The sequence below is a fragment of the Micropterus dolomieu genome, linkage group LG03 (assembly GCF_021292245.1).
Source record: "Micropterus dolomieu isolate WLL.071019.BEF.003 ecotype Adirondacks linkage group LG03, ASM2129224v1, whole genome shotgun sequence".
Classification (NCBI taxonomy): Eukaryota; Metazoa; Chordata; class Actinopteri; order Centrarchiformes; family Centrarchidae; genus Micropterus; species Micropterus dolomieu.
Genome location: NC_060152.1, coordinates 13,480,011 through 13,552,099, shown reverse-complemented (window position 1 = coordinate 13,552,099; position 72,089 = coordinate 13,480,011). Strand labels below are relative to the sequence as shown.

At 39.2% G+C, this 72,089-nt stretch overlaps 3 protein-coding genes across 5 annotated transcripts; 1 reads left to right on the top strand and 2 right to left on the bottom strand.

Moving 5' to 3' along the window:
* The first annotated feature begins 11,451 nt into the window (after window positions 1-11,451).
* ptk2bb (protein tyrosine kinase 2 beta, b) lies at window positions 11,452-32,008 on the top strand. Of its 3 annotated transcripts, none has more exons than XM_046044848.1 (31): window positions 11,452-11,566; window positions 17,660-17,895; window positions 18,293-18,471; window positions 18,617-18,704; window positions 19,563-19,642; window positions 19,802-19,864; window positions 20,124-20,178; window positions 20,297-20,437; window positions 20,597-20,671; window positions 21,980-22,081; window positions 22,248-22,365; window positions 22,573-22,612; window positions 22,842-22,873; window positions 23,054-23,098; window positions 23,191-23,288; window positions 23,931-24,012; window positions 24,094-24,194; window positions 24,451-24,566; window positions 26,003-26,103; window positions 26,337-26,426; window positions 27,241-27,445; window positions 27,623-27,731; window positions 27,828-27,887; window positions 27,995-28,117; window positions 28,295-28,447; window positions 28,523-28,558; window positions 29,404-29,428; window positions 29,567-29,601; window positions 29,787-29,921; window positions 30,055-30,135; window positions 30,635-32,008. In XM_046044848.1, the coding sequence occupies exons 2-31, from the start codon at window positions 17,698-17,700 to the stop codon at window positions 30,848-30,850; spliced, it is 2,982 nt and encodes a 993-aa protein (XP_045900804.1). In that variant the 5' UTR covers window positions 11,452-11,566; window positions 17,660-17,697; the 3' UTR covers window positions 30,851-32,008. The 3 variants fall into 3 exon arrangements, with proteins under 3 accessions (XP_045900804.1, XP_045900806.1, XP_045900805.1); XM_046044850.1 differs by lacking the exon at window positions 11,452-11,566 and adding an exon at window positions 15,177-15,292; XM_046044849.1 differs by lacking the exon at window positions 11,452-11,566 and adding an exon at window positions 17,464-17,519.
* A 3,028-nt stretch (window positions 32,009-35,036) lies between these two features.
* On the bottom strand, window positions 35,037-45,458 carry chrna2b (cholinergic receptor, nicotinic, alpha 2b (neuronal)). The gene is made up of 6 exons (XM_046044851.1): window positions 45,392-45,458; window positions 41,504-41,655; window positions 40,743-40,787; window positions 40,447-40,556; window positions 38,248-39,415; window positions 35,037-35,162 (listed from the first exon to the last, which is right to left on the bottom strand). The coding sequence occupies exons 1-6, from the start codon at window positions 45,456-45,458 to the stop codon at window positions 35,037-35,039; spliced, it is 1,668 nt and encodes a 555-aa protein (XP_045900807.1).
* Window positions 45,459-47,978: 2,520 nt separating this feature from the next.
* On the bottom strand, window positions 47,979-52,729 carry si:ch211-142k18.1. The gene is made up of 3 exons (XM_046044544.1): window positions 52,674-52,729; window positions 49,705-50,246; window positions 47,979-48,117 (listed from the first exon to the last, which is right to left on the bottom strand). The coding sequence occupies exons 1-3, from the start codon at window positions 52,689-52,691 to the stop codon at window positions 47,979-47,981; spliced, it is 699 nt and encodes a 232-aa protein (XP_045900500.1). The 5' UTR covers window positions 52,692-52,729.
* Between the last annotated feature and the right edge of the window lie 19,360 nt (window positions 52,730-72,089).

The following is a 72,089-nucleotide window of genomic DNA, read 5'->3' as shown; positions in this document are numbered from 1 at the left end:
TACAGCTAAGGCTGATGGGAATGTCATTAGTTTTTCAAGTAGCTGAGATCAGACCGACTTTAGCTGTGGTGAAAAAATGCAGCCTCCTCATTCATTTGAATGGAGCCAGTCCAGCAACACAGTCGGGGCTCCAGCAAAAAAATACAAGGTCCCTTTTAAAAAAAGTTGAAACTGGCTCAACTGCTTGACCGCAACGCAATGTCATCCAGTAAGGCATTGCAGTTCCCAATCAAATACATGCAAACCCACATTCCTGGTTACACTGAAACACTGCCTTTCTACTGTTTAGCTCGAGATCGTTGCAACAAAAGATAATAGTTGCAGCTGAAAACTTTCTGGAGTTGTGAAATCCTATCTCTGAGTATTATAAACAGCGAAGTGTTTTGGCATCTGATAAGCCTTCAAATGGACATATCTGTTACTCAAACAAGCCTTCTTGGACAGTACTTCATATCTGTTTTAATACAGGCTGGAGATAATCAAAGTTATTAAAATTCATCCTGAATTCAGGCCTAAATGTCTGTACAAACGTTCATTGCAATCCATCCAGTAGCTGGTGGTGGACCAAAAGACTTCACCATTATCAATGATAGTGTTCCAGCGTTCAGGCTTGAAAAGAAAATATCTCTGAGCATACAAACATTCTTATGCTGTGAAGGTCAACAGTGTGTTTCAGTCTCTGATTCCTGTGTGAGCTTGAACAAATAAGCAGCTAGTCCCCATAGAGGAGGCATGTCTCTGAGAAACTGTCATTAATATTCTCATTCCCTGATGAAGACTGGAGAGGAATGTTTTTGGGAAAGCATGACAGGCTGGATTACACTGCTGCCAGTTCCCTGGTGATTGCTGTTCTGTCTGCTCCAATGAGCTGACTAGAGACACCGGCTGCTAGCAAACATGGTTAAAAAGAGACATATCACACGTGTTGAGGCTCTAGAGAGAAAGGGGTGAACGTGTGAGAATCAATTATTTACACCCCAGAAAAGATATCCACACATATGCAGAAGAAATGCCATTTGTTGGTTTGTTTATTTGCTCTTTCTCCACCAGAGGAAAAGAAGAGGAGACAGGTAAAGAAGCTGGAGGAAGGCGTAGGAGGTTCTGTCGTGCAGGAAAAAGAGGGGAGAGGAAGAGAAATAGGAAGAAATGGAGAATTGTTGACAGAAGAGGAGAGAGAGGGGGGAACCACGTGGAAGAACCGTCCTGTGACATCCGGCCAACAAGCATGCATAGGTGTGAGTGCCATGGGTGTACACTGGTATCACCAGTCACACTGCCTCATTTCAAACAAATATATCCAATTTTATACAGACTTTTACAGAAGCCATCCAATTTTTCACAGCGTTTTTTTACAGCAGTTACTTTTTTTTTGCCACACATTTCCAAATTATATGTATGTTACATGTCTGATTGCCTCAAATCCCCTTTGGTTGACATAGAAATATTTTCTTTTAGGCAGTGATTCCTCCAACAAGACAGCAGACAACTTACTGTACACTCAGAGACAGACATACAGACAGACACAAATATACCGAACAGACACAAAAAGAGATAGAAAGAGAGAGAGAAGGGGAAAGGCAGAGGACCAGAAGCAGATTTTGAGCATCATGCCTGCAGAAAAGTTACTGTAACTCTTAGAAGATGGCAGTAGAATTATACAAAAAGAGGAACTCAACTGCGAAACAGTTAGTTAACAAAGATGTGATCAGTAAACCTCAACATCCACAGAAATATATTTGGCTTCTTGTTATTAGTTTATTCTTTCGGTGACATTTTGATAAACAAAAAAAAAGAAAGAAAAATAACCCAATTTGAAGCAGTGTCTATTCACCAAGTCCATGCATGTTTCCTTATGAACTAATATATCATTTTAGCCAAGCCCAAATTAGCCTTGCAGTTGTTCAACAATCAACAAATATAAAGCAACAGTCTTTCCACCACATTATGTCTTTAAAACTGAGTGAATCACAAAGAAAAGATACTGCTCCCAGAGGGGTTGGTACCTACATGAAATTATAGACTCTGTACAAGCTGTCACATTATTCCTCCCCACCAAGTAATTGTCCAATAAATAAATTAATATGTACCACTGTGTAAAGACACCCTGTTAGGCAGTTTTGAGCCCTCTAGTTTGTGTGACTCACTAAACAAGAATCTCTGAAAAAAAAGAGCTGCCAAACTATCCGTCTCTAATCTCTTGACAACTGTGTGTTTTTCTTGGAGTTCAAAGTGCTCAAAACTATGCCAAAACAAGACTGCTTTACAACTGTGACACCTATTCTAACTTATACTGGAAGGGATTTCAACAAGTCAGTAGAAAAATAAACATCATTCCCAACATTGCATAAAGAAGCAATCATTAAATAAATTCATTCAAGTCAATAAACCGTTTCACTTTTTTTTTTTTTTTTTATCTCAAAAGTTTCTTACACAATCATCAAAGTGAGAGAAGAAGGTGCTCCCCCAACAGAGAAAAGATGAAAACAGTGGTTGTGTTTTGTTGTAAAGTTCGTCAGTGAGTCATGTACAGAAAGTCCATGTTCTGCACTGTCTCTGTTTAGCTCCTCGCTGGAAAACTCCCCTTCTTCCTCGTGTGAAGGAAAAAAATAAAACATATCATGCTTCCTCAAACGTCACTATAGTCACTATCACACTCCAGGCAGCTGCTTCACAGTAATCACAATGAGCAGGACGACACCGTTAAACACGGCTCTAGTGTTCAGTCCTCGTCTTCTGTTCTATTCCCTGATTGGCTGATTGAGCGACACGTGGGCTCTAATGTCCCCCGTGAACTCAGACGTACTACTGTTTGTTTCCCCACTGATGGATTCGCCGGATGAAACACTCTCCAGTTTGAGCGATCGCCAAACATTCCTCCCATTGGGAAAAAAAAAAAAAAAGATTCATGCCAACAACTGTGAGCTTGAGAGCAATCCCAAAATAAAGTGGGACTGACAGGTGTAAAAAAATAAAGAAATCATACTGTAGTAAAACAGTTGTGACTGTGAGTGAGAGGCGATTTTCTTAATATTCTCAGACTATTTACATCTATATGACAGAGCTGGCACTGGTCTGTTGGAGAGCCAGTGTTTTGCCTGTCTATTGCTGGTTACAATTTAGATATTTGTGTATCTGTGTGTGTGTGTGTGTGTGTGTGTGTGTGTGTGTGTGTGTGTGTGTGTGTGTGTGTGTGTGTGTGTGTGTGTGTGGCGGTGGTGGGTGGGGGGTGGGAACTTGTTTACAGCTCACACACGCTGCTTTGAGTCCTCTCGATAGGGGAAGAAAGACAGCGTACCAGAACTTGGCAGAGTGAAAGTGCAGCACACTAGCGGTGAGTTTTCAGGGATAAAAATACTGCCGGTGAGCAGCCTCGAGCTCAGCGGTGAGACTAGAGGTACAACAGCCTTTGGGCTTTGAAGCATCACTATCTGTGGCAATCAGCCAGTGTGCTGAAGTAGGTTAAACCAAATCTCCATAATATGCAAATGCCCGTTAAGTCTTCGGATTAAACTTTCTGGAAAGTAAAGTTGCCTTTCTATACCATATAGAAATCATGTGTTATTGTTGAAAGTATGTACTATGTATCAAATGTCCTCTTTGAATAAAACCCCATGGCATGCACATTTTTACAGCCAGCATAAGGTTTTGGAGCGGATAAAAACACTTTAGCCTTAACCCTTGACTAAAATACATAATATAATACATTTCTGGGAAGAAATAGGGCTTGTGTGAAGTCAGGGAAACCTGCTGATCCTTTGGGTGAGGAGCTCAGCGAGGGACTCAGTGCTAACCAGCCTTGCTGCCTGGCAGCTCTCTGCTTGATTGGTCTCAGTGGGCAACTGGGATGGAGGGCAGAAATCCCATCTACATACACATGCGTGCACACAGGCGGCATAGACTTGCAGGGTCATACGCATGCTGTCACATAGAGTGATGCAAACAAATGATTTAACAACATAGAACTTGTGCACAAGTTGACAACCTAAAAAATGCCAGTTGAACGGCACAAAAGAAAGCACAGCCACATCCAAACTCATACACACATACACATACTAAAACACATAACACCCACGTTCAAACTCACAACACCCACACGCATTAAGAGTCTCACACACTGGGTTCACATTGCCTGCATGCTCTGTGCCTATTGAAAAGCGAATTCTTCTGCGCTATGATTCTAAAGAGCCTGGCCAGCCACCTGCACTGGTGATGAGAGAAGAGGCAGAGGGGGAGGGAGGAGGACAGGAGGGGAAAGGGAGGAGGGGAGGTAGCAGTGGAAGAATGACATCACCTTTCCTGAAATGTCACCATTATCTCAAGGCTCGGCTTAGCCGTCTACAGGGGTGACATCATCCCATCTTTGCCCCTCCCCCGCTCCCCGTTCTCTGCAAGGTTGTGTGTGGTGAGGGAGGGTAGTTGTTTGTGTGCTTGGGCGTGCAGGCATGTGTGAGCGTGTGCAGAAAAGCATTTTCAAGGGAAACATGAGTGGATGTTTGTCTGCGCTCCCTCTTTCATGCCTTTAAACTGACAAGAAGCCTCCTTCAGTGACACTTAAATGTATTTTCCTCATTTAGTGGAGACACAATTACAATCAGTATTTCATGCAAACAAACATGTGATTCAGTTTTAAGGCTATGCCTGCTTTGCATGTTGATTTGCACATATAGTTTATAATTTCTTTCTACAGGACAGAAGAACACACACTGACATTTAAAAAAAAACGTGAACATAAATGTGTCGGGCTTAGCTCAGCAGCTAATCTGCACCTGTAGATTAGGGAGATAAAAGAGATTGTGCATGGTCAAGCTGTAAAAACAAACCAAAACACTGGAGTATGGCTGTGTCTTAAACATTACATTCTAAAAAGTAAACCACTGCAGTTCCTTATGTACATAGGTAGAACTTTATAGAGGTTTTGAAATTTCTGCCTCCACATTAATACAATTAAAATTTTTTTGTGGTGCTCAAACTATTGGGGAAAAAGTATTATTTGATTCAGCAGAGACATCTCAGTCCAGATACAGTGTCACTGTCACTCTGGATAATCCACAGACCTCGCTGTCAACAGTTTTCATAGGGACTTCGTCGAGGTGATCGAGCCTTTGGAGTAGCTGCCCCTAACCTGTGGAACAACCTGCCAGTCCCTATCAAAACCGCCTTCAAATGACTCTTAAAAACACATCTCTTGTCTTTGGCATTTCCTTCGAGTTAAGTCAGTTATTATTCCTGGCAATTTTAATATCACTATATATCAAATATTGTATATTATAATGTTTTATTGCTGTACTTTTACTGTGTAATTACTGTTTGTTGTTTTATTTTTTAACCTGTGAAGCACCTTGGTCAACCTTGGTTGTTTTATGTGTGCTATATAAATAAAATTGATATTGATATTGATAAGATCAATTAATGTGACGTTTTAGTCTTCCACACAGCTCTTTGCCCATGCAACCAGCCCTTTTTCCTTTATTATGGGGTTAGGCTGCTGACAATATAAGCCACTGCATCCCTGCTCACATACCTGCCAGGGACCTTTGATGCACATCATTTGCCACTTCTATCTTCCCTCATTTCCTGTCATCTCTCTGCTGCTGGCTATCTATCTAATAAAGGCAGAATATGCCCCCCAACCGCAAAGTGTACTTTACTTCCGATATATAATGCAAGTGCCTAATGTCTCACAAACCTTGTTTACAATTTACAGCTGTGCACAGATGCACACAAACCACCTAACAAATTCACCCCACCCATCAGGCCACTGCTCCAGTCTTCATCATGTGTCTCAGTGGACCACTGTGAGGCTTGACCTCTGTCACGTTACACTATCTGATGCCATCCGCAGCTGCCGCTCGTGAAATCCACCAAAGCATGCCGGCCATGCCATCGTTGCCCCATGTACGTGTCCCAACCCTCCCTGAATGTACTCACTCTGGATGACATCCCACCAATGCCTTGTTTGGATCGTATCCAAGGAGAATGGGGGCAACAGGTAAATGTCTCATGTTATCTTAACACAGCTCATGTCTAATTGGAAATAAACAGTATCTCAGGTTATTTTGTAAAACCTCTGTTTTATTCTGACACAATGAAGAACTTGTGCATTATGCACACAGTTATTTTCCTATGAGTTATTTTCACTCTACTGCAAACATCAGAGAAACCACTGACCTTGTGGCGTCACTGGAAAGTAAAAAAAAAAATCTGAAAAAGGCGGTGACTTACCACACCAGAAAAAAATTATATGTAGGCATTTAGAACAGGTGTATGAACAGGAATTTAAACCTTATTTGAGTGTGAGTCATCACACAAAACTCTTACGGCTCAACAAAATCAACACCCCATTCACGTCATATCTATGGAGTATTGCCACATTTTACGTCTTACTGAAAGCAAACATTAGTGTACAGTTTCTTAAAGCTGCTATAATAATTTTTTTTGTAATATCAAATGACGTGAAGTAAAAGTTGTTGCTTGTAGTGACAAACCCACAGAAAAATATCACCCAACTCTGCAGGGCCCCTCAGCTCTACGGAACATTTGAGCATCTTCTGGTTAATTTTTCTCAAATATTTTCTCTCATCAATTTGTGCCCACTCATGTTTCTATTTTGCTGTTACATAATTGTGTTTTGCCTTGTTATTGCAACATCTACTACATGAACTTTGTGATGTTCTATTTTTATAACTCTTTTCGATCTAACACTCTTTTAGCAAGTTATAGTAAAACAGGAAACATTCAACTTTGCTGTTTTTATTGCAACTTCCTTACGTTATTTGACTATTTATTTCTCAATATACTTTGGTGTACATAGTATTTTATGCTTCATTTTGTGTATATAAGATGCTGTGACTCGTAAAACATTTGTGCTCAGAAACACTGTAGTGTTTAGAGTATTGTAGTTTTTTAAGGTACTTAAAGTCACCATATACTATGCATCTGTGTTTTCTGCTCTCTGCTGTTTCACTGTATGGGATGAGGGAGTCCCTCTAAGTTAGAATTTTTCCTATTTAACAATAGAATCAGCTAAACAATGTAAAAAAGAGTTAATCACTTAACCCTAAATGTCCACACATAATTTGAAAGTCTGCGTGAAAATGTAAAAAGTCTTTTGTGATGTAATGTTATCTAACCTGTGTGGTTTACCAGTCTAACCTGTCTTTAATGACCTGCTCGTTTTTGATGCTTTTACTACGGGACCCATTTAACCACCACTGTGACCTTTACTCTTTCCTCCAGGAGGCTTCATTGTATATCATTTTAAACAACAAGTCTCTATTCAAAATGCCCCTTTAAAGATAGGCATGGGATATTCTTGTGCATTTGGTCTTGTTTGCTGAGCTGTAATGTGGGGCCCCTGCTGCTTCTCACCTCTATTGTAATGCAGGCCAGGTTTATAATCCACTCCTGGCCCGGGCCACTTCACACCTCAGTGAACACTGTGGACTCCCGCTGAGTTTGGATGGGATTCAATGACCACCCCTTTAGGACACACACTCACACACTCACACACACACACTCACACACACACACACACACACACACACACACACACTAGAGACCTATATACCTGCTACCCAAACCAAATAACTCCCCTGCTTCTCCTCTAGCGTTCTGGTGTCCGAACTCTTTTGTCTTGCAGGTGTCTGTTCCCTGAGTCAAAAGGTGAACAAATAGAGAAACAGGGAGAAGTCATAGCTAAGCATTACTCAGAGAAGAGATGTCAACAACGTTTTGACCTCAGAGGTCACCTCTGGAAGAATGTGCACTTAATGACCATCAGTGGAAAGATAAATATTCCAGACATTATTAAACAGAGAGAAGGTGGGGCAAAGATTTCTATAACGAGTAATTATGAGGTGTGGGGAGCAGACCTATAGGATCAAAGCATACCATTTCTACCATTTGCACAGCAAGCTTCCAGGGTGGGGACTTTGGTCATAAGGGCGGGATGCTTGGACAGGAGTGGGAGTCATCAGAGCTTTTATAACACTTCATCCGTCATAAAAGAGCAGCTTCTAAATATAGGGGCATGTCAAAATGAGTCTGCCTTGCAACGTCTCTGGCAGGTTTAATAGCAATATTTTGGTAGTCAACACCTTCAGATGTTTGGGGCAAAAGTGTCACACTGGTAGAATATAAACATTCATTAAGGTTTTTAGACATGACAAACCATATTTTATAGATCATCAGATACTCTGTGTTATGGATCCTCTTGTGGACAGAGACAAAACTGCGATCAAAGCACAGCACAAGACTGTAAATGAAAAAAATATATATGACAATGCCAAGGCACACACCCCTACCTTTAAATTTTTAATGACAAATCTCAATGAACAAGCTCAAAAAGACATCAATAAGCACTGTAGTGTATTTTGATTTTAATATTGCAGCAGTAAATACTCGCTGAATTACCATCTGTTTGAGTAACAATAACCCCTCAAAGTATTGAGTGACTGGCTAACACATTGTTGTTTGAGGTCTTTTCTGAGGATTTGTCAAAATAACAAAAATACAGAATATTGCCTAAAAGAGTCCTTTTACTTGATAATTTAAGTATATTTTGATGGAAAGACCTCTATTCTTTCACTTAAGGAAAGTTTTAAATGCAGGATTTTTACTTTATGGTATTTTTTTTATCTATACTAGTATAGGATCTGAATACTTCTTCCATCGCTGGTAGAAGTTAAATTAGTTAAATTACTTAAATACTGTACTTATAATTTTAAAGCACTTTTACTTCATTCAAGTATTTCCATTTGTCGCTATTTTATACTTCTACTCCACAATAATTATTTGACAGGTAAAGATACAATTTTACAACACGATCACCTTAAGAAATATAATATACTCTTATACATTAAACTGTGAAAAAGTGTACAAAATATTTAAAATAATCTCCAGTGCAACCAGCAACAATATAAAATGTTGCTCAAGTACTTATGTAAGTTAACGAGAATTAAAGTACTTTTACTTAACTTTCTGCCAGGAATTTTACTTGTAATACTTTTACATAATCAGTATAGATCCTAGTACTTCCTCTACCACTGCACTTAAGAAATACTTGTTGAATTAGTACCCACATATGCATGTATATTTCAAGTTCAAATGTAATGTTTACTTGTCATTCCAACTATAAAAAACAAAGCTGAAATAAAGTATTGTTTCTCTCAGGACCTGGGTATAAAATCAACAACATCAGACATGTTATGTGACGTTACTATCAACATTTTATAGATCCGCATTGACAGAATGACATTCAATCATATTATTAGCTTCTTTGCTACATGCTGCCAAAACACATCAGATACTTTTCCCTCAACACCTCGGACTCCCTGGAGAAGAGACATTCTGTATGAGCATGCCACACAGCCACCTGTGTGCCCCGAGTTTATGTTTCTGAATACTTTACACAGCTCCATACAGGGAGGCGGCAGCCAGCGTGGGCACAAATGGAGGAAGAGGGGGATGTGATGGTGATGATTTAGAAGTTTCAGGGCAGGAGGGATTTCAAAAAGCCAGCGTTAATGATCACATAGAGCCCAGTGAACAGTGAAACCATTGTAACTGCTGAAGCTTACCATTGCAGAGCCCTTGCCTGCTACTGTCCGAAAGCACACAGATCCGAGCTCGACGGCCACCTGTTGTGGATTCTTGCCCTTGACACTGCTCCGGTCTGCTGGACGGTGGGTGTGGTGTGGTCTTGTTCTGACCCAGACTTGAACTCCCTTACAGCTGTCACTGCTCCACACAGCTATGCCAAACCCTCCGGCACAGAAAGCAAAGCTGCATGCTACAAAGAGGGAATAGGAGAACAGAGTGACTAAAAGATGCCACAGACAAATTAATGCAGTTTGCAGTATATTTAACAGGATATATATGAAGGCCAAAAATAAGTTTCTTCCTATGTGCTGTTGAGAACATACAGGCTTCATGTTCATTGAAGATACGTTGTATTTCAGCTAACTTATTTTGAGCCTGTTTATACCAGTGGTGGAAAGTTGCTAAGTAAATTTACTCAAGTACTTGTACTTTACTTAAGTGTTTCCATGTTTTGCAACTTTCCACTTGTCCTCCACTATATTTCAGAGAGAAATATTGTACTTTTTACTCCACTACATTTATGAAACTGCTGTAGTTACTAGTTAATTTTACTTACAAAACATATGAACTCATAACATATGATGCATTGCTGTAGTTAATTATTTTATTATTTTACACTGTTGTATTGCCACTTTTGTTTATTAATCAGAGGATCTGAATGCTTCCTCCACCAGTGGGTCATACATCACAGCGGTTGTGATGTGCAAACGGAAGGGAGTCCTACCTACCACAGTCTGACACTACACAACAACTACATCAGGAATGTGTGTGCAATTCAAACAACAACAACAAACAAGGTGAAATACATTACTTTTAAAAGAATGCATAGATGTTAAATGAAGTGAAGATGTTTTTATATAAACAGGACTTGGATAGTTAAAATTATGAAACTTCAGTTCAGATGTGCTAGGACTGAAGTACAGTAAACTATACTTCGGACTGTCTATCTTATATATTGTAAAACTGTATTCATATCAGCAAATCTCAAACCAAAACCAGACTTCACTGTATTAAATGCCACTTTTGGTATCTGGACACACTGGGAGTTAGCCAGAATTGCTTGACTGTCTCTATATGAGAAAATATTCATGTATGCTCATAATAGAATCATTTGTTTTCAGTTTATTTTTATTCTCTCAATTTAATATTTACTTATTAAAGTCTGCATTTGATAGCTTGGTGTATCTGGTTTTCTCTGCATGCTTGTTGTTCTGTTCTGTAAGTAAATATTTTATGAAATAAAAGAACAACTTGCGAATATTTGTGACACTCGTAAAAAACCCCATTTGTGCTCATTTTTCATCAATCCCTTCAAACATCCATGAATATAAGGATGGTCATTTAAAGTCTGGTTCCAGGTCCTGCTTTGTGTTAGCTTGCAGCGCCCTCTGCTGTCCAGACGATGTAATTACATCATTACAACGCCAAGAACACTTTTCAACGAAGACGACTGAAAATAGAAGGGAAATTTTGTGAGGTAAGATGTAAATGAAGGACCAAAATTCAAATTAAAGGCTCACAAAGTATCATATTCCTTCACGGCAATGATAAATGCGTTTGTATAGTAAACGTCTGGCATATTAAAATAATAATAATAATAATATACCAAATTAAATCTAACTAAAGAACTTGGTTAATCGACATATTTTCAGCGGTTTAGAACTAGCAGGGCATTTCTGCGTCTGAAAGAGTCCAAACAGACACCTGCGAGACTCAGCAGACAAAGACAAGAGATTATTTTGAAAACTTTGCGGGAAGAATAAGAGGAAATCCGCCATATTCCTAGGATATGAGATTCCTGAAATAAGGAAGTGGACCCACCTTACGGCAGGACAGCTTAGGTGAGGGAGTGGCCACCTGCCGCCTCCTGCTCGACCAACAGTGTGAGACACAAACTGTCAGGCCTGGGCTCTCCGTGAGGAATAACACTTTCTGTCAAGCTTGAGAGGAATTCATTCAGAATCAGGTAAAACGATTAATAGATGTTTGTGTTTATTTCAGCACAGAGATTTCTTACTTCTGCTCATGTGAGCTGATTACAACTAATACAAGGGCTTGCAAAAGGCCCACATTTATAGAGGTTAACGCAATAAACAGACAGGTATCCATTTAAACCATTAAATGAACTTAAAAGTCCAGATTGTCGGTAAGCTGGTTATAAACAACATGTAGTTTTCCTTTTTAAAACGATTAAAACTTTTGGTGGGACCATGTAAAACGTAAAACTTGGCTTTGAAGCTTGGATAACTATATTTCCACGGTAATGAATTGATTATAAGGGCACCATGTGAAGTGGTAAGTGCCATTTTCTGACACAGAGAGAGAACTTTGTTCATTATCAAAGCAAGTCTGTGCAGGTGGAGAAGCAGCCAACTGCATTCCAGTGCCTGGGGTCATAAGTTGCAATATGCAGACCCTCAACACTGTTTAGAGAGAAGGCCTGTCTCAGTGCCTGCCTGTGTTGACAAGCAGCTACCAGGAAAAGAGGCTTCTCTGTAACTACAGTGGTTTTATAATTTATAGCATAACTCTGGCTTTAAAAAAAGAAAGGGGGAGTTGCTCTCTTTATGCTGTTTAATTCAGTGTTTAGCAATTTTAAAAAATCTTAATAACATCCTTTTCTCTAATTACATTTGAAAAGAAAATGCATTCTGATAGAGCCTCTTCAGCTGGCTGGGTAGCATGATATGATTTCTGAGACACCTCTCCTTTAATGTCGTTACCCACAAACAGCATTTGATGACACTTATGGGTGGAATGGATCTTAATACAGTCAGGAGCATCTCAGCATGTCATGACAGATTCTGGCAGTGTGTTTTCCATTGCGCCACTGTGCAGTTTAGTTAGACAGACAGCAGAGAGACTGTCAAAGGTTGAACATGTGTAGGAACTATAGCATGACTGCTACTGGACTTTTGAGGCCGATAACGATATTTTGGGAGTTAAAAAAAATTGCCTTAAGTAGCAAGAAAGGCCTGGCAGCAAGTATATGAACAACCATTTATTTGGGCACTGGTTTGCATATTGAATTCACAGTTGAACTTAATCAAATTGTCATAATTTAAAGGAACAGTGTGTACCATTTGGGGAATTTATTGGCAGAATATGGCAGAAATTAAATATATTATACATTAGTATGTTTTCATTAGCATATAATCACCTGAAATAACAATTATTGTGTTTTCATTACTTTAGAATAAGCCCTTAATAACTACAGAGGGAGCAGGTCATCTTTCACAGAGACCGCCATGTTGCACTGCCATGTTAGACTAGACTGTACTAGAGACAGATCAGTATGTTGATGTGCCGATATTATTGACCAATTTCAGTTATTTGCAGGTAAATTGTTATCGGTGTTCATAACAGCCGGTAAATGACAATTTAAAAGTAAATATAAAGAGGGATCCATCAATCACGTTATGAGTGTTGTGATTGCACATTTTGTCCACCAGAGGGCACGCTGCAACTCCCCTGTTGGCAACACAGCATATGGAACCACAAATCTAGCACAAAACATAGCAATTGGCTGACACAGTCAGCTGTGCTTTAGTATTGGTCAGGCTCTACAGTAGCCCAGAACGGACAACTAAACACTGGCTCTAGAGAGGTCCTTTCGTGTCTTTCGTGAGATTCGTGGCCACTTTTAAGTTCTGCTCACGCTTGGAAAGGGAGTGTGAGCCGAGGGATTTTCAGTTTTTTGCAATCTGCAACCTCACCGCTGGATGCCGCTGAATCCTGCACACTGCTCCTTTAAAAGGCTGTTGAACTGTGAAAGAAGCCAAATAAAGGAACAAGTTAGTTTTCAGAAAAGACCAGAGCCCACATGACAAGCAAACAAAAGAAGTAGCGCTGACCAAAGGTTTACAGTGTGGTTAACATTTCCCCCAATGTGTGCGGTGAGACTTATTACTTTAAGACATTCTCTATTGCAAAATGACTCTAGCCTTTTCTGTCCAGCCTCCTCTTTCTCTCAAGTGCAGCCTTGTTGAAGTTAGTTGCTTTTCCACTGGTTGCTGTGGAATTTCATTCTCATTTGTCACAATCTGTTGGCCTGAATCAGTCCCTGTCATTCACCATCTCATCTCCCCAGTAGATACTGTACATTTCTAATTTGGATACAACAGTTCCGAAATGGAATAACGGCAGTAGTGATGTGCAGGAATAACTCCTAGACTATATATCTAGAGAATTGTTTGGGTACTGAATATTTTCAGTTTGTTGTAGTTAGTTCACTCTACCTCGGTCTCAGTTTGTGATAAAAAATCTCCCTCAGGAACAGTTGTTAGCACAACAAGTCAAGTGCCAGCATGACAGTGTGTGAGAGAGGCAACAACACTGCGAGCTTGGAAAGTGTCGCTTTTGTTCACTTAAAAACACTAGAGAGCTGTTAAAAACAAAAACAAATCTTTTTAATCAGGGGCTTTTTTTGCATTATATTGTTTTGTGCATAATATTTGTTTACTTTTTGTGAGTGTTCTGTCTGCTTGAGAAGACTGCCCTGCTTACAAATGAACTGGTAGGGTGCTAGTTCTATACAATTATAAGAAAAGCTCAATATACCTTAATGAGTGCCCCTCCCTTATTACACCACTGATGTGCCAAGCAAGGTACCGCCTTAACCCCAACCGCTCTAGTTGAGCTGCTCAGTGTCCAGCAGATCAGATTGTGGTTGAACTGGGCAGCTTCCTGGTGTGAATGTGTGTAATTGTGCGTTCCTGCAAAAGAGAGACTTCCTCTCAGTGAAACATCCCTAAATAAATAAAGTTAAAAAAACAAACAAACCCAGAAACATTAATGAATTCCATGTAGGCCAGTCCCAGGGTTTGGTATCGTGCATGGTGGCCCCACTTCTGTATCTATGCCTCATTGTTTTGAGTTTTTAGTGTTAAAGTGTTAAAGACTAAACCTAGACAAAAATGAAGTCTCACAAACATGTTACCTGAACTAGACTAGATCTCACAGGGAACACTGACAGAGAAAACATATCCTGATCTTCACAGCAACCTTTCCGATTTATGCAATTTGTCGCTGGTGTTGTTTGACATAGTTGAAAATTTCAGCTAGAAACACTTTACTTTTTTATCTATCTAATAAGCCATTTATTGATAGTCTCCATTATTTTTTCTGTCATTCCACATTTCTCCTAGAGATGTGAAACCTGAAATATTTTGTCACAGCAATATTATCTGAGCATTTGTAGCCATCTGTAATGTGTGTGTAAGTGTGTATAAATATATATGTCACTATGATTACTCATTGTTTCTTCTGTGTGAGGCAAGGCATGTGTGTATAGCCCCGCATACTTTAAACCATGGATGCCTTTTTTCTTCTTAGAAGTAATCTTAACCTTCAGCCTCTACCTCCTCAGTTCCCTCTTGTCAGGCCTCCCATAGCCAGGTGATGGTGCAACATGCTGGCCGTGCTGCATGCTGATCTTGCCTCTCTCTTCCTCTTTCTCGCTTTTTCACTACACACGCACACACGTTTACACACAAACACACCCACACGGCCCTGCTGGGGAATTCATGGCCTCAGGCTAACAAAACACGATCCCGTCCAACAGCAGCGGAAAACCCAGAGAGAAACTAACACAGCTCAGCTCCCTCACAGCCGACTAACAGCATGGAGCTTTATTTATGAGAGAACACGTTCTGACAGCCAGAGGCACTTTTCTGACAGATGCTATTGTGAGGTGGGTAACCGGCTGAAATCTCGACCTCATAGTGAGGTGTGTTGTCAAGGTTGTTCTTAAGTATTTAGTTCACTCTATCTGTGTTTGCTGAGTCAACTTGCGCTCAGATTGTTTGATTGACAGGGCAGAACATTAATGTGAGGAGTGGAGAGTCAGAATGATGTTTTGGGTTCTTACGGCGAAGACAGACGTATTTTCCTGATTTTTTATTTTTATTTTTTGAAAGTCTGACCTAAAAAAAAGAATGAAAAGATTTTGGTTGACTGTGATTGTGGCTGTGTGCTAAGGTTTTTACGATCTTCAGTAACCATCCCCATGTTTGTTTAAAGCTAGGTGGTTGGAGAAGAATCTCCTGTTGCTTGGCTGTATGTTTTATGAGGTATTCGTGCCTTAAAGGAATAGTTTGACATTTTGGGAAATGCTCTTATTCGCTTTCTCCCAAGAGTTCTCATGTCTGTATTGTAAATAAGCTGTCACCAGCATTGCTAAACAGCTTGCCTGGCTCACTCCAAAGGTAACAACATTCCTCTACTAGCACCTCTAAAGCTTTCTAGCTAACTGGCTGTGTCTTGTTTGTTTAAAGGATTAATGTGTTTGAGGCCCCATCCACACTACTGCGTTTTTGTTGGAAAACGGAGAACTTTTGCTAGGTTTGCACCTCCCATACAGACTAAAACAGCGAAAACGAAGACCTAAAACGGAGACGTTTGAAAATGCTGCCGACCCCGTTTTTCATTTTAAAACTCCGGAGAGCGTTTTAGTGCGGACAGGCAAAAATGTTGTTTGGCTCTCTGACTGGGTCTCAAAAGTCATGCTACGTAGAAAGACGACGCTACTGACAGAGTTTTTGATTTGGTATTTTTATTATAATATTTTGTACTTGCAAATAACACTTCCTAGCCTACACTTGTTCCCGTATTTACTTTGCAACGACTCACAGTCTGTTTTCCGCCGCCACAGCCGCAGTCACAGCCTGTTATTGGTCCATGCAAAATAAAATCTGGTGTGGTTCTTCCTCTTTAGCACTTTATTCTTTTGCCAAATCATCTGTAACTACGGAGTAGACCATCTGCTTCATGTTTACACCGGCACGCGCATGCCCAGTGTACGTGAACGGCCACTAGATGTGCGTTTTTCAGTCCTCAGAGGAGATACAGCGTGTTAATTGTAAGTTCCCCCTGTTTCCAGTCTATATGCTAAGCTAAGCTAACCACCTCCTGGCTCTATCTTATGATAGGATATGTCTTTATTGATCCCCATGGGGGGTAATTAAGTTGTTTCAGCAACACAAAGACAGAAATAAATACAGATAAATAGGGAAATTAAAACAATACAATAAAAACACAATAAATTAAATTAAATTAAAAATAAATAAATAAAAAACGACAAGGTTAAGGGACAGTGGTGTCAATTAATAGCAGCAAGTCTCATATAAATGTAAACAGTGTACACCAGAATAACATATGATGTGATTAAGTAATGATACGCTTGTCTGTATTAATATAGAATCATAATAGAAATATAGTATATAATGTAGAAAGAAGACAGTATAATATAATATAGTATAGCATTGGCTAGTACGGTATAGTACAATATAGTGAATGTATGGGATATAGGATATAGTATAAGGTGCAATGTAAAAGTATATCATAATACTATAGCCTAGTTAGTATAGTGCCACAATATAACATAGAATATCAAATGTAATATGGTATAGAATAGTATAGTAGAAGGGTTTAATCTAGGATATTGAATGGACAGATGTGAGAGTGGTATCAGTCTTCTCTTCTAACGCTTTGCAATTAAGCAAGTAAGAGTGGTTCTCAAAATGTCAAACTATTGTTTTAAGGAGGACATGAAGAGCTGCTTCTCTGCTACATTGGGAGGTTTTATCACCTCGATTAACACAAGCTGCATAATGGCCCAGAGCTAGGACGTGGGTCGGTTAGTCATCATCACTCTGTTATTCACTGTTGTTTTAGTAGATTTTGGTGTTGCTTTGGTTTACGACATTTCGTTGTCACTTTCATTGCATTTTCAACAGATATGTATTAAAGTTTAAGTTATATTTGCACTCAGGGAGAAGATGGATTTCAAAGGAGTTTTCCTCGTTGATGTAGATGTTAGATGTGTCTCCACGCTCTCACAATTTTGCTTTATGAATCACACAGGCCCACACTTGAAATCAAGGAAGGAATGTAATCAGCAGATCTCAGAATCAAATGATGTGAGTCATAGACACATGGCACAAGATCACAACAGTGTGAGGAGTAGCATGACTGTAGTACTATGATGAGGCAAGTTACCTGAAGTTTCACTACTAATTTTACATTCTAATTTAAGTCTTTTTCCTTTGTTTGTCGCAAGGATTGTGTGGATATGATGGTGCCAACCCAGCCTTGAGAATGTATGAGGTGATGTCCGGTGACACCCTGTCCTGGAAGGTGCCCAGTCCAAGACAAAGTGACCCAGAGCCCAACCCTGAATTGCAATTCACTGGGGATGGAGGGCCCGTCAAGATCCTCAAAGTGTGCTTCTGCACCAACAACAACCTGGGCAAGAACTTCAAGCTGGTTAAATGTGACAGCTCCTGGCAAATCAGGGTGAGAGTAATCTAAAAAAAATGGGGAGGGGAGTGTAAAAAGATGGGAATCTTATCTGAGTTAGTTTAGATTATAAATTCAAAGATGACCCGTCAATGTTGGAGGAGGTGTTTTGTAATTGAGACAGAAATCTGCTTTTTTTGGCCTTGTTCCGGAAAGATAATAAATCCTTAATCAGTGAACAAATAATCTTATTTCATTGTTGAGTTTACAGCAACAGGCATAAATAAAAGTTTAACATGTTATTTCCAGAACTTCCTCTCATCAATTTTAAGGCTAATTTGTTAGCCTGTACAAGTAAAGATGAAGCAGGTGTCAACCAAGTGCAATAAATAGCAAGGCTAAAAATTCATAATAAATTTTTTTAGGGGAATATATCTCGTTCCATCTCCTTCAGGCAATCATTCGTTCGATTCTGATCAGCGGTCGACTGGGGCCGAACATCAAACACACGGGATGCTACGGTCTCCTGCTGAAGCACCTGAAGTCAGAAGAACTTCACTGGCTGCATCCAGATCTGACTGTCGGCGAGATGGAACAACGCTACGAGAGCCATCACGTGGAGGCTGAGTGGAGGTACAGATTGATTACAAGGACAGTTGTATCAGATTTTATCTTGTAGAACGAGTGTTTTGAATGTTGTTTCTATCTGTTGGAAGACATCTATGGTATTTTGATACTGAAGTATGGCATTTGATATCTGTTTTGTTTTTCAATGCAGGTATGACCTTCGTATCAGATACATACCCGTCAATTTCCTGGAAAGATTCAAAGATGACAGGTCCACACTAGTGTATTTTTACCAGCAGGTAATAAGCTACAGTGTACTCAGTCTTTGATTTAATCATTTATTCTGCTGTTTATGCAGGTGGCACTTCTTTTGTTTAAAACAAATCTACATGTAATAATATAAAACCTTCATTACTGTAAAACAAAACCATACAGGGCCACAAAATATTTGTTACCGGCCTGCAGGATACCGTTTGATTCTGCAGAAAAGCTGAATAATCATCAAGCTATTATAAACTATGTGCCATCACCTTCTTTCAGCATTTAGCAGTACATGATCTGTGCAGTATAATCAAAATAAAAACAGCCTGTCATGGGAAGTGGGAAAAAAATAACAGAAATAGGGCTGGGTATTTAAACAATAATTATAATTATTGCGATATAATTTCCCTCAATAACAATATAACAAATGTTTATTAAATGATTGATCTAATTAATTTGAATTATATGCAAATCAGCACTTATTTTTTCTTATAAGATATTTATTTTACTGAGTAAAAGGGACTGAAAAAAAGATTTTTACTTAATTTTACTCATGCATATTTTTTAAAACCATGATTGTTTTGAATGTTCTGCCACAGATTTGTTACGTGATCCACTGTTTGGGTTTGTCATGTTCTGACCACAATTAAATTAATTCTGGTTTCTTCAGCTTTCGCTGAGGAGCAAAAATCAGCCTTTAAACTTGAAAGAAATAATGGTTTGACATTTATCGTGATAATTATAGATATCGAATGATATAAAATTTGTTATCGTGATAACATTTTTGGCCCTATCATCCAGCACTATATCCAAATAATTTTCACAGTAGTGTAATAATCCAGTATTACTGTAGTTTATAGTGGTATATCTGATTCCTCTGTTTCATTCTACGACAGGTGCGCAATGATTACATGCAGTATTATGCCAGTAAGGTCAGTGATGGGATGGCGCTGCAGCTTGGCTGTTTGGAGATCAGGTGAGTCACTGCATTCCTCTTATTCTTTTGCTCTTGCTGGTTGGTAAAACTTTTCATTTAGCGATGGCAGTGTAACTTATTGTTTAGGATGAAGGACATTTGGTTGTATAGAATGAATTAGTTGCTGAGATATTTTCCTTGTACTCTGTTTTTTTACAGGAGGTTCTATAAAGACATGAATTCAAAAGGTCTAGAGAAGAAGTCTAACTTTGAGCTGCTAGAGTAAGTTGTTATTTTCCCATAATCTTGTAACTGTGATTTTTTGTGACACAACTTCACTCAGACAATTACTCTGTATGGGTAGATAGTGAGCCTTAATGTAATCAAACCCTTTAAAAAGCCCCACCGGATAATTTGCATCACTACCATTTTCTTAGTTCACTAAAAAACTTGATGACATTTAAAACATATGATGTTATAATCTGGCTTTTTTCTTTATTTAATTCATACTATTTTTCTGAAATTTGCTTTACAAATGAAGAAAAGAAGTGGGCCTGGAACTTTTCTTTCCTCAACAGGTGATTAACAGCATGAAGGTGAGCTATACTAATGTTTTAAATTCTAGACAACCACACATTTATTTTCCTTATTAATACTGGGTGGTAGACCATCAGAGTGGACATAAAACACAAAATTTCCCTGTTTGTGATCCAGTCAAAGCCTCTGCGGAAGTTGATCCAGCAAACGTTTCAGCAGTACGCAACACTCAAGGAGGACGACTGTATGGTCAAGTTTTTTGAGACCCTCAAAGATTTCAGCAATTTTGATGAAGAGGTTTTCCCATGTGAACTAGTGGTGAGTGGAACATGTTCAGCATGATACTGAGCAACGAAAAAGGTCTCTACCACTAAATCCTATGATAGTCTTGGTTATCAACATCAGGAGCTCCAAACCTTACACTGCTCTTGCTCACATTAATATCGCAAACATTTAACCGCTCTCATTTGTCAACAGCAAGGCTGGAGTCTGTCGGTGGAGCTGGTCATCGGTGGAAGGGGAATTCGCCAACGCACGCAGAAGAATTCAGCGGTAAGCATGGTGAAGATTTAGGTGTTACTTGAGAGGGCTTTGACAATTTGAGGGCTTTCATCCGATGTTACAGTGTGTAGTTTTGTATATCTAATCTATCTTGCTGAGTTAAGTTTTGTTAAATGAATAGTTGGACATTTTGGGAAATACACTCATTTGCTTCCTACCCAAGAGTTAAATGAGAAGATTGATACCACTCCCTATCTGAAAGGTAAAAACTACATCTGGTTAGCTTAGCTTAGCATAAAGACTGAAAACAGAATACACTCACCAGCACCTCTAAAGCTCAATAATTAACAGTGACTTCCTGAAGTCTTCATTGGTTGCCTGACAACCACTTCCGGCCAAGAAAAAGTCAGTGTTACACAACACCATGTAAAACCACAACTTGTCATGCTTACACTTCTTTTTTGTACAGATGAAACAAACTAGATACAGGGTGTGACCTAGTGAGATTTTTTTCCTGCTGGATTTTGTTATATTTGGAGAGAGCCAGACTAGCTGTTTCCCTGTGTCTTCAGTTTTTAATGGAGTTATGTAAACTGAGGTTCAGGAATAGGACCACGCCTTCCTCTTTCCCCTCACTGATTAAACCAGCCGTGTCCCATCACACACACCTGCAATCCAATCACCGCCACATACATAAGATCGCCCAAACTCTCTCTCACTGTCTCAGTTCTCTAAACCCCCCATCCCTTGAGAAAGGCTCCATACGTCCTCATCTAGCTCCCTCAGTCTCCAAGGAACCACGGGGGGACGATCCATCAGCTGCTCCACAGCGAGTCTCTACAGAGACGAGTCCCCACCCTGAGTCTCGACCCCCAGGTTCTCAGTAGCACAACGACCCTCTCATCCACCTTCCCTCATCCCCTTTCATCCCTTGCCTCTCGACCCCTCATCATAAACATGATCACATAAACCACCTCTAACTTGGCGCGGTCCTGTTAGTGAAGCCTAAGCTAAGCTAACTGGCTGCTTCACATTTATCTTACAGACATGAGAGTGGTATCATTCTTCACATCTAACTCTCGGCAATAAAGCGAACAAGCATATTTCCCAAAATGTCAAACTATAACTTTAATTATATAATTTCTGAAAGTACCGCTGTTGCATTCTGAAAGTCTGATAATATAAATTAATTCATGCTGGATTTTTCAAGTCAATACATACTTGGCAAAGAAACCATATCTCCTGACCTTGTTAACAGCCATCAGTGGATGCTACATCACTGTATGTCTAACACAGTTTGTCAAATCTAATCAGCCCCATCATAATTTCACTTATTGTATTACTCTTGTTTGTGCTCAGGCTGTTTTTCTAGCCGACTTCAAACAGATCAAGAAAATACAATGCTTATCTCAGAGTGATGGCAAGGCTCTTGTGAACTTCGACATAGAAGGGGCCAAACAAGTAAGTACCACAACAACACTATCAATCTTATTATACAATAGTACTTTGTACAGAATCAGAATAGCTAAAATTAGCAAGTACCTTCACTATAGAGAGCGCCTGCACAGGAAATTTGACCGGGTACATGTGCTGACATTGTAATAATCTCTTTTGTTCTTTCTGATAGCGTCTATCAATCAATGTGGCCACGGTCCCTATGGCAGAGAACATGATGGACCTTATTGATGGTTACTGCCGCTTGGAAAATGACACGGAAGATACCATTATCTACCGACCAAATAGAGGTTTGTACGACTCAGTCACTTGTCCGTATCACAGTGGTGAAAGCTCCACATATTCATGCCCTTTATTTTATTGTTTATTGCTAGCAATAAAGGGCATGAATATGTTGTTTTTAGGAACGGAGCATAGTTGGATGCCTAAAAAGCTGCACAAGAGGCTTTTTAATGTATTATTTAAACTGAAATTATCGCTACTAATTTCTGTTCTAGATGCCAATGCAAGATGTTCCCTACCTGAGATTCCTAAAAGGTGAGGGGCTTTTGGCTGTTTTATGACTTTGAATGATTTGTGCTCTCTCCCAGCCTCAGTGTAGTCCAAGCTGTACTCATTCTTTTTTTTATTGTAATATGAAATGAAAAGTTACAGTTATTGATGAGTAAGGCGGTTATATTGGATCATTCTGTCAGCGCTCTGAGGAGCAATAATTAAAAAATTTATGACCGGGGCTTTCTCTCATTCTATCTTTTCTCTGGAGCAGCACAGACACTGGATCTTCCAGACACAGTATGGGTGAGCTGACAGTTTTCATAGTTTTACATTACCTCTGTGTGTAATGCAAGACATGGGATGTTCATTTCCAAAAAAAAGCTACACCTTTATGTCACTATCTTACAAAAACAAGTAACAGCATAGTGATAGAAGCCGTGAGGTCAAGGTCAAGAAAAAATTGTCTTTCTTTTTTATTTTCAGGTTCAGATATCTATTGCGAGATTAACGATGAAAGGCCAAAATCAGGTTTGTTCTAAATTTGTATTCAAGTCTTTTGCAGAATTATCACTGTGGGAAGTCACTTTTGAGCTTTCATTAATTCAGATTTTGCTTTGTAGTTGTTAAGTACGGGATCGACCGACGTGACGTTGTTCTTGGCCGAATCCTTGGTGAGGGGTTTTTTGGGGAAGTCTACGATGGAGTTTACAAAAAACCCGTAAGTGTATCTTCCTAGTTGAAGTATATCTATACTAACAGCAAAAAATTATTGAAAAAATCAAACTATCTGTAAACTAATAATAGATTAAAATGGTGGGAAGCTTGTTAGAGAAATATTTATGTTACCAGGAGTCTCAATTGCTGCATAAAACTATGTAGTTACAGAATATTAAACCTTTCAAACTGCTGTTTGAATGTTGAATTGCATTACATGTATACCGGTAGTAGGTCTTAATCAGCTGATTATTTTCGCTATTGTTAGGTCTATAAATTCTCAAAACAAATAGTGAAAACCACACTAATCTGAAGCCCAAGTTAAGGTCTTTAGATTGTTTTGTCCGACCAACAGTACAAACCCCCAAAATACTGCTTTACCATCACACAAGACATACAATAGCAGCAAATCCTGGAACATGAGAAAGTTTTGTTGAAAAATGGCTCAAACAATTATAAAAACAGTTGCTGTGCGTCAACTTATCAAATAACTTAATCGACTAATCATTTGAGCTCTATAGTAGGTTCATTCTACAAGATTCAAACAGGCCATACTGTGTACAGAATGTGCTGTTTGCATAAATGCTTGTACTTGTTTCCGTTGAAATATTTGTCGCTGTCTCTTTTTTGGGTGTTGATTTAACAGAATGGCGAAAAGGTTAACGTGGCGGTGAAGACCTGCAAAGACTGTTCACCTGACGTGATGGAGAAGTTCATGAGTGAAGCAGGTAGTTTGGAAAAGGTGTAGAAAATAATAAAATAACTGCGACAACAGTGACAGTAACATGTGAACGTTGTGTGTTTACCAGTAATTATGAAGAACCTCAATCACCAGCACATCGTCAAACTTATTGGAATCACAGAGGAGAATCCGGTGTGGATTGTCATGGAGCTTTATCAGTATGGAGAGGTTAGTGCCAATCTTTTTTCAGTTTTAATGCAGTCATACTGTGTAATTAATGTATTTTTAGTTTGAGGGGACATTACTCTGCTTGACAGGATTCACACAAAATATGACTACAGCCCACTGAAATCTTGCACAGTGCTGGCGTGAGTCACGTATGATTGCCTTGCAGCTAGCTTCATGCATCTCGGCATGACAGAAAGTTTGACAGAGACTCTGCAAGTGAATTTCCTGTCTTAATTAAATGCTAACATTTTTGCAGCTCGGGAACTACCTAAGTCAGAACCAGAAAACACTGACAAATACAACTCTGGTGCTGTTCAGCCTGCAGATCTGCAAAGCTCTCGTCTACCTCTCAGGGGTCAATGTGGTACACAGGTGAGAAGCTCCTTTCATTTGTTGTGTTGTTGTCCTGGAAGTGGAAATACAACAGTTTATGCTGTTTTTTATCTCAGGGAAAATATCTAACACAGAGCATAAGCACGTTTATATTTCTTATCCTGAAACGATCAAATAATTACTCACATCAGTTTTTCCAATCAACTGTAAATTGATGGACCCATATTGTAACATCTGTATGTAACATGGACAGTATGTTACATATGTAGTAAGCCTGTAATTGAAGGCTAGATATTGTGAATATGCAAGTTGTAAGCTTATTGTTCTACAAGAAAAAAGTTCAGTGAACTTATCCTAAAGTTTAGAAAAAAACATAGCCACAAAAATATAGAAAACTAGCTAATAAGTCCCCTAAAACGTTATGCACAAAACCAACGCCTCATGTGTGTAATATAATTGTTGTTTGGGATGATGACAAAGTTGCCACTTTGACAGCACTACTAAGTCCAGCTGACCAGCTAACTTACACTAATTGTGTATGAAGGGATAATGCTAGCACAGCATGTCTTCGCTGAAACTGATTAAGTAGGAGTAAAAGGTCTTTTATAGTGCTGGGCAACGATTAAAATTTTTTATCCCGATTAATCGCATGATTTTCTGCGATTTCAAAATAACCATCCTTCCATCCATCCATCGTCAACAGCTTATCCTGCGTATAAAATAATTGTTGGCGTTAATTAATTAATGCCCAGCCATAGTCTTTTATATAATTGATTAGGCCCTTTGTTACTGTCATAAGAAAAGAGGCACAGCCTGTAATGTTCTGGACTGATCACACTGAGTTACAGTATGTTCTGGAAATAATTGGACATATCTGAGATCTGATCAGATTTCTTGGGATTAATTTATTGGAATGGAAAGGAAAAAGGAAGATTAACAGTCCTATTGTCTGATGTAAACACAACAGGCCAAAACAGCTTCTGAATGTAAGCGGAGTCATATAAGGTAGTGGCAGTAACAAACCTTTTTATTTTTACTTGAAATGTGTATACTAAGACACAGCATTACAGAAAGTTAATGTGAGATGCCAGAAAAGCGAATGCTTCACTCAGTTGTTTCTGCAGAATGTTATCAACAGTTTTCAGGCAGCAAAGCAGCCACTCGTGGATTCAATCTCCTGTGAAGGGAAAACGCAGACAAAAAGGAAATTAGTTCCTGCCTGTGTGGAAAATGCAAACCTTCCTTTTGTGTTATTTGCTGCTGCGGTCGTGGCAGCACTGCAGTCATTTTTAAAATTCAGACCAATCAGTAAGAGTTTAAGGTAATTTAAGACACTCTGCTTTGCCCAAGACAGACAGCCTCCATCATGTTACCAGTCAAGTGATAATTTCGGCACCAGGTTACTTTTTATCTACATTTTCATCTTTATCTGTACCCACATAAACCTTAACCTGTCCTTCCATCTTATTTGTCAGAGACATTGCTGTTCGGAACGTGTTAGTCGCCAGTCCAGACTGTGTGAAGCTCGGAGACTTCGGTCTGTCGAGATACATTGAGGATGAAGAGTACTACAAAGGTCAGAGAGGCAGAAAAATAAAAGCTGATTTCATTGTTGCACTAGTTTTTCTTAGGACTCATTTCACATTTTGTCAGATTAAACCAAATAGCACAGAAGAAATATTGTACATGTATCCTTGTCGAAATAGATGAACTAGTAAAGAGGGAACATAAAACACACCTCTTTATATTCCTGTTCAAAAATGAAAAAATGTTGATAGAAAAATACCAACCTCTCCCATTTCTTTGCAGCGTCTGTTACTCGGCTGCCAATCAAGTGGATGGCTCCAGAATCCATCAACTTCAGACGCTTCACCACAGCTAGTGATGTGTGGATGTTTGGTGAGCTTGTGATACACTAACATACAGTACAACAGTTCAGTGCAAAGACATTTAGGGGGTTCAGGCACAAGACAGGAAAGCACACTGATCCTCAAACATGACAAAAGGCAGGTGGCTGGTTGATCTTCAACCAGAACAATCAGTGCATGATTTAATGAAATGGTAGAAATGACTTGATCGAGCTCGTTATGTCAGGCCCCGAAATTTAAACCGCTCTAACCTTTGATGATGGATGTTTTGTTTAGACACCTTCACATTTTTGCCTAATAGAAAGAGAAAGCAAACAAGGCATAACCAGCTTCCTTATTATTGATATGCCCAATGTAATACTGGCTTGTATTTGGAAAATACAAGGTGACAACTTGACAATTGAATTTCCACCCCTAAAGGAAAACATTTTCTGGAACTTAATCAAACTGTCAATACTTTCAAGGCATAGAAAAAGTGAACTACCATGAACAAGGTGGCAATCTGAAAGTATTGCTTTTGAACCAGGAGACATTTTTTATACATAAAATAAACACATTATTTCCATGAGGTTTTGAGATTTCCATCAAGTATTTTTTATCAACTAAATTTATAAATTTTTTTTAGTCTACACATTTAATTAAGTGATTTAGTTAAGACGGACTTATTGAATCCAAAAGTAGGGATCTGATTCAGCACAATGCTGTTTTAATAAAAAGGTTAATATAGAAGGCGTGAAAAATGTGTGTACTCCGCGTTCATTCCCAACAACACCAGCACAGTTACATTGAGGCTGAAGTCCTTTTAAATGTCATTTCTGTGTTTCTCTGTTTGCATTGCCCGATAGCTGTATGCATGTGGGAGATAATGAGCCGTGGGCAGCAGCCGTTTTTCTGGCTTGAGAACAGAGACGTGATCAACCAACTGGAGCAGGGAATCAGGCTACCCAAGCCTGATGACTGCCCTCCTGCCCTCTACTCACTCATGACCCGCTGCTGGTCCTACGACCCCAGAGAGAGACCAAACTTCACTGAGCTGGTGGTCAAGATTAGGTATTTCTTTATGAAATATGGAAAAATGAACTCTCACAGGATTTCACAGGATGACAATAAAGATAGGGGAGCCATCTGGTTATGATGATGAAACAACACATTCACAAGTTGGATCAATGGCGATTACCTTTCTGTAATGACATGACATGATGTAACTTCTTGTCTAAAAACTGTCAGTGATGTCCACAAGATGGAGAAGGAGGAGGAAGTGGAGAGAGAGAGGAACAGAGCGCGCGCCACAAAATTGTTCGACGCCAAGCTCACCTTTCACGAGCCTCCTCCCAAGGTATGATATAAGAGACACTCTTATATGTTACAAAGTGGCACAATATTCAAGTGCAACACATGTACTTTTAATACATCTTTTCAATATTTACTGTAGCCTTCGAGAATGAAACCATCGCGGTTTGGGAACACGCTCAATATTGGTCTACACATTCAGGTACAGTTGTTCACCCCACTAACCTCTAAAGATACCTGCTTCCTCCAAGATGACAATTATCTATTATCTAATTGTGTGTGTGTGTATGTGTGTGTGTATCTGTGCAGCTGAACGAGGCTTTGTGTGCCAGCTCACCTGACCTGGCTAGCCCATGTGAATATCAGACCCCTGTCGATTCCATGAACACTATTCAGTTGCCCATCAGGTCCCCTCGGCGTCGAAGCGTGGGGGTAAGAAATACTCAGCTGTGTGCATGTCTGTCAGTTTTCTTACGTTTGAAGTCAAGTGTTCAAACGTTCATAAACCTAAAGCACTACATTTAAGATAAAAAATGAATGCATTAAGAGACCAAAGAAGAAGTGCTGTTAATCAGTCATACTTCTGTTATACTTCCCCTGATGCTGTAGGAGGGCGAGTTTCTCCGAATGGAACCAAACAGCAAAGAGGACGCCCAGCTCCTGTGGCAGAGAGAGAGACACAACATGCAGGACACTCTCCGCCAGCAGAAAGAGCAGATGATGGAGGATAAAAAGTGGCTAGAGAAGGAGGAAAGACTCCTGGTAGGAAACAGAACATTATTATTTTTTGTGTCCATGTCCATATTCTATAAAATGAACCTGCCTGTTCTTTTGCAGGACCCCGTGGCACCAGAGGACCGTGTCAGCCCTGTGGTAGGTGCAAATGCAAACTTTGATTTCAGAGCCAGATTAAAGGGACATGTTAGCCAAACAGCTGTTGGCAATGTAGCTCAGACCAAATGTAGTGACCAAAATTCAGCATGACGTCACACAACATATAATAGTTTGCGAAGTCAACCATGATGTGTAAGTATTTTAAGTTTATTTCCAGTTACCAAAAAGCAACTGCAAAGTAAGCTTGATTATTTAAATTGGTAATCAAACCTGTGGAAGTGCAATGATGGCAGTGTGTGATCACTCTTCTTCATATATTTAATTAAGAAATATAACATTTATAATATCAATACACATATATATTTAAATAATACAATATCTTAATCAAAAGGGTACAAAAAATACATGTTTTACCTTGTCCTCCAGTCACAAATATATTAATTGATGCACTTTTATTTATTTGCAACAATCCAATACAATTATCACTCTTATAACTACAAGCAAAAACTTGTTCTTTGAGGTTATCATAAGGCATTCTGGGAAATACATGAGGCACATTTAGTGAAAGTGGATTCTACTAATTAGCAAGATTTTATCACAGGGTATTGAGTGATCACAAATTGTGGATATACAATGGTGTAAGTGAAAACATGGAACTTTTCCTTTAACCTTCTTGTATTTCTGTAAAGTTTCCTTTGGAGGATTATAAATTATATCTCATAACAATTTCAGTCTGAAATGAATTTCTCTGATGATTACTAGGATTACCTTTGAGCATTATTGTCTGTAGTGTTTGTGAGCTGTTGGATATCTTGACAGTGACAGTTCAGACAGGCTGTTTGTATTTTCTTGTGCTCATGAGATTTATCTTTTATTCTTTTTAGGCCGCTGAAGCTGATGCCAAGAATGGTAAGCGCTTAAAGGAAACTCACATTACTCACATTACACGTTTATTTTCTGAATACTATTATTCCTCTTGAGTCCTTCTGTCTGACTTTTGTCTTCTCTTTCTCTGTCTGTCTTATTGTTCCTCTTTCTGCCCTGCAGTGGCTCCAGAGAAGCCCCCACGGCTCACAGCACAGGTAGTTCACTTCATTTCTGTATTGTTAGCATTTGTACCACTGAAAACACAATTTATTTTTATTAGCATTGATTTCTAGGTTCAGAAAATAAAGTTACCCTTTAGTTGAATTGATGTTACCGTGCATTTAAAATAGTCCAGTGATCCTTTGTGTAAAGTAATGACACATTATTCTCTCTTACTCAGCCTGCACCCACAGCCGAGCTCGACCGCTCTGACGACAAAGTGTATAACTCTGTCATGAATCTGGTCAAAGTTGTTGTCCAACTCAAGAATGACATCACCGAGGTGCAGCCGGAAAAATATATCACCGTAGTCCAGGTACACTGAGAGAAATTAAATATTTTTAACTTTCATTTTATAGTTTGTTGCTGCTGTAGACAATTTATAAATTTAAGGTGTCTAAATTGAGTCAAACAACTGATGAATTCCCTGCACTGATCTCTGCCCACAGTCTGTAGGCATGGCTTTACGAGATCTGATTCACAGTGTGGATGAGATACTGCCCACCTTACACGAGTCTGTCAGGACTGAGGTACGGTATATTATCTGCAGCTTGTTTGCTGTGTTTTCTAATTGCCTCGCTCCCTTTCTTTATTGACCCCGTGCCATTTAATGTTTACTCGCACCCAAAATCCATAGCTTGCATAATCGAACAGTTTCTACAAAGCCACAGTGTTAAACAATTTATAAAACGTGGCACAAAAAAATATTAAATTTGATTAATTTCCTGCTTACTTCAAACAAAACCAGCTGACATGTGCACAGTGGGTCAACAAAATGTATGTAAGGGATCACATACAGTATGTGCTGCATGGACAAAATCACACAAACAGCTGATAATGTGATGCATTTGAGTTGCTTCAACACATCCGTGTAGCAATTTCAACCAAAATGTTTAGAAGCTTCACAAAGATAGTGCCCATGTCTATTATTATTTATTTAGACCCGTATTTTTCTACTGTGAATCTCTTCTGTGAAGAAGGCCAATTGTGCCCATCCAAAAAAGTCATGTTTGTTTACCGTCCCCACAGATCGAGGGCACTCAGAAGCTGCTGAACAAAGACATGGCGGAGCTGATCAGCAAAATGCGCCTGGCCCAGCAGAATTCCATCACCTCTCTGAAGGAAGAGTGTAAGAAGCAGATGCTGGCTGCAGCACACTCTCTGGCTATGGACAGCAAGAACATGTTGGATGCGGTAGACCAAGCCAGAGTCAGGGCCAACTTAGCCAAACCAGCGGCCCCATAGTGGACTGTAAACTCTCTCATTGAGTTTACACATCAAGCTTAAATCCGACTTTCTCACATCTGTCAGTCAGAAATAACATTTGCCCACAATCATTTTTATTTTGATCAAACTACTTAAATTCAACTCAGTGGATATGGACAACTCGGAAAAAAGTGGATGCATATTCTTACCAAGGTAGTATAACATGTATACAGAAATTGATGATCGTCTATTGGCAGTATGTTTAGGATCCTGTCATTTCAGAGAAACTTTATTTACTTTATTTAATGTAAACAGTTCTCATTTGTGATTGGTGAGTTATTGATTTAATTATCTGCTCAGAAATTTAATTATCCTTGTAGATATAAAATAGTGTCTTTTGACAAATACCATAGGTTTTACCGCAGAGAAAAAGAAAGAATAGTGTAATGATTATTAAAGTAAATCGTTCACTCTTTCAAACCTGTCAGTAGTAACCTGAGTGAAATGTAAAGATGACAAAACCAAAAGGTTTGTCAGTCATTCAGCTGTTAAAAAGTGTTTTACATACAGTATATACAGTACATACGGTATCTCAAGTTTTAATATGTTAGAATTATTATGAGATGAAGACAACAATGGTATGGGTTATCAGATATATCAAAGGTACTCAAAGAGTCACATATTTTTGCATTATGCCCATTATATTATTATTAAATGTGAAATTCTAGCATGTAAATCAATTGATATAAATATCATGATATTTACCATACATTAATGCCTGTTCATTGAAACATATCTCTTGTTGCTGTTGAGCATAGTAAATCTTAGATGTTCTGCATTTCCTCTCATTGTTTTATGGCTGTTGAATTGGTCTGCATTATATCGTACAGTTGTTGCCTTCACTTTGTCCCCCCTGCAGCACTATAGCATTGTGTTTCAGCATACAGTACATAAATATACTGACATGGTAGGAATCCTTAACTAGCAGAGTACACTCACTATGAGTGCAGAGCAACACAAGGTGTGTCTGGGGGCAAGTAGGTGGGGAACAGAGAGTGAAGGGCAGGCTGTGTGTCCAGTGGGTACGCATGAGAGAGGTGGAATGAAGGGGACAACGTTTTTTGTATAGTATAATGTATGTTTTCTTATATAGATGTATGCAAATGTTCTTAATAAAGTGTTTGGATGTCCTTAGGATGCATTGGATAGTGTAATTGTATTGTAAATGAGCAGACTGTGTAAACTAAGTAAGGGAAAAATAATAGTGACAGTAAGTCCAAACTTATTTATTTAGAACATTTTGTTGTATCACACCACACAAAATAAAATTCCTCCCTACCTCCCTCGCCCCTCCCAAACAAAGAAGAGTTAAATCTCCCTCAATTGTCACTTCTAACATCCTTACAGTCAAAATGGCGGTGTATAACAGAAACGGGGCTTTATTCATCTCGTATCATGCTTAACGTAAGTGGATCATAACATACCAAGTATGGAATAAATGTGTAGATTGTCCGATTCAAGAAGAGACCAGAGTTTCCTATGGATGTCAGTTATTGAGCCACAACAAAGGCCAAAATGTGGCCTGCAAAAGGTGAAATGGGTAAGCCTTGTTTTTAGCGTAGCGATTGTGAATGGAAAATACTGCTGAAAAGATGAAAATTTAAGCTTTATAATAGGCTCAGTCCATAAAATAGGTTTTAAAAAATTGTGGATCACCGCAACCACGCGAGGTCCTTGAGCATACAGCAGACTCGGTTGTTCTTCATATTATCACTCACTGTTTCTCACTGATTACCTATGTATGTTACAGTGACATTAATAACTAACGTCAAGATTAAATTATCTCTTACATCAGTTAAACTGTACAATAGAGAGATGTAGGAGCATGAGCAGTAGCATTTGTATTTTGGATAACATAATGAGGCTGTAAAACTGAATTACGATGAACTGCAGGAATGACTCAACCTGTTGCTGGCCTTAAGTAATTTTCACACCACTCAATAAATGCTATGTAGACTGACATTTAAAGGTTTTCATAAGGGTATTTATTACATAATATTGTCATTCAAGTGTAATCATGGCAGCATGGCCAGAAAGAGAAACCTGTAAAAATACTATTTATTCCTAATACAGCATGCCGCTGTTGGTCAAACCCAAAAAAAAAAAGTTTAGAAACTTACAGCTATCCCATTTTAGATTGAATGAAGTTCATGACTGAATGTTTTGAATTTTCTGACAAAAACCCAGCTTCTCATCGTAATTTTTGTCTGTCACTGTGTCAGTCCAACATTTGAATGACATTGACATCTTAAATGACATTGACATGGACTGCAGTGAAATTTGCTACATTAAGTGTCCCCAGAAGATGCATCCTAATGACTTTGGTGATCACCTTATCATGCCCATCAAGCATTACTAACCATTCATCAAAATTTCCACTCTCCACACAAGTGCTGAATGAGTTCCTGTCAGCATCACATGAATTTATAGACTAGTGCTGCTGACCAATGTTGACCAAGTTTTTTGGAAAATTTAATCAAACTGATTTCTTATTGGAAAATGGAATTACTTCACTTCACTACTAACTAAACACTAGCAGTAATTAGTTACTTAGCTCAGCTTGTGTTACAAACTCCAAAGCCGCCATATTCTCACACTCTGTGGTGCAGCCAACCTATAGGCATTGGAGGTATTTAGCTACTGTCCATTAACCCAGTCCTAGCCCCAGTGACCTCAGAGTCCAGTCCTCACAGACCTCTATTTACAACCTGTACAACTTTAAACAAAACCCAGACAGTTTCTGGGTATACCAGCAGCTAGTTGGACAGTTAAGAAGAAAACATGTAAATAAGACAAATTTGGTTAAAAATTAACAGCTCAACTCCTTTGAGTGTCTTTTAGTACAACCGACCATTTAACAAGACATTTACAGGCAACCAAAATGTCAAGACAGCGCCCCAAAACAAGTTTGCCTCTATCCTGATTGAAAGGTATCTGTAATAGCCTAGCAATCACAAAATAAAGCACAGCCTGCTTTATGGTGTATTTTTCTCTAAATTGGAACATAATTTAGAAAATGAACGGTAACATGCGGTATTGAAGAAGACTTGAAACTAGTAATTAAGAACATAAGCTCATTATCAAAGTGTTAACTGAGGTAATAATTCAAGTGAGAAGTAAGGGCAATTTTTTCCATAAGCTTAATACAATCAGACTTCTTTTTGCAACCAGTGGAGTCACCCCCTGCTGGTCATTAGAAAGAATGCAGGTTTAAGGCACTTCCACATTGGCTTCACTTTTTAGACTCTGAGGTTCCCCCTTGATCTTGACTAGTCTCTCCACTGAAGGCACAGAGACGAAAAATTATGTTGATCATTCCACCCTAGCTAAGACAGAAAGATTACTATGTTACACCTTACCCAACACTGATGCTGGCACCACACTTTTTAAGTAGCATGTTACACTAACATGCTAATGAGACAACTATAACTACTACTAAACATTGGCATATTAACATTGACATGCTAACATGGCAAATCTTACGTGCTAAACATTACCATGTCAACATCCAACAATTGATTAACTTAAACTTGCAGCGCGAAACATTTGTCTCCCTCTTCTGACAGTGAATGTAATTATATAAGACTGCTGACACGTGCTTATGACGTATAGGCTCTGCCATACTAAGTTGCTGCTGTCGCTATGGTTGCTCCCCCTTCACACAAACCAATCATTGCTGGCTGGCATAAATCACATCACTACCTGTGTGCCAGTGCAGGAACGTGGCCACAGACACTAGATTTAAACACAGGTATACTGCGAATAGTTCAGCACTCTAGCTTTAAGTTAAAAATGGCTAACTCTTGGGTACGTTAACATGCTAATGTTAGCATTCGGGTCAAACACAGCCTAAATAATATTACAGGTGAGGTTGAGGAACTACGGCCGACAAAATGCAGCTTGGACAGATGAAAGTTGAGCCAAGACTGTACAGCTGAGCCTGGCAAGCTGAGTCTAAGACATCCTAAACTGACTGCTGTACAGAGGATAAACGCTTTTGTTTTGGTGGTGTGTAAAGAGCGTTAGCCTCATGAGGCCACTAACATAGCAAGTCACACAAACTTGAGTCACATTCCCAGTCAAAAAGTAGAGTTCAGCTACATTTTGAATGTCAAACATTACTAACTATTGGTGATTATGGATTTTTTACTCTTTCTCAAAAAGGCTAGATCATGCCAGCTAGCCAAGGGGGTAGGAAGAGGCCTATGGTCCCAAGCAGGCACACAATAATGAACATCCACAGGAAGATGCGGTCAATCACCATGGCGACATACTTCCAATCCTCTTTCACCTGTGTAGAATCAAGAGCAACAGAAAAAGACAGAGAGAAAGTTAAGAGTGGACAGCTAAACAATGACATGAAAATCAATATAAAGCTTCATAAAGGAGGAGCTCTACATTCAAATGATATGTCTTTGTAGGTTCATCACACAAACTAATCACATTGTCTTTGAAGGTTCTCAGTCATCCAGGTCATAGTTATCCAAAAAAGGTTAAAATCAAGGGCAACTGGACTTGGTTGAAGATACTAGAAGACGTTTCATCCCTCATCTAAGAGACTTCTTCAGTTCTGAAATGACTAGTAGGGAAACTAAGCTATTTAACCTCTGTGGGGTTGAACCGCTGGTTCTTTAGTGCTCCTGGCTGTTATAAACACAGTGGACTACCAGGACGAGGTCAACACACTACTAATGGACACAAACACATATGAGACACTGAGGCGAGACCCAAACAGTGGATACAAGAAAAAGGCCATAGAATGTCTACAACAGCTACAGAAAGAAAACACCATCACCCGTGAACAATATTAGTTGTTATAATATTAGTTTGTATCCTGGAGAAGCCATTCCATGCATATATGGACTACCCAAGATATACAAAGAACGAGCCCCACTCAGGGTCATTATCAGCAGCATTAACTCGGTCACCTACGACATCGCCAAACTCATATATACCATATTAGCCCCCTTGGTGAGTAACACGCCTCACCACATCCAAAACTCCATTGACTGTAAACAAAGTTCGAGGACTGAAACTGGACCCAGATGAAACCATGGTGTCCTATGATGTGACTTCTTTGTTCACCTGCATCCCCACACTGGAGGCAGTAGAAACCGTAAAGAAATGGCCACTACAAGACAACACCCTGGACAACAGAACCAGCCTCAGCCCTGACAGGATCTGTAAATTACTCGACCTCTGTCTAAACACCACCTATTTCCAGTACAATGGAAGATTCTACAGACAGAAGCATGGCTGTGCCATGGGCTCACCAGTATCCCCCTATTGTGACTAACATCTATATGGAAGAAGTGGAGAGCAAAGCCCACTCGTTCAGAGGAACAGCACCGAGCCACTGGTACAGGTATGTGGATGACACTTGGGTCAAAATTAAAACCCAGGAAGTGCAAGCCTTCACAGAACAGATCAACTCTGTGGGCAGTAACATCAAGTTCACACGAGTCCACAACAGTTTAGCTTTCCTGGACTGTGCTGTACACATTGAAAGGATAGGAGCCTGCAAATTGGGGTTTACAGGAAACTAAACAACCTCTACACAAACACATGGCTCAACACAGAAGGGCTAACTCCTCAGGTCAAGACTCAGCAGTTTATTTACATCTGAAGGACAGTCGTTTGAGGATCACCAGTTGCACATTTTAGAAAGAGAGGACGGATGGTTTGAAAGAGGTATCAAAGAAGCCATTTACACCTGGGTTGAGAAGCCGTCGCTGAACAGTGGAGGTGGTCTACGCTAGTGTTGTAGTCAAGACCGCCCAAACTCCAACTTTTAGGGGTTAAGACCAAGTCGAGACCAAGACCAGTTCCCCACATTTCATGGCACACAATAAAATGTGGAATGAGATCATAGGCACCTCTCAAATTGATCTGAAAGATCCACATTCCAATTAAAACACCCACATACAAACACTAAGAGCTGAAATCAACATAAGCATCTTTATTCATTGCTCCTTTTCCATGCTTACCATAGCGGGTAGGGGTGATGGTTGTTAATGGTAACAACACATTTATAATTGGGGTTACTGGTTGCATTTTAAGCAATATGTTTTACATCCAAAGATGTAAACAAATAAATCAGACAATGCAAAAGCAATTTATTGATATTTCCAAAGTTATGGTCTTGATTGGTCTTTGAATAAAATCCCCAGTCTACAATGTCCGAGACTAAGACAAGACCGAGTACAAAAGCGGTCGAGTCCGAGACAAGACCAAGACCATCAAAAAGTGGGTACTACAACACTAGTCTATGCCATCACTTATCCCCCACTTACAATGCTGTCCTTTCATCACTTCCCAGGAAACTTTACAAGCGATACCTCTTGGCCTCAGGTGAAGATGCCAATGATGGTCGTTCAGACTTGGTGGTTCTAACGATCATAACGACTGTCATTATAACAGCCAGGAGCACTAACGAACCAGCGGTATCGATGATCTTGGCAAACAACCCCACAGAGGTTAAATAGCTGAGTTTCCCTACTATCATTTCAGAACTGAAGAAGTCTCTCGGATGAGGGACGAAACGTCTTCTAGTTTTTTCAACCAAGTCCAGTTGCCCTTGACTTTAACCTTCTTTGGCAGAAGCAATCACATTGTTACATTGTTTTTACATTATCCAAATAAATATCAACTACAGCCGCTTTACATCACCAGATCATCTTCAGTTCTCCACCACTACCAGTGTTCTGTACTGGTTTCAATAGGTTAGCATCCCATCAAAATAATATTTTTATGGTGGGGGTCTAATTTCAAAACAATTACTGAATTAGTTATTTAACAGAAAAATGACATTAAGTTGTTAACATCGACATTTTCTGGTTCCAGCTTCCTTAGGCGAAGGAGGATGGAAGGAGAAATATGAATGTGAAGTTTTACTGCTGTTCAGCGTTTATAAATTGAGTATGTTTGGATTTGGGACTGTTGGTGTGACAATCCACGTCATCTTGAAAACATCAGCTTTTTCATGGTAACTGTATTTCTATTTTCTAACCATAACTAAAGATAATCATTAATTGTGGCCCTAGTTAAAGTTAAACTGCTTGTTTTCTGTTTATGATTTGACCTTCAGTTTAGGAAGATCCTAAGCCCACCTTGCTTTCAGTCCTCCCCTGTGCACCTTTAAATACAAAGCAATGACTCTCAGCCATACTTTTCTTTTAGTTAGTCTCTCCCAGTTGAGGTATTGTTTGCTATAACAAAGTGCATTTTTTGCATGCAGCACATTCACAGGGCCACATAATACATATACTATGACGAAGTTGGATGAAGGCAATCATGAACCAACAGTGATGCAAATGACAAGTGCCTTTTAAGTGCCATTCTGATAATAGTAGATGTGCTATTTCCTTGTTACTCACGCTGAAATCAGCATCCTCAGCCCTCAGATGATCTGCAATGTAGTGTACCCCTTCTAGAGCGCGCATAACACTTGGTGAAAGCAGGTGCGTTGAGTCTGATACTGTATTATCAACTTTAGTTGCCCTCTGAGTGAGATTGACTTTGGCTCCCGTTAACTGTCTGTTTGTCCCTGAAGCCCCCTCCTGTCGGTTCTGGCTGTTCTGTGGGTTTTTCTGTTGTGGTGGAGGAGTCGACCCTGGAGGTCTGGGCGAAGGAGGGCGGAAGGAGAAATATGACGTCAGTGTTCCCAGCTCTAAATCCTCGTAACTGCTTCTCTCAGGGTCCTCTGATGGGGTCCCATCTCTTAACCAGTTAGCCGAGGTGCTGAGGCAGTTTGTAGATTTGTACCCGGCTATCCGGCCCTGCTGCCGCTCTACCACAGCTTCCTGCTGGAGCACCAACAGCCTGCGCTGCCGTCCATCTGGTAAGGGCCGTCGCATGAACAGCCAGCGCGGGATCAGGTCCAGGAACACGGAGTGGACCCAGTGGGGCATCTTGTGAGTGCTGGGAGAGCGATGGTGCACGTTGAGCACAAAGACAGTAATGACAATTGAGAGGGTGACGAAAATCATAGTGAACAGGAGGTACTCGCCAATGAGCGGGATGACGAGGGATGTGGACGGAATGATCTCCGTTATGAGGAGAAGGAAAACAGTGAGGGATAGCAGCACAGAGATGCACAGGGTGATCTTCTCTCCACAGTCTGAGGGTAGATAGAAAACCAAAACAGTGAGGCAAGAGATCAGCAAACAGGGGATGATGAGGTTGATGGTGTAAAACAAGGGAAGCCTTCGAATGATGAAGAAGTAGGTGATGTCTGGGTAGATCTCGTGGCAGCAGTCGTATTTCTTTGTATTGTATGTTCCCACAGCGTTGATGATGGCCCATTCACCACTCTCCCAGTAGTTGTTCAGGTCAACGGTGTTTTCAATCCGCTCCAGGTCAATCTTGGCCTTGTCATACGTCCAGGAGCCAAATTTCATTTTACAGTTCTGCTGATCAAAGGGGAAGAAGGTGACGTCGATGCTGCAGGAGCTCTTGTAAATAGCAGGAGGGACCCAGCGAACTTGACCATTGTGGAACAGGTGAGCTTTCGTCATGTGGGTCACAGCAAACTCACCGTCAGCACTGGAAAATAAGAAGTTCTTATATAAGTAATGGTGACAATGGCTAAAATAGCAGCTAAGCATTGTGAGAAGTTCTACTACCTTTTGCTGAGAAAAACACTTTTCACTTTAGAAACTAAGCAGTGACAAAGTGTAATGAATTCACAATAATAACCTTCTTCAGTAATCTCCCTTCTATTCATTGCTTTAATGGTGATAACACTGTAGCTTCTGCTGAAAACATAATGATGAGTCCTTATCATTTCATCAGTTTCACACCTTTTTTAATTCCACTTACAGATTGTGGTTACACTGGCTCGATGGAGCTGAACTCCATCATCAACCCTCTCAGTTTAATCTCCAGGGAGGTAAATTTAGGAGAAGGGAGGGGTTTCGTAAAATCAGTTTCACGGCAGAATCACAGTGAAGCGATGCACATGTGAAGGTTGTCTTTCATTTTTAAATGAACAAACAGCAGCCTTAACAGAGACGCACAATGTCTGACATAGCTTACAGTTTGAGCCGGAAAGAATGTTCTATCATTATTTGATCTAGGGCTGTCTTCCAATGTGATGGTGTAGATGTAGTAAATTTAAACTGAGGAGCAGAATAATTTTTATTAAGTCCACTAGATGGCACCATCTTCATACCATTTACCATCATAGGCATCAATTTGACCCAATTTATCATTGCATGATGACTGTAGCTGTTAGACTCTTCTTTTCTCGCCATTACAAGCATCCACTGGCTACAATTTGAATAATCAATTTATCATTTAAGCAAAAAAAACTCTTCTGGTTCAAGCTATTCAGATGTGAATTATTTGAACTCCTTTTAGTTTTAGGCTGATAGTTGGACAAAACAAGCATTTTGAACAAGTCAGCTTCTGCGAAACTGTGATGCCACTGTTCACTATTTTCTGACTTTTTATAGACAAAATGATGAATTAATTAATAAAGAGAATGATTGACAGATTAAACATTAATGAAACTAATTGTCCTATTGTTAAGGTTAAACTCTTTTACTGTTATGTTTGTCTCATGTCAAACTTACTTGTTGTAGAGGACAATATCTGGTACCCATATGAGCTCTGACGGCACTCTTATGGACGTCACATTGTCATAGTCGGATGGTCTCCAGCGTAGTTTGTAGTCATTCCACTCCTGGGAGATACAAACGCCAGATGTTTTTGGTGGCTATGTTTCTTTACTTAATTGTCATTTAAGTCATTCAATTCTTCATAAACTCAGTCAAATGAGCACTGTAGAGGAAGGTTTTCTTAACATTGTGTATAACTCAGAGAAAATAAAACTTAATAACAACTCAACACGGAGACAAATGTTTCTGACCTGTTTAAGCCACACATTGGTTGTCATCATTTGGTTCTTCTCATCCTAGCAGACAGACAGACAGAGAGAGGGAGAGAGACAGTGAGACATAGAGACTGAGTTAAGGCTGTCAACTCTGGGTTCAGGCCAGAAGAATATATATGCGAGAGGTTCTTGGAGGTTTGTCATAGTCGACCCAAAATATAACTTGCAGCAACTTTACTTCAGAAACTTGATGGATGTGAAGTGTTGTGTAACAGTTTCCTATGTGACAAGGCAGAGGGTTCATACTCAACAAAAGTTTATTTTTGCTACTGTATATAAAAATGCCAAAACATACTGTTGAAAAACCACGTAGTGTAAAACTTAAAGGTAAAAAGGGTAAAAGTTGCAGCAGCTTAAGTTTTGGGAAGTGTACAGAAGACTGGGGAGTATTAATCATACTAATTAAAGCTCTAGGAATTAGTTGCATTGACAAAGAAACAAAAATGTCTTCTTCTCAGATTGACTTCGAAACATGTAGCATTTTGTTCACATGTAACCAAAGTCACATATAAAAATCCATGTCTTTAGTAAAGGGGGTTTCAACTTTAACAGACAAACTGCGTGTTTGTAAGGAAAGAGGGAAATGACATAATCCTATAATGAAGTCATTGGTTCACATTCAAAGCAACAGCTATGACCTTGCCAAAAAGACCTTGTGTTTAAATATCACCTTTATTAATGCATTTATGTAGTAATTGGACAAACCTGCTGTAATCAGACCATGCACAATGACTCACCACGTCAATAAGCTGTGCTATGGACAGTCCAAACTTGACAATGACCACGTCAGAGATGTTTGGCACGGGCCTCGACCACTTGTTGTAACCAGCAAACAACGTCTTGAAGAGATCGTCCTCAGCATGCGAATGGGTCTTCTCGTGGCAAAGAACTGTAGATAAATTATTTATTTTCATTTAAAAATATTAAATATTTATAGAGGGGCAGATACAGTATAAGAGTGAATGGAATTTATATGAGTTATTGGTCACATTTGTTCAACACTGTACAAATTAAATTCCAGATTCGATTAAATTTCACTCCCCTCTTTTTTTATTTAAATGTGTAGTTAATAGATCTATAAAATGTTTCACAAAACTCTCTCTCTAACTACAATATAGAGTTTTTCAACATTTATATAAGCTAATATGAAACTGTTGAAACCTAAGTAACTGATGTTTGCACTAAAGTCCTTTTCATATTTTGACACCAAGATCATTTGGACAGTTCTAACTTGTTTTGTTAGCATTCAGCAGTTCATATTTGATGGTATAATATTTAGAGATTGTAACAATTACATGGAAAGTAAGTACAGTGCAAGAGGACAGGAGTAAGTTGCGCAGGGAATGCTGGGATCATATCCATGTTCTCTCATCCGTGTCTCCCTTAATTCTCACTTAACAAACAGTAGTAAATCAGGTTGGCATGATGTTGTGGCTTTTGGGAGTGAGGATGAGTGTTGTGACCATCTCATGTTTCAGCACAGAAGCCTGCTCTAAACATCTATGACTTTTCTTATTAAAGTCTTATTGACTTTCCCACATCTTACCACATCTTTTGATCCCTTGATCTGAGCTCAACGGCAACATTGCTGATGTAACCTCTATCTTTACTCTTGCACATTAAACATCATTATTATTATTATTATTATTATTATTATTATTAGTATTATTAGTAGTAGTATAATTAGTATTAGTTTTATTAGTAATATATGTGGCTTCACAATGAGAAGTGGCTTAATCAAATTGATTTTGATCTAGATCTAGACATATTTGCCTACAAGCTCAGACGGAGTCACTGCATTATTTTTCTGCAGAATGAATAAAATATGGAAATAGACAGGAATCTCTTGGGGATTACTGCGTGCACCTTCATCAATGTAGCCAGAGTCAATTACACACATCGTTACTTGCTTGTGTTAAGTGGAGGTGAGTTAATTCCTCACTAGTGAGGGGTGTTTATTGTCGAGCTGTCAGTCACTCTGTGTTACAACTGATGCAGAAAACAGTTTACTGACAGTTTTCACTTGTCGAAGCAGAGGGTGACAATAGTGCGTGTTTGACCGATGCCGGATTTTTTAACCAATACTTGACTATTTAGAATTTTTAAAAATCCGATGATCATATATCGCCAGTGTCCTTTTTCTTAACAAAATTAGAGCTAAAATTGTGAGTGAGTGAGTGAATGAGAGAGAGAGAGAGAGAGAGAGAGAGAGAGAGAGAGAGAGAGATAGCTCAGTGTATATATGTGGACCTGAATTAGTCATTCTTTCTCTTGTATTAATATTAAAATAAAGTAAAAACTGACCAGCAGCTAGCTCAAGCTTATAGACATGACAGTGGGCCCCATGTCAAACGTTGAACTGTTCCTTTTGAAGAATTGTGACCAAGATACGTGCTGAACCAAGCAGAACATTGTTTCTACCTCAAAACATCTCTTTGGCTTTATTGTACTGGAATGTCTTGACATAGGCCTATACACGATACCGGTAATAACGGAAATAATCTAAATATCAGCTACTTTATCTTTCCTGCTCTAGAGTAAACAGTATGTGTGACTCTGTGTTCTTTTTTCTTTTCCTTTTTCTTTGTTTAATTTCCTTTTTTTATTTATTTATTTATTTATTTTTTTACAAATGCTGGAAACATATTCACTGTTAAATGTACAGAAAGACAACATTTAATGCATCACACCAAAGCCTTAACCTCAAGAAGTCAGTACTAAAAGAAATCTATTGAGATGCCATTGGGTATACATGCCATTAACACCCACTCCCTCTGGATCTCTGTTCGACAGTGTAAGGGAATAATGCAAGCCAATTAAGCATGCTTCCATCAACGATCCTGAAACGAGACCTTGGGCCACATGCATCTGTCACCAGTCATGGTTGCTTAGACAAGTTCACATCATTACCTGTCCATGGCTGAGTTGTAGTTCTGACGACCACATTGAAGTATTTACCACCCGTAACTGTGGAACCAGGTGGGGGGCTTAAAAAGTATGCACAGAGCTAACCTGAGGGCTACATGCAAATCTGTTTCAATGATTTATTGCCCATGCTAATTCCTTGGCGTGAGGATCTTTAACAGAGATATGTGGATATCATGTGAAAAGACTATGCAAGAGATTTTTTGCTTTAGCAAAAAAAGAGCCATTAGACATGGTAAATAGTATGAATTCAGAGTTAATTTGCCCATAGTACACTTGGGCTCCTCTCCTGCCATCGTGAACTAATTTCATTCTGGCCAACAAGCAGGCACCAGAGACTTCTTATCTGTTCTCTTGACAGCCAGGGCGGTGCACGTTCATCTGTCCATGCATCTGTGACAGACCAGATGTTGGGCTTGAAAAAAAAAAGGTTCTTGGGTGCCATAGATCAAAGCCTCCTGCCAGCGGAGACCTGAAATGAAATGACACCTCCAACATCCAGCACACTGGGCTGTGGATGGTGGACCGTTGCCAAGCCCCTTGGCGAAAGGTGTATGAAACACTGACCGGTTAGGATGATCGAGTCAGCAGCTTCTCAAGCCAGAGGCGCTCTCGTGAAATTGGGCTGTCAAAAAGTTCACTAAAAAAAAACCAGCAACAATTTTGCTTGAGTTGACTAAAATTGAATGACTGTGTCAGTGTCTTAATGAGAAGTACATTAGCACAAGATCAAGCACCTGCATCTGACACATTTAACATGAAACTATAAGCTGTGTTTTTAAACTCTCCCTCACTATGTTCTATCTTCTGAGAAGGCAGTTGTTTGTGTACTCCAGTCTTGCTTACATTTGAGTGAAGAAGGAACTCATACATGTCCTTCAGACAGAGCTGCCCCGAGTTCCACTATCAGTCGGATGGACATGAAGTCAAAGTGAAATTAACCATCTTAAACACTGTTTGCACAAATATGTCCACAAAACGGTCTTATCCTTTAAAACAAATGTGCACAACAGATGCAGTATAATTATTTACTTTCTAAAACAACAAGTTGGAGAACTAAAATTTAAGATTGACTTTAAGGGGTTTAAACCTGAATCCTACCCCATTTCTGACTATATGCATCTTTATGTGTCCATTGCTGCTTTTGAGAAACATATCTGTGACCATTAACATCCACTGAAATATAATTATTAATAGTCTTTTGCAGCATATTGTGTGGCATGTTTTCTCACACACTTCTGGGGACTTTTACTTTTTTGTGTAGTGCGCTGATTCTCTATGGCCATTTCTAAAATTTGCGTGATTATGAATAGCCTACCAAACTCTGAGACGGTATAAATAAAAGACCACAGACTGGGGAAACAACTCACTTCCACAGTTAATTTCTGGCTGTCACTGCTATGATGTCAAACGAATAACGTTACAAACCATCCTATGGCACTTGGGACTCATTTTGTAGCTTTTACCAGACAGGCGCGAGGCGCTGATTTGTGAGAAAAGGGTTAAAGCGCGCATGTGTTACGATTGAAAGGTAACGTTACTTAGTTTTTATCACTTACAACCGTCCCAAAAAATAAAAATAAATGTTAAGCAGCTCTGACTGTCAAGTGCTCTATGCTGTTACACTATGGTAGCATGCGTAACTCTGTTGAAAGGCACACTGAGGCCACGAGAAAATAATTAAAAAGTGCTTAACTTACCTGACGGACACAGGAGCAGCGCACAGAGAATAGCCGCCTTCACACGGACCAGGTGGTTATGTCCCATTTTGTACTCTGGTAGCAAGAAGTCCGACCTCATCGGAGAGCACGGAGGTGTTTCTGCCCACTGCCACAGCATTACCTTGAGACCGTGATGTGTGAGCAAAATCTGTCATCTTCGCAGCCGGGAGGCATATCAGGACAACTTCACCACTACTGTTACTACCGCTGCGCTTATATCCGTGGGCGGGGAGTGGGGATGACGATGCTCTGACTGAATAACTTCAGAGCATCGATAGACGTGTCGCCCTCCTCACTTGCGCCGTGCCAAATTGGTTCCGCGCTCTGAAAGCCTGTGCGCGCACTAAGTCGGTGAGCTATTCATCACCCGGTGCTGAATCAGAGAGCGGCACTGTAGCTCACCTCTGGTGTATTTGCAGTCTTAAGTGCCTGTTCATGCTACTGCCTTTACACATCGGGTCTCAAGAAATTAATTCACGGGTTGTTGCTGTGTAGATGTAGGCTAATCCAAAAAAAAAAACATGAATTCAAGTTTTTACTCAGGGTGCCAAGAATTTACGCGTCCTTAGTGACCAAAGCTAAGACTTTAATATCCATTTAAAAAAATTTAATTAGTTATTTTTCCGTGATTAGATTGAAGCATTGTTAGTGGCCACTATGTCCGCAAAACAGCATTATCCAATGTGAGAAGACAGGACAGTGAATACTTCGGGTTTACTTTCATCTGGTACCTATAACGGTCCCTCCTCCTCCTCTCTCTCTCTCTCTCTCTCTGTCTCTGTCTCTCTCACACACACACACGCGCCGAAGTGGCAACTTGCATGTATGGGAAATGATCAACCGATTACTCCTATTCGATCTCGTTTGCTCCAGACTGACCGTTTAGTTATTTTGTAAAACATTAAGGCTGTGGAAATAAGTGAAGCTGAACAAACACCTGTGGGATATCTCTGTGGAAAACAGCTAGAGGGCAGACTAGGTGAATTTATATCCTCAGCAAGGGCTTCACTTAGTGTGACGACACACTTAACCTCACAAGATTTGAGGATGCACAATATAGGGGTCACATGAACATGATGATAAAATACTTAAACACTATTTTAAAGAAATATTAAATGCTGAGATATATGAGTGGGGGAGTCTGGGGGTCCTCCCCCAGAAAATGTGGAGCATCAAACACTATTTCCTGCATTCTGGAGAAATTTTCTGCACCAGTTTTTGGTGGAAATGTCTTTATTTATAGGCTTTAAAGGGAAACCCAAAATGAATGCGGCAGGTGACAATTCAAATTTTAAAAATATAATTGAATATAATGCAATAATTAGTAGCTTGTTTTTTTTAGCTCAAATTATTTCTTATATATTTACATTAAATGTTTTCTTTTAGTGCAAATAAACCTTTCTCAAGGTTGGTTATCAGAAAATTTTCTTACAAATGCTTTCAAAAAGTGATGGGGACAAAATCAGCTATTTCAAAAAGTGGTGGGGACATGTCCCCAGCGTCCCCAGTGTAAATGACACCTATGATCCTCCGTGATGTTTTATTTCCCCTAAAACACTGAGTAGAAGATGTGAAAGCATGGCAACAAATACAGAAAGCATTTAATCTTTCAAAAAAAGTATCAAATGTATTGTTTATTGCTGTTTAGAGGGCAAAACATTTTTCATATCATACATTGTAAAAATTCATATTATTACACATTATATCATTGCAAACATGAAAGCACTCTCTCTCTCTCTCTCTCTCTCTCTCATGTGTCTTGGCAGGGTTAAAGAGAGAATAGCACAACGGAGCTGGACACCCAACTAATACACAATACTCACGTTTGAATGGGTAAATCCACAAATAGCCCCACAAATAGCTTTTATTTTCTCATCACAAGGTTTACATTCTGTGTAAAATCTTGTAAGCAGTAATTTAAACAATGTACAAATGCAGAGTTTGTCTGTTTTAAGAGATTCAGCAAGTTTTGTTATAGTGTTTGCTGCTTATTTCTTCCTAATCACAGGAGTTGTCTAATTGCTTATTTAGTAACTTGTCCCCCCGTCCACAGATTATTGCACAGTTTTCTCCAAACAGCACATAAAATACTTTATAACAGTTGCTATCTTTTTTTTTGCAAAAACAGACTCTGCATTGGAACACACTAAGCGTATCCTGGCCTCCATCCTCACCCTGGAACCAGATGGTCGATACATAGCTTCCTCTGGAGAAGACTAACGGAGCCATTATATTTGGTCTCTGAAGGCCAGTCTAGTTTGATCCATAAACACTCTACTTGGCTTAAACCTGTGCCACATACTGCTGCCACATTTGACCTCACCAAATTCCACAAATAATGCCTGGATGGAAAATAAAATTTTTTGGGTTACAGGGTTATTATTTTGCTGAAGGGGAAACATGTTTTTTTTGTATCTCAGTTGCATCTTTAAGCACCGACAGTTAATACAAACATAGAATTGCATGGTTTATTTCCTTTATTTTGGGTCTTATACAGGACACCAAACATCATTTGCAAGTTAGAGGTTGACACGTAAGCAGTATACAAAGTCTTTTCAGCGCTTCCTTAGCGGTGAATTTTGGCAATGTCTTTCAGCTGCTTGGTGAATGAAGCGTGCAGAACCTGCGATGAGATCTCTAGCCTGTTGGCGATGTCCGCTGCAGTACGGAGCATGTCTTCAAAGGCCAAGGACTCTTGTCTGATTCTGCTCCGGAAGACAAACAAAGCAGGTCACCAGGTGGAGTGAAGGGAAGAAAGAAAAATGGTCGGGAAGTGGAGAGAGACAGAGTAAGCAGGCGATATTGAACACATTAAGGGGGGAGAGGAGGGGTGGTAGTCATATATGGTTAATGTTAAGGCTGGTTATATCATTATAAAGACTGTGTAAAGAGGAAGACAGAATCATATATCATGCTAAAGAAATTACAAACTAAAGCATGACAGAGACAACAAGACGGTCATTTTGCAAACACAGTGCATGTTGTAAAAAATAGTCAGATTAGAGGTGCACCAAACCATGTATAATATCTGTATGTGTAGACATGAATGCTTCTTAGGAGGATACTTTGTACTGAGCCTTTGCAAATGAAACCTTTTGGATAGCTCAACCTTCATTAAAGAACATGCTGCTGCGTTTCAGGTGAATTACTGGATTCAGAGTTATTCCTCTCCTGGGCTGCAACTATTGGGTTTTTTTGATGAACAAATAATCTTTTAAGTGTTTTTTCTGTTAATTGTTTAGTTTATGAAATGTCACAACAACAATTTCCCAGGATACTCAATTGTGACCACACACATGTTACAGCAGCTGGAAGAAGAGTAGTAAACCAGAAACCTTGAAACCGATCAAGACTGCAAGCAAAGGCACAACAACTACTATAGGATGGAAATATGTTTGCTTTTCACTGACATTGTGAAAGACAGGATGAAACAGCAATGCAGTCGCCTGTGCTCTGATAAATGGCAAAATACTACCTGTGTTGGCCATCACTGGAACACAGATCTTAACTCACAATACATCCAATTTCTGTGTTGGTTCATTTGTTTACATCTTCATTACACCAACAAACTAGAGCTGGTCTTTTTTTCTGCTCTCTTTACATTTCAACCTTTATGAAGCTCAGCACAAACACATTCTTTCTAAAGAGGTCATATTATGATCATTTTCAGGTTCTTAATTTTATTTAGGGGTTGTATGAGAATAAGTTTACATGGTTTCTTTTTCAAAAAACACCATATGTTTGTCGTACAGCTCCTCTTTTGAACCTGTGTGTTCTATTTGATCTTAGTTGGGAGTTGCACATTCACAGTAGCTAGTTAAGGACTATAGCCAATCAGAAGAAGAGTAGAGTGGGTCCTGACAAGCCAGTAATCAGGACTTTGGTTCAGTAGTAGATGTTCCCGAACCAGCTTCGCAACCTAGACTGGAGCAAGAGTTTCAGAGTGGTGAGTTATTAATTTGTATCAAATTGATCTTTCATCCGTAACATTTGTCTCTACATCACAGTAACAACTTTATGTCCATTGACTGCCTAACGTTTGGTAGGGAGGGTGGGGAAGAGTGGAGGCAGCGGGTGGACAACTTATCACTGTGTGCTGCAGCTCAGTGTTTTTTTCCCCCTGTGTTTTTGAAGGAATGCCTGATGACTGCTAGGCGAGAATTATGCTGTGTGTTACAAAGTCACGCAGATAGTTTACGGAAGTAAAGCAAAAGGGAAAAAGGGGAAAAGCCAAGCATAATATGACCTATTTCACTTCTTGAAAAACTGATTTATTGCACTGATGCACTCACTTCTGCATCCCAGCGATGACTCCCGACACTTCCCCCTCCAGCTGCTTTTCTAGATCTTCTTCAGCTTTCTCTACCACCTCGTGGCAATTCTTCTGGTCCTCGTGGATGCCAAGGATATTTTCCTTAATCACATCCTCATAGCTCAGATCTCCCAGCTCTGCCCCCACAAACTGCTCCAAGCTCTCCATCACTGCCTTGTTTCCATGCTGGATGGCCTGCAGGTAGGCCAGCTCCTCTTTCTGGGCCTTCAGCCTTCGAGCTGAAGCAGCGTTAGTGCTGAAGTGGACAAAGCACTTGTCCGGTTGAGGCTCATACAGCAGTGTAGGTGAGGGTGATGGAGAGGAAGCTGCTGATGTGATCCAGTCTTGGTTGTTTCTCATCCTCACAGGCTCATCACCAACTGCCTGCGACGTGTCATTGGTGGCCACTGTTTCAGAGTAGATGTCAAAGCCTGAACCCCAATCTCCGCTTTGGCAGAGCGTTGGGGTTGCCATTGATATCCAGGCCAAGATGAAGTGCATCCAACAATGCCACATGGTAACCTAGGAAGAGAAGGAGGTGAGTGACTGTGAATAACTTCTGTTAACTTGATCACTGTGGTGGAAATTGTACATTTCCTTGTGGAGAATTTAACACATAAATAAGTTACAATAAACAGTTGCATTTCTGATATTTATTAAACCAAGGTGAAGAGGTAGATGTCTAACATTTTGGGAAATACGCACATTTGCTTTCTTGCAGAGAGTGAGATGAAAAGATTGATAACACACTCATGTTTTTATACTAAATCAGCTTAGCTTAGCATGAAGACTGGAAACAGTAGTTAGCCTGGCTTTGTCCAAAGATAACAAAATCCACATACCAGCAACTCTAAGGGCACAAACATGGTCCATGCAAGTGTGTAGTTGTTTCCCTCTGTTTCCTGTCTTTATGCTATGCTAGGCTAACCGGCCACTGACTGTCGCTTCATATTTAATAACCAGATATGAGAGTGGTATCAATCTTGTCATCTGTCTGTAAAAAAGCAAATAAACAGATTTCCCAAAATGTCAAATTACTGCTTTTAGTGATATGAAAATTTTTGTGTCCTGGCTTGGACCAGACAGTGACAGTTATAACTTTTATCTTGGTTTCTAGTCAAACATTATACTATCCTGTAACCCTTTTTTATACATGTAGTGTCCGTAGAAAGCACTACTGTAGTAAATCCATGGACATAATTATTTCATCCTTCAAAATGAACTCATTCACTCAGTGTCCCCAGTGGTATTACCAAATAAGTCACCCTGTTACGATAGAAAAAATGTAAATTTGTGTATAAATAAATAAAAAGTTCATATCTCTTCAGAACTTTGGAGCATTAAGGGGATATTACGTGTGGACCCTCATTTGTCCACCATCATCTTTTAAATCCAAGCTTCTCCACTCTTCTGCCTCAGCCAGCAGGGAATAACACTTCAAATTTTCCGTGATTCAGCTGTGAATCTAAAGAACCACTGAGGACCACTGGCTGTTTATTAGGTTACATTAGCACACCTTAAAGTCTAATCTAAAGTTTTCCCATGGTACTTTCTGCATCTCCATGTAAGGAGCTTTTTATAAATCACACAAACATTGTGCAGTTATTATGCCAAAAGAAAGGCACTCTGGTGGCATCAAAGGCTAAATTGCACAAAGGGGACTTAGATCTGTCTCATGACCTTTAGACATTTCCTTATTGTCATTTCTTCTGTCAAACTGTACCTTTCAGTAATATAGAAATAGTTTCTATTTAATCTTTAATATTTTAGTGGCTCAAAAATGTGAATCTCACACTATATATTTTAGCAGAAAGCATTTCACACCAATGCATAGTTTATCAGCTGACATTTCCCTTTTCTTGAACTTTTGTAATATCAATAATAAACAACACCTTTTTATATAACTTTATGGAATGCAATATATAGTCAAAGAAGCAGGCCATTGTATTAATTGAGTAAGTTTGATCAAGTGATATTAGGAGGACTTGGAGGTCTTGCTTTCCAACATCAGAGATGGAATTTACAACCTATTATAATAATAACAATTTTACAAGCAACACCCATTTAGAAATTTAATGGATTTATTGTCAAATACTTAATGTAAAAATGTAAAAACAATTCTAAACGCAGGTTGCTCAAATTGGATCTGTGAAATGAAGACGCCAAACTTCAAACTTCCAGGCTACCAAAGGTCAATCAGACCTACGTTCTGCCAGGTTACGTTAAAGTATCAAGTATCCTCTGTAGGTCAGATGTTCAAATTTGAATTTTTCATCTTGAGTTTTGGTGCCTGAATTTCAGACCCAAAATGCAGAACACCAAGGTAAAGCAGAATCTGTTCAATGGCTTCAGTAATTAATCAAAAAGTACTCTGGCGTACAGAGAATAGAGGCAGACAAAGGTCAACACCAGGAACAGAAGTACAAAAAGCAAACAATTTCAAAACTGAACAGACAAGAATACAAAATCTAGGAAATCCAAATAAGTCAGGTAAATAAGCCAACGAACAGAAGAAAAGGCAGGAGCACTTGATAATAAGATGAAGACACGCTGACCTAAATACACTAGAGAGGGGCTGATAACAAGACACAGGTGAAACTCATTAGGGCAGGGCAGACAATCAAACAGGCGGGAAACACACAAAGGCAGGAAGTAAAAAAAACACAAGACACACAAGGAAGGATTCTTTCAAAATAAATCAAGAAATTACATAACTCAATCCCAAAACCATGACATAAATGTCAACAATAAGTGTTCAGTAATGTTGAAACTTCATCATTAAGTCTTCAGTTTCATACGATTCTAATTATTACAGCAATTGTCATCTGTCATTGTGCTTTTGTTTGTTTATTCATGTTTTTCCCACTGTTGCTATCACCAGTGCTGTAAAAATGTTGCTCAAAGTTATGTGCAGCTTGTGTTATGTTTACAAACTGGAGATGGCCTCACACTCTGTGGCTGGGCCATGGCTCACTGTAGCAGATGCATGAGTTGCGTCACACTAGGGCTGTAAAAGCTGACATTGCACCACACAGCAGTGGTTGGGGATCTTTCAAAACATCTACATCCTCAACACATGAGTGTACAGAGAGGGAGCGGCCTTCCTAATTTCTAACATCAGGTGGGATTTCATCACAAAGGGGGTTTGTTTTCTCAAAGTGTTAGCCCCTCCTCCCTGTATGTGTTACAGTGTTCAGTCAAACAGCAGTCTCACTTTATCACTTATCACTGCCATTTGTGCCTTTCTCTTCTGCATCTGGAAATATATTTAAAAACCTGAACCAGGCCTGTGAGGTAGAGGCATTGTAGAGCTCTTTCTGCTGTCAGAGCACATTTGGTTTCAGCTGCGGTTTACTTTTTCAGCAGCCTTGAAACTATTTCAACTTCTCATAGCTGATGTGAAACTTTTAGTTGGTTGTCTTGCACCTATGGCCATGTTCTCTCGTGAAACACCCAGTCATGCTTGCTAGAGCGGACACTGTAAAATTGTCTATTTATTTTAAGATGAGTGGTGGTGTGGTCCAAACCCATAAATCAACCAACTGTTGGCTGTTACCCCCCCTGCGCCCCCAGCCCCTGTTTACTTTAAATGGTGACCTCACATATGTTGCAGCAGCTGTAACAAGAACAGTAAATAGAAACCTTCAAGCCAAACCAGATTGCATGCAGAGACACAATCCAGGAGCTCTGCATCATGATCTTAGAGTGATATGTCTGCTCATTTAATTTGACATGTGCATTGTTACAGACAGACACTCAAATAAAACTGGTTTAATGACTTTTTCCACAGGTGACACGTCATGATTGAATGAGGTTTGTTATTTGGACAGTTTGAATACAAAATATTTTCAATATTAAACGTCTTTGGACTAGAATAGATATCTGTTACTTTATCTCCGTCAGTCTTTGTCCTTAAACACACCACACATAAACTGTACAGTGTGCAAAAGAAAAACATCTTATAAAGTCATTTTATGTTGAATAGCAGGAGAATTTACTGTGAAATTTGTCACAAATTAAGAGCAGAAAACATTTGAATGCTGAATTTGTGTCTCCGTCTTCAAAGACATTTAAAGCTCCTTGATTGGAGAGCTGCAGCACAGCATGTCCCAACCTTTTTATTACTTTGAACTTGTACTGCACTTGTCTGGATTGTAATAAATCTAAACCTAATGGCATAGAGTGACAATAATTTCAGCCTAATGACAGAATACGGCCAAATGGAAATGTAATTCATCTTAAAATATAACTTTATTGTCTCTGTGTTCAATTACCATGGCAGCAGTAAAAGGCACAAGTCAAAGGACATTTTGTGACATTAATTCAGTCTCTAAAACGCCTGCTAACTAGAAGCACACATGCTCTTCTCTGTATCACATACTGGCAGGAGCTGTTTCCTTTGTCTTTGGAAAATGTCTGCACAATTTCCACTCTGGCGTCTTATGGTTCAGTTGAAACAGTGTTTGTGTTAGACTCTGTGGCCTGTAGTGACCTTTTTGGCTCCACTTTGAAGGATCTGTCATTGTGAAGTGGCTTTTATAGGCTGACTTTTCTTTTGGCTTAAAATAGCAGAAGCTTGCTTGTAGAAGGAAAGCAGGTCAGAACACCACACCATCAGGATGTTTCAGTTCTTGTTTGTAATATTTAGAGAAAAGCTACTGTAAATCTTCTGACAGCAGTGTAGTGATTATTGATTGATTGTTTCAATACTATACAACTAAATATTCCACACCTACTGTTAACTGGAAATCCAGAACAACTTTTCACAGGTAGCTGAGACTATGGCCAGTATCCAGACTTATGCTTATGCTAAGTCATTTCCTATCCAGGACTACAACTAAAATATTATATTTTTTTATCAATTAATCTGTAGATTACTTTTTCAATTTCATTTTGTCAAAAAAAATGTCAGAAAATGGTACAGAAATGCTTAAGGCGATGTTTTCAAATTACTACTTATTTTGTATGCACAGCTGTCCAAAACTAAAAGATTTTCAAAAGCAGCAAATCTACACAATTCAGAAACTGGAACAGGAGGATGTTTAGCACATTAACTAAAAAATTACTTAAACGATTCTTCTTCTTTTGTCACTCAGTTAATCGATTAATTTTTTCAGCTGCTATATAATCAATAGAATGAATTTATGAATTATGCCATCTGCAGATTTGCATGGTTGTGATACATTTACCAATTAAAGTTTTCCAGCCTTTCAGTTGTAAAAGTGCATATTTAATTCTATACATGGCAACATCCTGAGCTGTGGATCAGAGCTAATCTCAGCCCCTTGGCCGCTTTTGTAAAAGACTGAACAGGTGTGTTTTGTAGGTGTGGCAACACTCAACTGCTTCAGTGTTGCTATGACAACAAGGTATTTGGCAATAAGCCAGTACAGCAAAGAGAGGCCTCACAGGTTCACGGGCCTCAAAGGTAATCATGTAAGGTGGAGACAAACTTGGCAGAATAATAATTGGGCAGATAAGTAGAGAGATGTTTGCACACACACACCTATACATATAAACACATATACAGTATATCAACATGTACTGTACATAAATACTATCTGACATAGAAAAAAAGTCTCTCTCTATTCTATTCAACAGTATTTTACAACCAAACAGTAATTTAATTATGTGTAAACATATAAATGCCAAAAAAATGTAACAGTAGGCTGTTTGTAAGTTATATTTCTCTACTTTTGGCAACGGAGTGCCAGGTGAGAAAGCCCCAGCCTCTCATTATACACTATAACAAAAGTTTTATAAATCCAAAAACCAAACTTACCCAACTCTAGAACTTTTTCACAGCTAAATCCTGCCACCTCCACTTTTTCAGTCAAGCAAAACGATTCAAAAGGCTCAGAACGACCATTCACAAGCAGAGAGAACAAATACTCACTTGGTTTCCTTCTTCATGTCAGGGGGGGAAAAAATGCAGACACACGCACTCACAATTAGGGTTTGGCTGGAGAGCGTGGTCGCCTGTGTGCCCCTGTCTGCTGTTGGGAGGGGAAGGTAGGGGAGAGGGGTGTTCGTAGAAAAGGCTGAAGCTGAATGATTTCTTTCTTTGCAGTGGAAAGAGGGGCTGGTAAAGAGGGGGCGTAATCTACTTCACATCTGTAGGCTCTGGTGGGGGACTGGAGGAAGCATGAGGGTTATATAGTTTGGTGGGAACTGTCTTTTTGGGACCATACTGGATATACATTTCCTATTTATTGTAGGAATGGTCCTATTGACATATGTTTGAAGAATGCACTTTTGTATTTTATAAAGTGAATAAACAATACCAAGCTCTTTGGAGTTTTTAATCACACTTAGTATTAAAGGGTAATTTTGTGTGGAAATACGTATCTTTCGATCTATAATTTGTTTTATAGCCATTTAAATGTATTATTCTTTAACTTCAGGTCAGGGAGAATTGGAAAACTGAATATAGTAGGTCTCCTTACAGTGTGACTGTTATTTTGTTGAAGAGTGCATACTTTGGTTGCTTTTGGGAATATTTTTTTACCCTGTTAGACTGTATTGGAGTACAGTGCTCACTGCTAACTTAGAGATATATAGAGCTTCCCTTTGGAAAACTGTTAATGAAATTTAAACCAAAATTAATCAGCGCGACAGCAAAAACTTGAAAAACAAGAATAGAGTCAAATCATTTCCTTAAAAAGCAGCTGGGGTGTGAACAATTTACACCCAAAGCCAACATTTAGTGCCAAACTAGAAAGTACTTTGCCTTTTATCTAGCAAGGTGAAAAGTAAGGTTGCAACATGTCTGACTGTCATGCAGGACACAAGAGTTTGTATCAGTAGTAGTTGCCTAACCTTAACCAAACCATAGATGCCATACCACCATAGTTTTGCCACAACCACAGTCTTCCCCTATCTGTCTGTAACCACACCAGATTTGCAATGTGCAAAAGTTTAGAAATCATTTGTACTGGACATAAAAAACATTGAAAATTCATCGTCAACCTTCTTGTTTGGTGATAGAGTTGCCAATCATGTGTTTGTAAAATTGATTACTTTTTTCTCACACCACTTACACCACACATATCTGAATTTACATTTAAGGAGTCGCAATTCACAGCAGATTCACAAGAGACAACGCTTATAGAGATGGCATAGTTTCTCATCTAATGACGAAGCCATGTTTATTTTGTTGACAATGCTACATCCACAGAGTGCATCTTAACAGCAGATATACATGGCATCATTTTAATTTCCTCTCCTCCTGCCTTCACATATGTTTTTGTCTCTTCAGTGCACAATAATAGACAGCAAAACATACTAGAAAAGAGAGTGCACATGTTTCTGGAACAATGCCACAGGCAGGTGGGTTCACTGAAAAGGAAAAAGAAATTCAACTCTTAATCTTGGAGGTACAAATCCATGACAGCTGCTGATGGCAACCAGTAATCCAGATCGGCTATGATTTGAATGATTGATAATACCTACTGCAGAACAATGTTTCACCAGAGGCTGTATTTTAAAAGGGCATGGAAGAGTTTTATGATTTCTATCGACCTCTAATTGACAGCCAAGACATCACAACATTGACAGGTCTCTGGTGCAGTTTATCTAAGAAGAGGATTAAACACATTTAAGTCATGTATAATCAGATATCAGGGCAGGGCAGGAAATATTTACTTTTTGGGTTGCTTTTGACCTTTTAGCATGCTTCAATAACCACATAAATCATCTTTTAACGCAACTTTGAAATAGTATATGATATATATATATATATCTGTAGTTTGGCACATTTGGTCCAGATAAAATGTTGCATTGTTGCCTTTTAGCTGCCTTTGGACCAACTAACTAATCAAACAGAAGTTTCCCGTGCCTTATAAGCATTTTTATCTTTTGTGGTGTCACGAAGAAGTAACTAATTATTAGAATTAAAAGTCAAGACTGCAACTCAACCTAATTTTGGAAATTTTATACATACAAAATGTAAATAATGTTGGAATTCAATGTTCAATATGTTTACGCACAAACATTCCATGCATGTTTGCCTGTAAAAAGGTTTTTGTATGTATTTCAGTACGTGACAATCACTCCACCTTACTTAACAACCAGGTATTTCAAAGACTGATGACAAGAAACACAAAGTTTAACACTGTGCATTATACAGTCAGTGCTCAATACAAAACCCACTATTCACCCACCAATGAATGAGTCCTTATCTCAGTTCAAATCTCCACAAAAGTCCAAGTCTCAACAAAAACCTCCTCTTCTGGATCCCAACAAAAAAACCCTCAGTTTCAATACAAAAGTTAATAAAAAAAGATGAAACCAAGTGATGCCTCTTGCGTTTAGTGATTCTCCAACAACACCGGAGTTACCTCCCATAGTCCGGCTGGTGCTGTCACTCAGGAGGGACTGGGTCTCTTCCACTGGTGAGTTTGGTTACTACCAAGATACACAACATACCTCTGTTGTTACTGCTTTTCACTTTGATCGATTTGGGAAAATCCCTGCACTCTGCTGATGCATATGTTACTATGATTACCAAACGATTTGCATAAATGTAACTTACACAGATTGCTGCCTTGACAGTTCACAGCCAGAAAATAGATTAAAAAGTACTTTTAGTTGCGCTAATCAGGCAAAGAATTTGGTTGACAAAGTAAACGTGTTACTGTTGGTGTTGGTGCGAAAGCCTTCTTACTGCAGTCACACACTAGTGTTTTTATAAACCCTCTCATTAACAGAATAGCCCATTTAATTTAAAATCAATCATAATTTAAAGACTGTTTGAAATGTAAATTGAACACACAGAGGATTTACAATGAGCAACATTGTCATTCGAACAGTATCCTTTTTACATCATTTCCTATATTTATTATATTGTTTGCATATTTCTCACTGTAACATTTTAAAGAATCTTAGAAAAGACCTGACAGCAGCACACATGTTATCCCCATATTGCAGTGGGCCAGATGGTCTTTGTCAGACATCACAGTGTTAAAAGCCCTCAGCTATGCTTGGACACGCATGTAGCATGTCCGAGATGCTTCATTTTGCCCCAAAGGATAGGAAGGCTGTTTTTTATGATTAATGTAAGCCATGTCACATAACTGACCGCTTTATATCTGAAATGAGTGTTACATGAAATGCAGCAGCTTCCATTCTGTGGGTGGGGGAAAAAATGTTTTAGAGAGCTGTTTGAATTCCACAACAGGTAGCAAATCCAGTCATCCCTACCAGAGTATGGATTTGTTTGAAGGTGAAAGTGGATTTATGAACTAAATGTCCTTTAGAACCTCAAAGTGATTTGCCAGACAGACATAGAAAAAAATAGTGAATTGATGTTTGGAGACAGAAAGCTTAATAATCATACCTTTAAAATGTTAAATATGCAAGACATGAAATAAATAATTTTAATACGAATTTCATGCAGTTTTTAAATGTCTCTTGATATTCAGTAAATTCATGTTTGTCTTGCTCAATACATTGCAGTAGAATTAATCCATATGTATCAGCTCTGTCTATAGTATAGCTCATAGTTTTCCCCCTTCCTACCACTGTTTCATCCATCACTCCCATGTTAAACCATCTAATGTGATGTAATTTCAAATGAAAGCAAAATATGAATTCACACAGCGATCCACTGAAGTGTTTACAAAATACATAGATTAGACTGTGACCGTGAATATATTGACCAAGAAACTGTTTCAGCGTTTTCTAATTGACCAGCACCTTGTGTACCCCGAGGGCTGTTATTGACCAAGGCCAAGGACTCAGTGCTCTCTGCAGCCACTTATCCACACAGCAGTGCTCTAGCAATGAGTGCCACAGTGTGCTGGTGCTGATAAACTCTGCTAATCCACTCTGGGAGCCCAACACAGCTCGGGCATCTTTTAGTACTAAGAACCAGTGTCCTCAGCCACTTTATCCATGTTCCCTTTTACAGCACAGATTGGGGAGCTTTGGGAGTCACAGGCAGGGATTTGTGATAACATGTCAAACTGTGTGCAATAATTAATAAATCTGTCAATGGAAATGTTCTGTGAAATTTAGGGTTGTTGCCTGAGGATTTCCTGACACACCAGACTGACCTCAAATAACGAGGACCAACTAAAATGTCCACTAATAAGGTTGTACTTAACCACACAACAAAGCAGCCGGTGGCCAGCCGACACACGTGTACATTGACACGCTGTTCACACTCTGCACGAGAGGAACCAGCTGGTAGTGTTGTAGTCAGCGAAAGATGATCGATGATCTGATAACATGAAAATGGGTTCAGTCTATGCTCAGTGAGATATGGATCACGTTTCAGGTCAGTAGGTGAATCAATAAAGCCAATAAATAAAACCAAAAATACAATATTGGAATTATATTTAACCATTCCAGTTACCTTTTCCAGTTCTTAAAAAACTTTTTTTTAAATCACATCTTCTGCCTGTTTCATTGTGATTATTTTTTCAACCAGTGGATGTCATGAATGCCAAGTACAAACACAGGAAAAAACAGGTATTTGGACCCAGATACAGACACCAAACAGAGCAAGATCAGTTTTCCAGTTTTATTAAGAGAAACGCAAAAGGAACAGTCTTAAGCTGATGATACACGGGGCAACTTTTTGAGCAATGTTGCTGGGCAATCTTGCTAGTGGCAAGTCCGACTATGTTTTGAACAGATAGCGGCGGTGCGGGGCAGTTGGCGGAGTGGTGGGGGAAGGGGATTACGGTAGTAATCTTTACTCATTACCACTGACGGCAACGTTGCCCTGCACGATTGCTCTAAAAGTTGCTGTGTGTATCATCAGCTTTACAGAGTGGAAAAGAGGTAATTTTCATATAATCATTTATCAGCAACATACACTTACATGTAAACTTCTTTTTTCTTTTAGTTGCTCCTTCATTTTTTCTTAATGGCCTCCCCTAGTAACCCAATGTTTAACGTCATAACACTATGTACTGTAGGTAATTCCCTCAGTCAAAGCCTGCGGAGATGTGGGCTGCGGTCCAAAAGTAAAAAAAAATTCCTTTCCTAACCACTTTTCCTTGAGAATTAATAAAAACTTAGGAGAATCTGCATAATCATGCAACTGTTGTTACTGACGTGGCCTGCTTTCTGAAGAGCCGTTTTGAAGCTCAAAATTAGCGGAGCTGGCCAGCGCCATCTTGGCAGCGCGTCACCGCGCGTCACTCCCTGATAACCAAAAATGGGCAAAGAGGCCCAAAGTAGGTGGAGCTGAGGTGACGTGTTGCAGAAACCACTCCCGCCTAGCTCGACATGACCGAGTTAGCTCATGCTAAGGAGCTAATGCTACATGCTACTCTGCGGTGCTGTACGGTGGAGGTTGGAACCTGCGGCCGTGTTGTTACCAGTTTGCGACATTACCAGCTATAGTCAAGGGAAGACACCAGAAAATATTAAAATAACTCACATATCTGTTATTGACATTATACTTCACAAGGTTTTAAATGCTTTTTAATATATAAATGGGGTAACGTTATTTTGCAACACTAACACACAACGATTTTGTTGAGACCAACGTTAACAGTTAACTATGAATCAGTTATTAATTACCTTAAGTTTACTTAACGTTACAGCTCAAATGAACAATTTCAAGCAAATCAATTAACGTTAACCATTTTACATACCGTTGGCTACGAGTCGTTTATTTGGACATCACCTCAGTATGTTACTTGTAATAAACGTAATAAGCTAGCGGTAGAGTCCTCAGTTACATGATGGACGCTATATATCTTGTAAAACGTTAGCCATGGCTGCTATCACGTTAATTAATTCCCCACACCGCTATTTTGAGTAACATTTCTGCTGTCGGCAGGGCTGTATGAGATTATTGTCTCGAATACGACACTTGAGAGAGAGGTACTTTTTATATTTGTCTCAAGATTCTTGTTGAGGTTCTGATGCCTCCACATCTGCTACTCAAAGCTTAAACTTTGAGTCTAAAATAACGTTGCTAGTCTTGGCTACTGGACATTTGACAGCTGATATAAAATTGTCTGTCTTAAAAGGACAACACAAAAACATTTAAAGAGTCTCCCTGTTCCATTTTCTCCCATGTATGTGACATAATAGTGCTATCAACATTAAAAAACTGAGGCATCTTTTAGAAGAGCATCTCAAAAAATTAGAATAGTGAGGAAAAGTACATTGTGAGCAACAGAACCAGACTGAGCGATTACAGGCTTCAGAAACCTTTGCAGGTGTTTTGAGTTAATTAGCTGATGAGAGCTCTTCTCCAGTTGACATTTCTGTATAATTTATAATACAGAAATGTATTTTTATTCTAAAATGTTTATACATTTTGAGATAGTGGAGTTTTTATTTCCATGAGCTGTAAACCGTAATCATCAAGATGAAAGCAAAAAGGGTTTGAAATGCTTCGCTTTGTGTATGATATAGAATATATCAAAGATTCACTTTTTGAATTAAATGACGTTAGAAAATTTACTTAACACAATATTCTATTTATTAAAGAATCATCTGTATTGTTTACTTTATATTTTTCATCACCTGAAGAATTTATTACACATTTTCCTCCCAGAGTCACACTGTGGATTAGATGTCCCACCTGGTGCCAGAGAGCTGCAGAGACCTGGAGTCCTCATTGTGCTGATGGGGTGGACTGACGTGGAAAGGCGTTCTCTCCTTCTGTTTACTTTGACTTTTATATATTGTCCATATTTGTATCATAGATCCATTTAAAAAAAAGATATGGTTTATGGTTCACTTGTAATAAATTCTATATATATTAGCACTCCCAAAAAAGGGAAAATACTCCCAAACATGTTTCACATGTTGAAATGTTATTGTGCAGTGTATTTCTGTGTGTGCAGGAGTATTTTTACTTTCTACCTTATACTTTAAGATAAATAAGGACCCATACACCCAGTAACAGAGCCTGAAGTTTCTGAAGAGTGCCTTGTTTGCTTCTCTGATATAAGTCTAGTTTAAACACAGAATAATGTGGGCACATCCAAACCATCCTGTGGGTAAGTGCTGAAACAAAGAATGATCTGCACAGAGTAATTATTAATCCCACTAGGTGTTTTTTATGGTGACCTTGCAAACTCTGAGGTCTCAGAGCTGACCGAATGCACATGTAGCAAATAGGTGAGTCTATACAATGTAAACCACACAAGACCTTCTAAGAGGTCGTAATAAATGACACCTCCTACAGGACTTCAAAACTATTCAGTGTGCAGTTAATTCTTTGTTTTTCACTACGGAGTAACTTCTCAGTCAATGTCACATTTGTCTCTTAAAGAAATGTCAAAATAAAACAGTATATAAAATCAACCTTTCATTTTTTTTACTTTCTACTAACATATATGCAAAATGTTAGCCTATAAATAACATCTTAATATTTTAATTTACAGCTGTTAACTATAATATTGTTAAGTTTAGATCACACTATTTAAAATTAAAACATGAAACTGATGATGAATGAAGAATAATTTTATTATGTATAATTAGTTTGATACACTTTATAACAAAGTATTCCTAATACAAAAGCAACAGCTTAATAAATTAAACTCTTGTCTTGCATTCATGAAAACATCAATATTAAAAGGTTACAAATGTAAAAGTAGTTTTGTATGACTTGAAATGTGTTGAGAGTTATTATAATGAGAGAATCTGTTGATAAGAACCCAGTGCCATAATTTCACATCAGTAGTGTTCAGGTGTTAAAAAGAAAAGCAGGAGCTGAAGAGCTGGAAGCTGGAGCCGTTCTCTCCTGTAGAGCTGGACACCGCAAATCACATCTAGAGGGTTCTGCAATCAGCTCCTCTGGCACCTGTAAAGACAACAATGGGTAGACAGTTAAGCAGCTTCTTCCAAAGTGCCATAAAGCTACTGAACTCTGAGATCGCCTCAGCATGATAACCTCTCTGACAGTAATTAGGGGTGGCAATGTGAAATACACAGTTTACTAATATGTGCAATATACGGTTTTCTGCTGGACACTGTGCAATAATAACTACTCTAGTCAGATCTTATTGAACGTTTATTGTAAGGATCTTATTTTATATTTCTTATTGAACTGTACTACCTTTTTTGGCAAATTCTAACCAATCAAGCAAACTCAGAGGCGGATCTCACACACCTGATTTCTCTCCTTAACTAAACCATCGCTGGTTACAGCCCAGCTACCTGTCTGCAGGCACAACGGTCATTATATTGTGGTGTATAACATATGTGCATTTGACGCATAACAGTTTAACATAGCACTGTAGCAGCTGGATAGAGGATTAGTGACCTTTAAGGGGAGAGCAGAGGTCAGTGGTTACGTGGAGGCTCAGACCCTTATCTGGTGTCCAACAAGATGTCTACACTTATCCTATAGAACTTTGCTCTTATATGGATTGGAGCCTTAGCTTGCAGACTCAGACCCTTATGGTATTTAGCAGATACCTAAACATGTCCTATATAAGCTGTGTTTGATGTACAGAGAGACAGAGTGGCCATCGGGCTGGGTCACTCTCCAAGCTGCTGCAGAGCTTGTAATTGATGCTGAACTCCTTGATGTAATAAACTTTTATGATCAAGAACAGTGTCAAGCGGATTTCTTCTCAACACATCATCACAGCATTATTGTTCGGACACCACAATATGCTGACAAAAAAGGTGGATGAAAATGTCTGCAGGTAGCCTACAACAGCTGTTCTGCCGAATTATGCATCCACCTCTTAAGCTCCTTATCAGAAACGTTGCTGATCAAACACAGTTATTGCTGAATCTCAAGGAATGCTACATCTACTAAGCGTAATAACTTATTGATGACTCTAAACTGCCTTTAATATGTACGTATGTATGTCAAATCAGTCATCCCCACTGATGAACCCTACAAAGGATAGTATAACGTTATTGTTTTTAAAAAGTAATGTTACACTTGGAGGTGCACTGCTCTCCTCCGGAGAGACAGCTAGCTCAGATAGTGGCATCGCTATTGTGAGGCTAACAGACGGCGGACTGAGTGCTAGGAGTGGCAGCGGCTAATGGCGCCTGTCAATCAAAACGGCCACGCCCCTAATAATGCAGAACTTTAAGGCTTATTATAATTTAAACAGGTGAGGTGGGCAAAATTAGCGATATGCACTAAAACCATTTTTTGAACCAGGCTGGATACATGTTTTATTCTGCTGTTAATTTGGGCATTTTAACATTGGGGTCAATGGAGATTGACTCCCTTCTGCAGCCAGCCTCAAGTGGCCACTTGATGAATTGCAGTTTCAGATACTGGAGAGCCGGAGGTTGCCGCTTGATCTAGACAGACAGTCAGCAAAATACAATTTTACTCCAATGTGAATTATGCGAGCAAGTCATGTACGTATACATGAAGATTGATTTGAAATTCTTACTGGCATCTGTATACAACAGCTTGTATGCTTTATTAAGGCCTTTAGTAGTTTGACTCCCTCAAGCTGATTGAACAGATACTCTAATTTGAGTGCTACACATTTTCAAAAGGAGACTATGCATGCCAGTTCCACCGCCTTGCCTTGATTAAATCTTGTGCATCATGATATTGTCAAAAAAAGCAAACAAACTTTTGTGCCTTAGTATTATACCAACAAATCCTCCAACCTAAACGACAATAGGTTGTTTGTCAGTACCTCCCAAAACAACACACGTGCGTTTTCCAGCACAGGCAACCAAACCTTAACTTCATTAATTAAGTCAGATGTCGTAAGTCACATGACAACACGTGGCTAATGTTGTGAAATGGTTACAGTTTGGTTAGGTTTAGGCAACAATGCTACTTGGTCAGGTTTAGGAAAACATCGTGGCTTGGGTTAAAATAAGCACACTACTTGTGTAATGTGGTCTAAATCACGTGACTTGTGTCATGTAAATCACTTGATGGAAGTCAGTAACGCCATTTAACTAAAAACTCAAGATAACTCAACATATACTTGTTTTCAAATGAATGCTGTTCTCCTGTGTGAAAGCCCTGGGTTTGACCCATCCTTCCACACCACCCACCTCCTTACGTGGACTTTATCGCTATTTATATATAATAAATCACCCTACTTCCTCCTTTGCTACTGTCGTACGGCCACTAGAGGCCACTGCCACAATAACATAAATATAGGTCATAACAACGTGCTTTAGCAAAAGATCTTATGGTCGTTTTTCTTGGGAGGTGTGAGGGACCAAGCAGTTAGGCAAGAGGAGTTAGAAGAGAATTTCAAAAGAAAGGGTTTTTATTTTCCCCAAAAATTCATTACAACAAAATAAAGATAAAGTTTTGACCTGTAAAAGAGGTCAAATAAACATACCATAACTTAAACAAACTCAAAAATACAACGGACCTACTACAAGAGAAACAAAGGGATACTGGCTGATCAGACCAATATTGACACACAGGGTGAGACTAACAATAACACTACTACATGAACTACAAAAAACAGCAAAACCAACTAAAAACGTATTCCAAAAGAAATGTAATCTTACTTAACATTAACCAAACAAAATACTTAATATAATATAAATCTAAACCCAAAATATCTAGGGAGTGAATGAAGCCGTCGTAGTGTCCAATTAGGCCACCTCCCCTATAAAGCTGCTCCTGCTCCAGGCTCACCCCTTTAAGCCAGCAGACTGCATGGATCCTTCCATGGTGTGGAATTCCCAACACTGGTAAGCTCAAAAGAAAATAGTTATAAAAACAGAAAGACAATCCAAAGGAATTGTGCGCGCTCCAAAAATATACCTTGGAACGGTCAACTAAATAAAGTATAATGTATGTAAGTGAGTTATTTGTACCTAAATAAATGTTTGCAACAAATATATGTACAATGTGTCTGAAAAAGTATATAAACAAATCCTAAGGAAAAATAACAGCAAAAACTAAGTACAAGTGTAAGTGCATGAGGTTACTGCTTTTAAGATGGCTGTGTGGCCATCGCTGTGGCCATCGCAGCGATGGCCACAGGACAGGCAGTATTATACACAGCTCCTCAGTTTCTGCAATGCAACTGGTGTTGGATAGTCCTGAGATGCAACATAATTGGCTGTTTTGTGGATTATTGTGATATGAAATAAAACCGTGCATCATTGTGCACATTTGTAACAGGGTTTAGAAAAAGAGACTTTGACTTAAGGAAACACCAACATGTATTTTTGTCTGCCATATATTTATATTGGAGCTACTGTATGACTGCATTGCACAATCCTGAAATAAAATTAGTTTGTTCTTTAGAGAAGTTGGCCAGGACTTTGCTGACGCCGCCTTACCAAATTGTCAGTGTGTCACGGTACCAAGAACAGTGCTTTCAAAGGAAGAGGGTGAGCTGTGATTGGCTATGATTGATGAAAGCCCCTTACATACCCAGTGCTACTGTGATACTGGTCCCTTCTAATCTCACCCCATTTACAGGAGGGCCACAGGTCACAAAGATACTAAAAGTGCCATAACACCCTCTGCAAATTGCACACTTGACCACATTTAATGCTGTACATCTTTTCTCACAAAAACAGGGTCCCTCAATGGTTAAGTGGAAAGGCTATGAGTTGCATCACTAGTGCAGCAAAAGGGCATGTGGCTCTGCACAAGCTGCCTGGCCTACGTTATGTGTTTCACAACAGACCGCACCCTGGAAAAAGAAAGCCCCCATCCAGACCTCATTGTAGAAGTCAATCAGCAAGAAATGATACAGCCTGAGGATATTGTGAACACTGATCAATCAGACTGACACTGATTTGAACCAATGGAAATACAGTATGTGTCTGCACATATCAAAGGCAGAGCTCTTTCACATCCCCGTTCTCATAGCTTATGTTTAATGGGATTAAATATCCCTGGATAAATATAAGATAAATGGTTAGAAGGCAAGACAGAATTTAATCAGGCAAACACAATTAGCCAGTTTATGTATGTGTGCTTCCTGGAGACCATGAGGACAGAATAGATGACTGCCTAATGGAAGTCACTGCATGACTCCATCTTTTTACAAATATTGTATGAAGTAACATAGTACAGTGTTACTGGAAGATATGAAGCTTGTAAGATCTTGGCATATGCAAGGAATTTCTTTATTATTAAAACTGTTTACATCCTGCATGATGTGTTTGTTTCCATATACAAGTATCTAAAATTCACATGTTCCACACACATGCACATGGAACTAACACTTAAAATTGTGAAACTGTACTCTTAATCCAGGCAACTTTGCACATTTCTGAAGTGCTGTTGACTATTTAACTGCAATATCATTAAAAGCTTGGACATCTTCCATGGTGTTGCTCACTGATCATTAAATTCAAGGGAGATAACACACTGTTGACTCCTTGCTGACAATTTTCCCGTCGTTCTTTTATTGATTTACGTGGCTTAGGAGAGACGTGTTGTTCCAGCAGGAGTGTAATACACTGCTGGAGAAAAAAACAGAAGATGTTTATATCACCTCCACAAGACAGAGAGGTGTAAAGTAAACGGGATGCCGGATGTTACGGATTACTAATTTCAAAAGAACTTGTTTTTCATGTCAGTAAATCCTAAGTGGGTCTATTACTGAGTCAGTGACATATGCTGGAGTTTAGTGTTTAATGTCAAGTCCAAATTATTGTTGTCTCAGTCTCGGTCTTGCCTGCAGTTTTACATACCTGTTGTCAGACTAAGGTGACAGTCTTGGACCAGAAGGAAACAGTGGTCTCTATTTGAAAATTACCTTGAATTAGAGATTACTTCATCAATTTTGTACTTACGCTCTAAATAAATGTTTTCCTACAAGTAAAACATACAAGTATATAAGTGATGTGTTTTGTTTACACAAAGGGCATTGACTAGTTATAAATACAGCATAAGTACAGAAGAGGGAGTGGAGAGCCTCTTGAATGTGGATTATATTCCCCAACATACTTCACTGCTGGGGAGAAATGCAGGCATACGGTTAGCTAATATTGATGTTTTGATGTTAAGTAACAGCATTACCACCACTGAAGAAAGATGTAATACAAAGAAAATAACAAATGTTTTCACATTATGTTTACCATAGTTGGATACAGTTACAGTTTACATGAAATACAGTCTAATGAAGCTCAGATTAAGTTCAGTCTTACACTTCATTCATTCACAACTCTTTCTCTCTCTCTCATATTGTCTCTCTCTTCCTGCCCTCTAGCAGCTGACTGCGTTCTCTCTTTAGGTTTTTTCAGATCAGATTTAGCCGCAATAAGCACAGCCAATCATGTATCAAACTTTAAAATCCATTCTCCTCTCTGCTGCCAGCTGTGATTGTAGTACGAATCGCTGTGGCTGTCCTCCACCCCATTCACCTCCTGCTTATCAGATCAAGGTCCAGATCAAGCGCAGCAGAAGTCCTCTCCTCATCACATCCAGATGTTAAGTGTTTTCTTCATCCCTTCATCACCACCGCCAGTGTCTAGACTCCATCAGGGAGGGTTTCCATACCTCTACAGCTTCACCACCCCCATTAAATACCACATCATCCCAATGGGGTCTAATTGCCAAAGACATGTCACCTTCTCATATTCATTGTATCACATGTCAGAAAATTGTTGATGTTCACTAAGTCAAAGTATTTGATTGAAACCGCACTGGGACACAACTACATGTGTTGGAAGTTTAAAAAAGGCATTTTATTCATTGTATTTCATTGCTTTTAATTATACAGATGTTTATGCTGTGCACCTCATGCACAGAATGTGATGACTACGTGCCTATTGCTGGTAGTTTTAGTTGGATTTGCCCTTTCTGTCTTGGAATCAGCCAGTAGCTGTGCATGTAAATACATACCTTGCATGTTTTGCCAATTTAAAGTAGCTGAAGCAGCAATGATTAGAGGTGTGGAAATAAAAGAGATTTCTCTGATGGAATTTTCATTTGTCTGGAAATGAAAGTATTGAACGTTGCCACCTGATGGTTTTGGCAGTATAGTATAGATTTGATTCATTCACATACCTTTAGATTTTTTTGTATAGCAGCCAGCCATATTTATAAGGACAACGCACATTAATCAGCATCTCTGTGTCAGTGATAGCCAGCCCACAAATTTTCAACGGCAGTCCTTTGGAAAGATAATAAAACCAATGAAGTGATGCACCAAGAAATAGATAAGACAATAAAAGGAAAAAATGACAGCAAAACCAGCATGCACAAGAGACAAATGTACAAATCATGAAGAACAAGAGAAAGAAACAATATAATGCAACATCCACTATTCAGTACATGCCGCCATGCAAAGCTGGTTTTAATAACAAAAAACAGTTGTCCAACAGTGAACAGCTTTTTCTTTTTTTACTGAAAATCTTGTTTGCCTTCATTGTGCACATCCTTTGTTCCACCCACTGGGAGAGGTTTACTGCACCTACTGTCTGACCTCTTGACGGGGTCATTTGTTTGTTTGATGTGATAGTGTCAGTAATTCAGGCCTCTGGCCATTTACTTTGCTGTAGTCCTTGAAGAAAACAGGAGAAATCAAAGATGGGTTGGAAAAACCTGTAAGGAAAACAACTTTTGAGAACCCTTGGTGTTCATTCTCCACGGTCAAGCTTAACAAATCTCAAAAGTAAAACTCTTCAGCGGGCAACACTCCTATCCAGTGTTTTTTCTTCTTTTCCACTTTTTTAAGTCTCCTGCAGTGTCCTACACGCTTATCCCTATTTTTGGCCCTATTTTTTATCACCCTTTTTTTCTGTCTTCCCCTTTCCTTGCAAATATCCATGAAGTTAAGGATATTGTTAGAAAAGCGATAAGGGACCTTTAGGCAACAATTTACTCAATATAGCAACTAAAGAAGTAAGTCTGTTATACCATGTAAGACACAGTTGGAGATCCACTTGCTGAGGTTGTTTGATTAAAGTTGGACACATCTTTTTTTTTTTTTTTTACAATTATGCCTTTCATCTTTTCCATACATCTACTGTACATTAATAGAATTTGAAGAGCCGTACTGTTTCAGAGAGGAGGGCGTGGATGTGGTTGATTCCATCTAGGAAAGAAGTAAACTCAAGTAAAGAAAGAATGTTTCTCAACTGTGCTTGAATGCAATCTACTTGCAACCCCTTGTCACAAGTTTTGTCCTCAGTATAGATAGAAGTTCCCTCTCAGATTGTTTTATTTGAAGTATTTTCAAGGCCTGAAGAGGTTCGAGTATCCAGGGATAAAAAGAACAAAGTAAAAAATAGATAATCATTGCTAAAAATCTCTATCTTGTCAAGTATTACTATAGTTAAAGCCCAAAAATCCAATTTTGAACAGTTGAAAAAAATCTACAGGTACAGTAAAACTTTAGATCTGTTACTGTTTCAAGGATTTTTTAGAAGTGAGTGTGTGTGCCTTGAACTGACTGCTGTATAGACGTAAAATTTATCTTGATTTAAGAAAATACTTGAAACATATTGATTTACATCTACTAGAGGTGGACACTTCTAAACCCACAAAAAAGGGGATAACAGCGTGTTGTGTTAGCTGGTCAGCTGAGGTGATTCCCGATGCATCCCCGGTCCCTCTGTGCTTCTCTGGTAGGTAATGGAGGGAGGTCAGTAAGAGGAAAGTGAGACTCAAGACCCCAGCTGTGTCCTCATCCAAGCAGGGATTCTTTAATCAATACCAGGCAGCCAAAAGAGGCAACGGGGCTCGAGAATAGCGAGGGTCAGGGTCACAAATATCAAGCCAGTCTTGTGTACCAAATTGAACACTGGGATTGTAGGGATGCATAGGGTCCTTGGGTGCTGACTTATCTGAATCAATTTTATTTCTTCCCTTCAGCGCTATAAGATTTGGCTTCAATTTTTAGCAAAAACAAGTTATCAAAAGAAGTTTCAGATTGGTAACGTTATTCTCTCAAGACTGCAGTAGACAGACATAAGGTAAATAATCACACTCAATTCAGCTCTTCCTTCATCCGTTCTCAATGTTGGTTTTCAAACAGGCAAACTGCTCTGCAACCCGCCATTGGCATTCCGATCACACCAGTGCCAAATGCACTCAAGACAGCTCTGAGGGAATCAGGCTGTTGTTTGGGCTCTCGTCAGTCTGCCTTAATAATGGGATTTCCACACACTACGTACAACCTCCGTGGGCGCTAATGTGGGAGAATAATATTTCCAGGAAAATGTGCACTCGAGTCCCAAATTGAATTTACAACGTTACATTGACTTTAAAAAGAGGCGGTGGCACGTGTAATGCCCAGGAAATAATAGCTTGCTCCGCTGAGCAGCCAAGCATCGAGCAGAGGATTAAATGATTTGCCACACACTGGGACAGTCTTAGTCCAGTTCAAACGTTAACACTGATTAGCAGATCTGCTTACTGTAAATATACTGTAGTCCAACACTTTTAGTGCTAATATCCAGAAGCACGCTGGGTCTGGAATTTCTGGTGTTTTGGCTTCTTGCTCCTCATTTCCTTTCTGTTTC

Bases quoted from the DNA above. Each gene is read 5' to 3' on its own strand.
- ptk2bb (XM_046044848.1), top strand. From the start codon at position 17,698: ATGTATGAGGTGATGTCCGGTGACACCCTGTCCTGGAAGGTGCCCAGT. The intron at 23,099-23,190 runs GTTTGTTCTAAA...TTTGCTTTGTAG, and splicing joins CGATGAAAGGCCAAAATCAG to TTGTTAAGTACGGGATCGAC. The intron at 29,429-29,566 runs GTAAGCGCTTAA...TCTGCCCTGCAG, and splicing joins TGAAGCTGATGCCAAGAATG to TGGCTCCAGAGAAGCCCCCA.
- chrna2b (XM_046044851.1), bottom strand. From the start codon at position 45,458: ATGGGACATAACCACCTGGTCCGTGTGAAGGCGGCTATTCTCTGTGCG. The intron at 40,788-41,503 runs GTGAGTCATTGT...TCTGTCTGCTAG, and splicing joins TAGCACAGCTTATTGACGTG to GATGAGAAGAACCAAATGAT. The intron at 35,163-38,247 runs GTGAGTAACAAG...GATTCTACACAG, and splicing joins CTGAGGATGCTGATTTCAGC to GTGAAAGAGGATTGGAAGTA.
- si:ch211-142k18.1 (XM_046044544.1), bottom strand. The intron at 48,118-49,704 runs GTGAGTGCATCA...CTTCCGGAGCAG, and splicing joins GTCATCGCTGGGATGCAGAA to AATCAGACAAGAGTCCTTGG.